The sequence below is a fragment of the Scylla paramamosain genome, chromosome 40 (genome assembly GCF_035594125.1).
Source record: "Scylla paramamosain isolate STU-SP2022 chromosome 40, ASM3559412v1, whole genome shotgun sequence".
Taxonomy (NCBI): Eukaryota; Metazoa; Arthropoda; class Malacostraca; order Decapoda; family Portunidae; genus Scylla; species Scylla paramamosain.
Window position 1 is genome coordinate 10,292,920 of NC_087190.1, and position 72,089 is coordinate 10,365,008.

Here is a 72,089-nt window from a genome sequence, read left to right on the forward strand (position 1 = left end):
AACGCAGTTAAGCATCCCTCCTCTGTGATGGTGTGGGGGTGTTTCAGCTACTTTGGTGTTGGCAACTTAGTTATGCTTGACAAAGGAGTGTCAATGAACACAGAAACATATCTTGACCTGCTGCATGACAATCTTGAAGAGTGCTTCGACAAGTGTAACGGTGAAACCTTCATGCAGGACGGTGCGTCATGCCATACGGCCAACATTGTAAGGGAATGGTTTGGCATGTGTGAACTTAATTATTTTGAAAGTTGGCCAGCAAACAGTCCAGACCTAAACCCGATTGAAAATGTGTGGAGTATGATGAAAAAGAAGCTCCAGGATCTGGACACGAGCAGTGTAGCGAAGCTCAAGCAGGCGGTCGTGCAAGTGTGGGGAGAACTGTCACCTACATATCTGGAAAAACTAGCAGATTCTGTACCACGTCGGTTGGAATCTGTCATAAAGAGGAAGGGAAACAGCACAAAATATTAGGTAAGGTAAAGAAATTATATTTTTAATGATAGTAATAGATGATTAAGGCAAATTTAATGGTATGCATGGTACGAAAAAACACAAAAACAACACGCGCCACTAACACAAAAATAACACGCGCCGCTTTCATTGGCGGCCAGTGTATTTTGAAAACTATGGATTTTCCCATGGAAAGTCGGAGATACAGTTTCTTTGAATTCAGTAAGGTATGAAAAATCACATTCCCAATGTTGTAGAGTATGATGGTGCATATCTAAAATAATACCGGAATAAAAAAAAAAGGTAAATTTATAGTTTAAGCCAATGTCCCCAATCTCTACCCACGGCCCCCCAATCCCTCAAGCAGGCTTGGGGGCCTGTGGGGAACCTAACCTAACCTAACCTAACCTGCCCGCGCAGCTTATGGGTACTTATAAAGACTTCCTATTGGTGCAACTCGTGGTGTTAAGTGGTGGTAGCACGTGATTGGCCCAAGGAATTATAGACACAGTGATCCTATCCAGCAGCTACCCATAATTCAAAGCATTAAACAACTGAAGTTCAGGCAACAATACACCATTTATGTTTACCTGTGGACTTAGAAAAAGTTGAGAGCGCTGTGCATTCCCAGGCCTATTGTGGCATTATTAATTTCCGACAAGTAGTGTAATCATTAGAAATGATGTGAATAGTGAGAAGAACAAAAGGTAAATTTATAGTTTAAGCCAATGTCCCCAATCTCTACCCACGGCCCACGGTGTTATTATTAATTTCCGACAAGTAGTGCAATCATTAGAAATGATGTGAATAGTGAGAAGAACAAAATGAGGTAGGTTATTACCACGTAGTGTGTAATGGCTTAAACTATAATAAAACCTAACCTAACCTAACCAAATCTAACCTAACTACTGAAGTTCAGGCAACAATACACCATTTATGTTTACCTGTGGACTTAGAAAAAGTTGAGAGCGCTGTGCATTCCCAGGCCCATTGTGGCGTTATTATTAATTTCCGGCAAGTAGTGTAATCATTAGAAATTATGTGAATAGCGAGAAGAACAAAATGAGGTAGGTTATTACCACGTAGTGTGTAATGGCTTAAACTATAATAAAACCGAACAAAATGAGGTAGGTTATTACCACGTAGTGTGTAATGGCTTAAACTATAATAAAACAAAAAAAAAAAAAATGCACATAAAGAGGAGAAACCATCAGTTACGACAGCCAGCCACAGGGTAAGCCAGGTGACATCTAGTATTAGTGATCTCAGTGACTCACACTCTTAACAGCACCGGGGTTTGGCTTCAGGTTTCCCAGGGACACCCTCGGCAGCCTCCTGAGCAGTGCCAGTGCCTTCTCCGTGCCTTGGGAAGCCATGAAGCACACTTCCAAGGTTCACACACCAGAAAAGCTCCGCCGGTGTTGTGGTGCAAATGTCTTGATCTTGATCTTGACGGTACATGTGACTCGGGATCACTCCTAAGCCAGGCCTTTGGATCGGCAACTCCTGTAGTAGGAAAAAAAAAAAAAAAAAAAAAAAAGAGAAACGAACAGCATTATCTACACTAATTGTTCTTACACGACATCTGACACGACACGTTCTCTCCAGAAACTATTTCACCGCCTCAATCATCCTTTCATTCGCCTCTCTACACAGTCCCAGCAACAACACCATCCACTCCTTTCATGTCTTCTCCATTCTTTAATTCCTGTCATGCCCTAACTCAGTCAGTATCACTTGCATCATCTCATTCCTGACTCTGGCATACTTCACACACTCCAGCACCACATGTTCCACCGTCTCATCCTCTCCCATGTCACACATCTGGCACACTTTGCTGCGGGACTCAAACCATCTGTAACTCCTTGCATTCACATCCATATACTGTGCCCTCGCTCGGAAGAGAAGATCACCGCCCAGGCTTCCATCATACCACCTTTCATACCTCGGGGCCTCTTTCTCCTTGTACCATTCCAGGGTCTTCTTTCTTTCCATCTCATTCTTCCATTCATTCCGTCCCACACATTTCACTTCTCTGTCTATGTCATTCTTCCATTTTCTCACATCCCATTCAGCTCCCACTCTGCTTCCTCTTGTTACCACCCATTCACGCTCATTTTGATTTCTCCCAGTCATTCTCATTGCCCACACAACTTGTAATCCACTCCTGTCTGTCATTCTCATGCATCTCTTCCTCCATTTGCTTCCACTTTCATTCCACAGGTACACCTTCCTTGCTATCCTTGCATCATCCATTCTCTCAAGCCTAATCTTGTATCAAAGTGTGGCTTTTTGTGAGTCTTTCTCTAAAGGTGGTCCATCCCATATCACCTTTCAAGGCTTTAACTGTTGTGCACCTCGGTGCACATCCATACCATACATTATACTTGGCACAGCCACACTTCCACACTTCTCTCAACACATCATACTTACTCGTTCTCATCCTTGCCGTCCTTCCTAATCGACCTACCCACCAGTTTACCATACTTATCTTTTCATTCTTTGCCTTTTCACACCTACTAGGATTCATCCACATCCCTAAGTACTTGTAATCTTGCACCTGTTTCAACTCATTCTCTCCAAGTCTCCATACCACATTACTTTCATCCTCCGACCTATTCACAATCATTACCTTGCTTTTCTCACTGCTAAACCTTACTCCGAAGTCCATCCACCACATCCAACAAACTCTGAAGCTCATCTGCCAATTCACTCATAACAACTACATCATCTGCATAAAAAAGCACATACTTTATCATTCCCCACACTTACCCCTACATTCATTCTTCTCATTATGGCTGCCAGCTCCTCTGTATACATGCTAAAATAGGGTTGGTGACAATATACAGCCTTGCCTAACTCCTCTCTCACTCTTCACCCAGTCTCTTTCTATGTCTCCTAGTCTGTATCTAGCTCTTGTGTCCACATACATACTTTGCACTATGTTAACTATCTTTGCACTCAATTCAATTTTTTCTATGACTCTATCTAGCATTTCTCTGTTCATTCTATCATAAGCTATCTCTATATCCAGAAAACCTAGGTACAGTTTACCCCCATCCTTCTTTTTCTTCTCAGTCATTTCATTCACCACAAACATATTGTTCTCAGCTCTCCTATCCACACAAAATCCATTGTTCTTCATCCAGCACTCCAGCTCTCTCAATCCATTTACACAGTCTCTCATTCAACACTGCACTGAAAACTTTACCTATTATATTAACTAATGCAATTGACCTGTAGTTCTCCAACTCATTCTTACTCTTAGATCCTCCCTTGTGCAACAGACGCACTCAGCTCTCATTCCACTTTCTTGGCACTCTCTCTTCATCCCACACTCGGTTGAATAATTCAGCCATTCTATCAATCACTACCTCCCACCATTCTTGTAGAACTCATATGGTATATCATCTGGACCTGCTGCCTTGCCATTCTTCTGCCTTCTCATACACCTCTTCACTTCCTCCTTGCTGATTCTTTCATCCAATTCATCTGCATTCTTTCTTTCCAGTGTCACACATCCTTCTCTCACACTAAACATCTCACCTACCCCACCTACTTCTTCCCAGAACCCTTTGATTGCCTCCCTGATTCCCTCCTTCTCTGTTATAACTACACCATTCACTTTCAGACTCTCCACACCAACACTGCCTGACATATTCTCATCTCTCATGAACTTGTACCATTCACGGCCACCTTCCATACCTTTCTCCCTTAAAGATTGAATCACACTCCTTTCACTCCTCATTTTAGCATTCACTGTCATTTGTCTTGTCAACTGCTGCTGCTTCACATACACTGCTCATGCATTTTGATACTCATTCTCTGCCTCATCGCTTTCATGCCTCTTTTTCCTCAGCCATCTACACTGTCTACTCATTCTCTTTTGCTCCTTCCTAGCCACTCTGATTTCATCATGCCACCATGGTTTACATACATTCTTTCTTCTACCTACTCTCACAAACCCTATCTGGTTCTCAGCAGCACCCCTCATGTCCTCAACCAGTTTCTCATTCAGATGCTCCATATCATGCACATTTTCATCATCCTAGCTTCTCTCACTCAGATCAACCAGAAAGTTCTCCCATCCTACATCTCTCAGTCTCCACTTCTTTTTCTTACTTTCACTTTCACTTTCACTTCATTCCCACCCTGCATCAAGCACTCCTTAACCAGCATGTTGTGATCAGACACAATATCAACCAAACCATCCTCATCTATCCACATATGCGACACAATTTCACGCATTCTTTCATTCACCAACATGTAGTCAATTGCTGATTCCTGCTCTCTTGCACTCCAAGTCACAGGGCCCTCACCCAAAGTAACATTCAGATTTTCCAGCTCCAGTTCATCATGTTGCAGGAGACTCCTGAATTTGATCTTAATGTTGATGCTACTGGGATCCCTCCTGAGCCAGGCCAAGGGTCAGGCAGTGTTGGTTCAGTTCAGTTCAGTTGGTATTTTGGGGTATTGCCTTTGCAACGGCACCACTAATTTTTTTCTACTGTTGCTGCTGTTTCTTTCTTATTAGATAGATTCTTTTTTTATATTTTTTTTCAAAGTGATGTTATGATCTTATGTTTTTGTCATTTATTATCTTTCTCAAAGAGTAAGAGTTTTCCCAATATATTTGTGTGATAAGGCTATTGGAGAAATCTTGTAGTGTTTCTGATGTTTTGTAGTTTTGGGCAATATAGCAGAAAATGTTCTAGGTTTTCTTCGTCATAGTTACATAGAGGGCAGCTTGTTTCTTAATTTCTATGTTTACTCCTCCATCCTAACTCCAGGGTATTTGTTCTGGCCTTGAATAGCAAGTCAGATGGTAAGGTGTTATCATAAATTGCTGTCTCTGTCTTGATTTAATTTTTATACTTTCTGTATATAGCTAAACTGTGTTTGGTTTCTAATTCTGCTTCCCAGCATTCAGTGTCCCAATCCTTGATTTTGCTACTTATCTCTCCCTTTCTCACTTTTATTATTTTATTAACATTTATATCTATTTCTAACATATATGTCTTAACCGTTTTTACCCATGGATCTTTCGAGGTTTCCATTATGTCTTCAAAGATTGTTTTTAGTAATGCATTGTTACCTTGCATAACGTGTCTTACATAGTTGAGTTTGGTCTTCATGTCTCTTGCTGTGTGAGATAATGCTCCTATTTCTCCTCTTATTGGACTGTTTGGGGTATAGTTTGGGGCACTCATTACATATCTGTATGCTGTTTTCTGCTTTTTGTTGTGTGTGTGTGTGTGTGTGTGTGTGTGTGTGTGTGTGTCTGTTTGTATAGTTTACTACTTCTCCCTCAAACATTATTAATGCTAGGATAACACTTTTCCAATATGTTGTTCCTATGAGAACTTTATTGCAGCTTCTTGTGATGGATGGTATCATGTTTGCATATCTATTTGCTTCTTATATAATATTTTTCTTATGTTCAAGCAGAAAGTTCCTCTTGTTCATTATTTTCGTTCCTAAATACTTTATTTGATGAGTAACTTTTATTTCTTCTATGTATTCAGTAGCAGTGTTCGAATTAAAAATTTAAATGTTGCTATTTTCTTTATTTAACTTGAATGGTGTGGATGAAATGAGCAAGAGATTTGTACAGAATGTGAGAAATGCAGCAGCCATCCAGATAGGATATGTAAGAGTGAATGCTAGGAAATGTAGTGTGAGAGAAGTGTGATTCAGTCCTTAAGAGAGAAAGGTGTTGAAGGTGATCAAGAATGGTACAAATTCCTGAGGGGTGAGGGAATGCCTGACAATGAGAATGTGGAGAGTCTGAAGGTGAATGGAGCACTGGTGACAGATAGGGAAGAAATGAGAAGGGCAATGAAAGAGTTCTGGGAAGAGATTGGAGGTGTAGGTGAGGTACTTGATGTGAGAGAAGGGTGTGTCACACTGGAGAGGAAGTATGCAGATTAGTTGAATGAATCAACAGGGAGAAAGTGGAGAAATGTGTGAAAAGGCAGAAGAATGGAAAGGCAGCAGGGCCAGATAAGATACCTTATGAGATGTACAAAAATGGAGGGGAAGTTGTGATTGATAGGATGACTGAGTTATTTAACCAGGTGTGGGAGTAGGAGAGAGTGCCGAAAATGTGGAATATATGCAGGGAGGGATACAAGAGTAAAAATGAGTTGAAAAATTACAGGCTGATTGCATTAGTGAACACAGTAGGTATAGTTTTTAGTTCAGTGTTATATAACAGTTTATGTAAGTGGACTGAGAGAGGTGGAGTGTTAGGTGAAGAAGAGAATGGGTTTCATGTGGACAGAAGAGCAGAAGATAACATGATTGTGGTGAATGAAATGATTGAGAGAAAGAAGGATGGTAGTAAACTGTACTTAGGTTTTCTAGACATTGAGAAAGTTTATGATATATGAATAGAATAATGCTAATTAGAGTCTTAGAAAAGATTGGGTAGTTAATGTAGTGTGAAGTATGTATGTAGATACAAAATGTTACTGTATGTAAAGCGTATGTACCTCATGTCATTATTCCTTGGCATCAATAGTTTTCTATTTGCATGAAAACGTGTAATATGTGTAAGTATCAGTATTCAATGCTATATTAAGCACCGAAGTCGATGCTCACTTGTTGGTAGTGTGGGGTTAACCCGCTGGTCGCCTGTGGGCATCGCTCATGGCCAAGTCGCGCTCAGACAAAGACGGGCAGGATGGTGACCGAGGTAAATACTTTAATTTTGTAGTAAAACCTGATTGTCATAGTGCCAAGTTAATTGCATGTATTGTTAATGAATATTGTAATATGTTGAAGGTGTTTAATATTAGTGTATAATGTTATTTTGTGAGAAATTGAGACCGAGAACTTGTTCGCAGTTCTTACGGTCATGCCTACCTCATCAATAAAAGTCAGAGAGAGAACTGTCTTTCCTCGACCCTACGATGATGGGTGTGATCAGTAAAACAGATCACCTGAGAGCCAACTGATGCCCAGTCAGTGCGGCTACAGTAAAAACTCGACCTACAAGCAAGAAATTGGCTCCATGTGAAACCGTAGCAAGAGTGAGTCACAGGACGAGGGAGGGGACGCTGACGTAAGCCTATAGGTTGACCTCTGAGGCCCTGGGGTCAGCTCTACCCTTGATGACAACCACTCCCTTCTACCCACTGTGCCTCGCCACCATTTTGTAGAACCCATGGTCACAGGCAAGAAAGTATAATAGTATGTATGTGCACTAAATTGAGTAGCCTAAGTGAAAATTACCCACAATTAGCTAGTATTAGAGTGGTAATTTTAATTGCTCTTTTAGTGTCTCAGTATTGACACAATTAAGTTGTTAGATATGTCTGATACTGAGGAAATTAATGCCGTAGATGGCCTTAGGGAAGGTGAGGGTGAGCAAGTGGACAAGGATCAAACTTGTAATGAAGAAGTTAGTGTCAGGGTGCGAGTGCTGACCGACAAAGGAAGAGAATATCAGGTCAGTGTAACCAAAGCGTAAGCGTAAATGGAGCAGTGTTACCAGCAAAATTAAGAAAGGACTAAAAATTGTAATTAGCCCCTTTGAATTAGAGCCCATGTCAAGTGAAGTAATAGAGGCATTTCATCAGTATTATGTGGAATACACAAAACTGGTGGAACTAGAGCCAGAAAGGTCAGAGGAGCTAAATGAAGAGCTGGAACACAACCAACGAGTTCACCATGAAATATCAGAAAATATAGAAAGTGAAAGAAAAGAGTTAAAGAATGACAAAGGATCAATTTGTTCTAGCAAACAGTCTAGACATTCTAGAGTCTCATCTACTTCATCACATTCATCAGCACAAAGAAAGCAAGAAGCAGCAACAAAGGTAGCCAGACTTAGAAAGGAAATGGAATATCATGATAGTTTAGAAGAGGCAGAAGTTAGGTTAGCTAAGACAAAAGCAGAGGCAGAAGTTATGTTAGCAAGAGACCAGGCAATGTTTGCAAAGAAAAAAAAAAGAGAGAGATCTAGCAGTTGCTAGTGCAGAAATTAATGCTCTTAGCTTAGTTGAAGAAGAAGTAAAAATGCTTCCAGGTAATGATGAAAGTGTAGAGAAGCAAAGTTATCTTCAACAATACATAGAGTCACAAAATGAAATGAAAGCACAAGCAATTGCAAATCAACAAAGTGACAATGCCATGCCTCACAAATATGTTACATTCCATGACTCACAGGAACCTTCTTGCAATAGAGATAATGAATTGATGACAAATGAAGTAGATGGACAAATATTTAGTGAACCTCAGGTAATAAATCTCAACCCTACAGCTCAAAGTCTTGTACCAAGCTCTCGTAGACACACTCATAATGTCAACATGCCTAATAATGTGAGACAGAATCATCAATCCTTTTCCTATCCGGTGGGAACCTTTGCAATCAACATACCTGATCCCAAGTGGAGCCTCCCTCCAATAGAACCTAACACTTTTGATGGAGAACCCATGGAATTTCCAAGTTGGTTGAAAACTTTGAAACTTATATAGAGTCTAAAACTTCTATTGGTAGAGAGAGACTTGCCTACTTAGACAGGCATACAAATGGTGAGGCAAAAGATGCCATTAAAATGTTAATGCACTTTAACTCTGATGCTGACTATGTGCAAGCAAAGAAAATTCTTAGGGATAGATTTGGAAACAAAAGTATCATAGCTGATGCTTACACAAAAAAGTTAATGAATTGGCTACCAATCTCTCCACATAATGGTCCAGCATTAACAGCATTCTCAGATTTTTTGAAGTGCTGTTTAGCTGCAATGAAACACACTTCTTATTTGTCATTTCTGAATGACCCGAGAGAGCAGAGAAAGGTGCTAGCAAAACTCCCTGAACATATTGTTCATGACTGGAGAAAGCAAGTAATGGTATATCTTTATACTAACAGTAATAACAACACTCCTAGTAGCAATGAAGAGCACCACCCACCCTTTGAAATGTTATGTGAATTTGTCCAGAAAGAAGCAAAAGGAGCAAGCAATCCCTTTGTTTCCTGGAATTCAGTAAGTAGGGAAGTAAATGACTGGATCAAAACTCACACAAGGGCAACCAATTGGAAACCAAGGGAATCAAACATCATGACAAAGAATAGAGGGAGTAGAACTTTCATGGCTAAAGCAACTGAGGAAAAACCAATGTGGTCATTCCAAAGTAAAGTAAATGTACAAGCCAACAAACAGTATCCCAAGGACCTGGAAAGGAAAGGACGATTCTGTCACTACTGTACAAAGGATCATGATTTAGATGATTGCAAGGAATTTGCCAAACTTGATGGTAATACTAGGTACAAATTTGCTAAAGAAAAATGGTTATGTACAGGGTGTCTAAAAATGGGTCACAAAGGAAAGGATTGTAGAAGAAGGAAAGTTTGTAAAGTATGTCAGAGATACCATCCCACAGCTCTTCACAATGATGATATGACAAGAACTGAGAGCCAAAAGGTGCCAACACAAGCAACTCAGCCTAAAGAGGATAAACCCACAGTAGTAGCAAATAAGGTCAAAGCTACAGAATCAGTGACACATGACATGCACACCATGATAGTTCCTGTATGCTTCCATCATGTTAGTAATGAAGAGAATAAAGTTTTAGTGTATGCCCTGCTGGATGAGCAGTCTGATGCTTCATTCATCAAGGAAAGCACTCTGAATAAATTGGGAGTTAGCGGACCATCAGTGTCACTCAATATCCACACAATAAGTGGAAAACAAATCACTGATTCTATCAAAATTCATGGACTTAAAGTAAGAGGTTATAATGAAGAAGTGGAAATATCAATCCCTTCAGCATATTCAACAGAAAACATTTCAGCTGGACGGAGTCAGATACCAAGGCCCGAGACTGCTTGCGACTGGCCCCACTTAAAGGCAATCTCTGACAAACTAATGAAATATGACCCAAATGTTGACATAGGACTTCTCATTGGTCTTGATTGTGCAGAAGCCATTATGGCAGAAGAGCAAATAGCAGGTGATAGCAAGAAGCATCCCTATGCTCGTAGGACAGAGCTAGGTTGGGGGATCATTGGTAGAATCTCACCCCATTCAAGTCCATTGGAGGATACAGTGGTAGTCTACAGAACAGTGACACAAGAAGTAGAAATCAATGAAGAAAAGAGGGTTAATTTCTTAGTGGTTCCTACTAAAACCAAAGAGATGATTAATCCTTCTCAAGTGAGAGATATGTTTGAACTTAACTTCAGTGATAGAAAGTCAGCTGACACTCCATTATCATATGAAGATAAAAGGTTTATGAGTAAGATGAAAGAAGGAGTACTTCAGCTGAAGGATGGCCATTATGAGTTGCCCCTTCCTCTTAAAGATGATAACATCAAGCTTCCAAATAACAAACTATTAGCAGAGCAGAGACTCAAGAAGTTAAGAGCTAAACTTGAGAAGGATAATCAACACAAAGGTGATTACAAGGTGTTCATGGATGATATAATTACAAAAAGTTATGCAGAGGTAGTACTGACAAAGGATTTAGTTAGGAATGATGATAAGGTCTGGTACATTCCACATCATGGAGTCTATCATCCGAGAAAGCCAAAGAAGTTGAGAGTTGTCTTTGACTGTAGTGCAAACTACAGGAACCAGTCATTAAACAGTCACCTGTTACAAGGCCCAGACCTTACCAACAAACTTCTTGGAGTGTTGTGTAGGTTTAGGCAAGAAAGCATTGCACTTGTATGTGATATAGAAGCAATGTACCATCAAGTGAAGGTCAACCCAGAACACAGAGATATGTTAAGATTCCTTTGGTGGGAAAATGGTGACCTTAATAATGAGATAGCTGAATACAGGATGACAGCTCACCTGTTTGGAGCTACTTCATCTCCAAGTGTAGCCAACTTTGTACTTAAGAAAGTTGCAGATGACTACGGGTGTGGATCTGATGCAGCCAAGTTTGTAAGAAACATCTTTTATGTTGATGATGGTTTGAAGTCAGTAGCTACAATGGATGAAGCTGTCACTCTTATTCAGCAGAGCAAAGAATTATGTTACAAGGAAGGTTTTAACCTTCATAAGTTCTTGTCAAACAACAAAGATGTATTAGCTGCAATTTCTCCTCATGAGAGAGCAGATGGAATTAAAAGTTTGGATTTTAGTAAGAATGAAGACACACTGCCTATAGAAAGAACTTTGGGAGTTGAGTGGTGCATAGAATCTGACACATTTCAATTTAGAATAAAGCTGAAAGACAAGCCACTCACCAGGAGAGGCATTCTGTCAACAGTGAGCTCTATATATGATCCATTAGGTCTAGTGTCATCTCTCATACTGACTGGAAAGCAAATTTTACAAGAATTATGTAAGAATGCAGTTCAATGGGATAATGAGGTGCCAGATTATGTCAAACCTAAATGGATGAAGTATCTCCTGATCATGATGGCCTAGTAAGAAAGGTTAAGGTCCTGGTTTCAGACTGTAATCTCGACAACCAGGGAAGACGCACAAAGGCAAACAGGACCATCATAGAGAGGCCAATACATAGTCTAGTGTTGCTGTTAGAAGGTAATGCATAATAATAGACCGGAGCATCCCCGCCAAGGAGCCAGTGTAACAAAACATATTATGTGCTAATCCTAGTTTTAAGGTACATACTAATGTTAATTTAAGGTAAATTGTTACACAATTTAGGGGAGCCACGTTACTGTATGTAAAGCGCATGTACCTCACGTCATTATTCCTTGGCATTTATAAGTGAAATGTTCAATAGTTTTCTATTTGCATGAAAACGTGTAATATGTGTAAGTGTCAGTATTCAATGCTATATTAAGCACCGAAGCCGATGCTCACTTGTTGGTAGTGTGGGGTTAACCTGCTGGTCGCCTGCGGGCATCACTCACGGCCAAGTCGCGCTCAGACAAAGACGGGCAGGATGGTGACCGAAGTAAATACTTTAATTTTGTAGTAAAAACTGATTGTCATAGTGCCAAGTTAATTGCATGTATTGTTAATGAATATTGTAATATGTTGAAAGTGTTTAATATCAGTGTATAATGTTATTTTGTAAGAAATTGAGACCGAGAACTTGTTCGTAGTTCATACGGTCATGCCTACCTCATCAATAAACGTGTCAGGGAGAACTGCCTTTCCTCGACCCTACGATGATGGGTGTGATCAGTAAAACAGATCACCTGAGAGCCAATTAGAGACGTCGCAGTGAGCGTTTTGATACCAGATAGCGCCAGAATTTTTAATTCTCGCCGGAAAATAAATACTTTTTGGGGCAAGGTTTTACAAGCTTACAAAGGTGTATCGTTGCACAGTAATGCATCTGAATTTTAAGTCAATTAATTTCGTGATAACTGACAGCACATGACATTGTTTGAGCCTCTATTCATAATTTTAGATAATATTCTTAAAAGAGCCTATAAGTGTATCAAGGCAGGCAATCTGTAATTTTCTACTGACCTCAATGGAAGTATACTAATATATACTTGCATGTACTAAACAACAGGCAAATCCATTTAATGTAAAGAAAATATAATTTTGTATCAGAGACTTTATTTTTGCGGTACGATCACTATCCTCGGGTACTTGGGCAGCGAGCAAACCAAAACACAGACACTCGACTACCCTGCACAATGGATACATCACCGCCACAATCATGGACTACAGCGGAATTAAGAAAATTCCTGAAAGAACGAGCTATACCCTATTCTGGATATAGTAAAGCAAAGTAAAGGCCTTTGTATCGGCAGAACTGAGAGGCTATTGTTTACACTTTACACTCCCTAACGGCGCGCGGCGCTTTCTTTAACTGAAGAATCATGATCAAGATAAGTACGTCGTAGGTCCGCCAGCGGTGCTGTTCTTTTTTTATTTCACTGATTACTTTCATATACAGGACGTGTCAGTGATATCTGATATTTTTCAACATTCCCAGATAAAATGCACAAGCCGAAGTCAACATCCTTTTATTTTTACTGTTTATACTTACTTAAAAAAAAATTCATTACCTATTTTTAGTTTTATCTTATAATTCAATTAACAAAGCCTTATCATACACCAGTAAGTATGAATATTAATATTAAGGGTTATGTTTTTAATTTTAGATACACTTGTGCAGCAATTCATGCTGTACTTTTCCTGCACATCGATTTCAAATTTAGCTAAGTCACCCCTTTGCCCCACGAAATCAGAGACAATTAAAAATGCTGGCGCTGATAGGTATCTACCAGCCTCACTGCGACGTCTCTAATTGATGCCCAGCTGGTGCGGCTACATGTGACCTCACTGAACATTTCCCTTTGTGTCTCACAAAACAAGGGGGCAGTCACAGCCTGCCCTCTAAAGACAACTCTCTTCCTCCACACAAAACTACAAGCACCTAATAACACACACACCCTTCACTCAAAAATTTCAAAATTATCATGGCGACTCCTACACCAGCCTCAGAGTCCGCATCTGGGGAGGGGACCATAAATGTCCCCAGGTCGGACAGCCTTTCTGTCGACGACCCCAAGTGTCTTGACACCCCCCCTCAACTTTTTCTTCATTAACTTCTGCAACATTCGCGGTCTAAGATCTAATTTTCAATCTGTAGAACACCACCTCTCCTCTTCTTAACCTCATCTTCTTTTCCTCACTGAAACTCAGGTGTCTGGGGCAACTGACAGTAGCTCCTTTTCTGTTCCCTCCTACTTTTTCTATCCTCATTTTCGATCCAAAGCTTAATGTTGCGTTTATGTGCGCAATGACTTAACCTGCTCTCGTGCCCATGCTCTTGAATCTTCTGATTTCTCACTATCTGGCTACGACCACAGAGTCACTCTCAAACTAAATTTATCTGTGCTGTATACCTCTCACCTAACTCCTCTGACTATAAGAAATTCTTTGATTACTTAACTTCCAAAGTGGAGCACATTCTGACTCTCTTCCCTTTTGCAGAGATCTCCATTCTTGGAGACTTCAGTGTTCACCACCAGCTTTGGCTTTCCTCTCCCTTCACTGACCACCCTGGTGAACTAGCCTTCAACTTTGCTATCCTCCACAACCTAGAGCAATTGGTGCAACACTCTACTCGTATTCCTGACCGTCTTGGAGATACGCCTAACATTCTTGACCTTTTCCTGACCTCTAATCCTTCTGCTTGTACTGTCACCCTCTCTTTTCCATCGGGCTCCTCCGATCACAATCTCATATCTGTATCTTGTCCTATCACTCCAATCCCTCCTCAGGATTCTCCTAAGCAAAGGTGCCTCTGGCGTTTTGCCTCTGCTAGTTGGGGGGACCTGAGGAGGTATTTTGCTGATTTTCCTTGGAATGACTATTGCTTCCATGTCAGAGACCTGTCTTTGTGTGCTGAGCGCATAACAGAGGTGATAGTGTCTGGCATGGAGGCGTACATTCCTCACTCTTTTTCTCAACCTAAACCTTCCAAACCTTGGTTTAACACAGCTTGTTCTCGTGTTATACATGATAGAGAGGTGGCCCACAAAAGGTACTTAAGCCTTCCATCACCAGAATCTCATGCACTTTATATTTCTGCCCAGAACAATGCCAGGTCTGTTCTCCAACTAGCCAAAAACTCCTTCGTTAACAGAAAGTGTCAAAATCTTTCAAGATCTAACTCCCCTCATGACTTCTGGCATCTAGCCAAAAATATCTCCAATAACTTTGCTTCTTGTTTCCCTCCTTTATTTCAACCGGATGGCACCACTGCTATCACATCTATTTCTAAAGCTGAACTCTTCGCTCAAACTGTTGCTAAAAACTCTGGATTCTGGGCTTGCTCCTCCCTCTCCTCCACCCTCTGACTACTTCATGCTACCTATTAAAATTCTTCGCAATGATGTTTTCCATGCCTTTGCTGGCCTAAACTCTCGGAATGCTTATGGACCTGATGGGGTCCCTCCTATTGTTCTCTGAAACTGTGCCTCCGTGCTTGCACCTTGCCTAGTCAAACTCTTTCAGCTCTGTCTGTCAATATCTACCTTTCCTTCTTGCTGGAAGTTTGCCTACATTCAGCTTGTTCCTAAAAAGGGTGACCGTTCTAATCCTTCAAACTATCTAAAGTTTTGAATCTATCCTCAACAGGAAGATTCTTAAACATCTATCACTTCACAACCTTCTATCTGATTGCCAGTATGGGTTCTGTCAAGGCTGCTCTACTGGTGATCTTCTGGCTTTCCCTACTTAGTCTTGGTCATCCTCTTTCAGAGATTTTGGTGAAACTTTTGCTGTTGCCTTGGACATATCAAAAGCTTTTGATATAGTCTGGCACAAAGCTTTGATTTCCAAACTACCCTCCTATGGCTTCTATCCTTCTCTCTGTAACTTCATCTCAAGTTTCCTTTCTGACCGTTCTATTGCTGCTGTGGTAGACGGTCACTGTTCTTCTCCTAAATCTATTAACAGTGGTGTTCCTCAGGGTTCTGTCCTGTCACTCACTCTCTTCTTATTATTCATTAATGATCTTCTAAACCAAACTTCTTGTCCTATCCACTCCTACGCTGATGATACCACCCTGCACTTTTCCACGTCTTTTCATAGACGTCCAACCCTTCAGGAAGTAAACATTTCACGCAGGGAAGCCACAGAATGCTTGACTTCTGATCTTTCTAAAATTTCTGATTGGGGCAGAGCAAACTTGGTATTGTTCAATGCCTCAAAAACTCAATTCCTCCATCTATCAACTTGACACAACCTTCCAGACAACTATCCCCTCTTCTTCAATGACACTCAACTGTCCCCCTCTTCTACACTGAACCTCCTCTGTCTGTCCTTTACTTATAATCTGAACTGAAAACTTCACATCTCATCTCTAGCTAAAACAGCTTCTATGAAGTTAGGCATTCTGAGATGTCTCCGCCAGTTTTTCTCACCCTCCCCAGCTGCTAACTCTGTACAAGGGCCTTATCCGTCCATGTATGGAGTATGCTTCACATGTCTGGGGTTGGGGTTCCACTCATACATACTGCTCTTCTAGACAGGGTGGAATCAAAAGTTTTTCGTCTCATCAACTCCTCTCCTCTAACTGACTGTCTTCTGCCTCTCTCTCTCGCCGCAATGTTGCATCTCTAGCTGTCTTCTACCGCTATTTTCATGCTAACTGCTCTTCTGATCTTGCTAACAGCATGCCTTTCCTCCTGCCGCGGCCTCGCTGCACAAGACTTTCATCTTCTTCTCGCCCCTATTCTGTCCACCTCCCTAACACAAGAGTTAACCAGTATTCTCAATCATTCATCCATTTCTCTGGTAAACTCTGGAACTCCCTGCCTGCTTCTGTATTTCCACCTTCCTATGACTTGAATTCCTTCAAGAGGAAGGTTTCAAGACACTTATCCTTCAATTTTTGACTACTGCTTTGGACCCTTTTTATGGGACTGGCATTTCAGTGGGCATTTTTTTTAATCGGATTTTTGTTGCCCTTGGTCAGTGCCCCTGCTACATAAAAAAAAGAAGTTTTTTTCTATTTGTGTTGATGAAAGTGCGGACATTACATCATCAGCTAGGTTAGCCATAATTTCTCGATTTTATAGGGGTGATGAAGTATGTGAAGAGATGGTTGCTCTTGCATTCTACCTGAGCGTACTACCGGGGCTGAAATATGTAAAACTGTTATGAATGAATTATCTACTCGGCAAATCGACATTGCAAAAGTAGTATCCGCCACAACTGATGGTGCTCCAAATATGACTGGTGAGAAGGTAATAGGATTTGTAAATTTGCAAAAAATGTTGGTCATCCACTGATTGGTTTTCATTGCATCATACATGAGATGGGTTTATGTGCAAAAGCTGGCCTAAAGGAACTGCAGGAAGTGCTGGAAACAGTTTCCAAGGTTGTAAATTACATTTCTGGTTGGCCTTTAAATAAAAGACAATTTCAAATTCTACTGGATGAGGTAGATTCCATGTATAAAGGACTGAAAATGTACAACCATGTTTGTTGGCTTAGCCGAGGCTTAGTTCTGAAACAATTTGTTGAATGCTTAGATGAGATAGAACTCTATTTGAATGAGCAACAAGTGTCTTATCATGAATGGTTTGACATCATGTGGGTTTGTAAACTGATGTTTTTTGCAGATTTTTGCGAGCATTTAAATGAGTTGAATATTAAGTTACAGGGCTCTGGTAAGACACTAGATGTTATGTTTGTTTACATAAAGGCTTTTGAAATGAAACTTGAAGTTTTTAAGAGAGATGTAGATAATGAGAAATTTAGATACTTTCCAAACCTAAAGAGGTACATCAATGATTTCCAAAAAGATGACAGAACAGACCACAAATGTCTTCAAAAGCTGTTTGTAAACATTATCGAGTCAACAGTTCAGCAGTTCTCTACAAGGTTTGCCAGATTCAGAGAACTGGCAGAAACTATAAAATTCATTAAGTTTCCAGACAGCATCAAAATGGATGAACTAAACTTGCAAATGTTTTCATGGATAGACATGGATGATTTTGAAATACAGTTAATTGAATTTCAGAGTAGCTCACTTTGGAAGCAGAAATTTGTTGACCTTAGAGTTGACTTGGAAAATATTGAAAAAGAGAGATTAGAGATGGGAGTAACAAAGAGAAATGCGGAAAACGAAGTATTAAGGACTTGGAACACTATTCCAGAAAATTATGTCTGTCTGAAAAACCTTATAACGGCATTACTAACCATGTTTTCGTCTACATGTGCTTGCAAATCTTTGTAAAGGTCTCGTAACAGGAGTAGCATGATGGATGAAACTAGTAATGCATGCATATCCCTCAAGGTTACTAAATATGAACCCGATATAAAATCTGTCATCAGTGATGCAGCAGCAGAAGTCTCACTGACAGTATATAAAAGGAGTCAACAAGTTTTCTTTATCTAGTTTTATCTAATATTTATTATTAAAGCCAGAAAAAGGTTCAAGGCTGTTGAAATGTATTTCTGAAGGTTAAATATATTTTCTCTTTTTCTGATACTGTGTTTTTACTGCTGAGGTAATTTATTATTTTTTTTTGTTTAAAAAGTTCTTTAAATACTTAAGTCTTAAGAGATATCAAATATGTTCTCAAAAAAAAAAAAAAAAAAAGGATTGGCATGTGGAAAAAGTTTGTGTCAAAGACTTGGCTGATTTTGGCACGCACTCTCAAAAAAGGTTGCCCACCCCTGTGTTAGAAGTAAGGTGTTATGCATCATGATTGCATTCTAGTATTGTACATGTATTTCTTATCTTAAGATGTGATGTTAGATTTTGTATTGACCTTAAATTTAATTACCATAATACACTGAATATATTATAGGGGGAAAGGAAGTATTATATACCATTAGTTATTTTGTAGCATCAGTTTTGTATGTAAGGGAATCAAATCCCAGTAATGTCACAAAGGTGTTTTCTCTTTTGCTTGTACATGCATTTCCAATGTTGATAGTTTTAGGGATTCAAATGTTTATTGTTCCCTGGCCACATCGCTTCAACAATAGATGCAAAAGAAATGCACTTTTATTCTCCTCCACAACTCATGGATAAACTGTCATCGGACGAGAATGGGACAGGCACAGGCGAGAGCATATAGTCACCTCGTGACAGCCTTATATGTACCTTTCAGGTGAGTGTATCGGCAACAAAACACCAAACATAACAACTATCAAGAAAAATATGATTATGATTTGATTATGATTATGTGAGTTATCTACTTTTTAATTGATTACATAATCAGAGCCATGGATTATGATTTTTTGATTATTAATCATAATCATGCCCATGTCTGACTCACACTATATATTTTCTCACTCTCACTCTCACTTGTGTTGCCCATCCCACACTCTTTCAGCTGTTGCAGTTGCTCCTTTCAGTTTCTCTGTGGGGATTTGTTCATGCACCTTCCTCATCCATTCAATGTCATAATTTTAATCAACCTCAGTTTATATCTCCTACATCTAGTGTCACTTCTTATTGCTTCTTTTGTTACACAATAAGCTAATTTGCCTTTTGTCACTATCTTAATTTTCATTAGATCTTATGCTGACCACATCAAACTGTGTCCATCTGTATTCCAATGACAACTTCTTATTTAGACTATTCCCTCTGCATCTTGTTCCACTATTCAGTCTTCCCAGCTGATGACTAGTTCTTGATATCCTCTCACTTTTCATTCTTTCCAAGCCCTCTCTATCTACAATCATGTCTAGCTCTGTACTCATTTATGCTGCTGATGTTCACTTTAAGCAATCAAGCATGACTCTCTTCATCATCCATATCTGTCACTGGTAGCTGGCTTTCCTCAATACTTAAGTTTGTTTTACATATATTACTTCTATACTGCATTACTACACCTTGCAATCCTTTAAAGTTCTTTATTATCCCAACTTTGTTTCTACAATATCATTTATATATATTAGCATTCTTACTCTTTAATAAACCTCACTACACTTGAGGGAAATGCCTCTGCCTAGTCACATCCCTTACTACTTGGAAGTGTATGTCCATGTTTCTCTTGTATTACTTTCATATAACTTGTGTTGCAGGATAAGTGGTGTGATAAAAAAAAAAAAAAAAACCCACATACAAAAGGTAGGCAACACATCTCTTTATAAATGACTACAGTTCCCTATGAGGAAGTCATCTTGTGCTATAACACAGTACTCCAGCACTCCTGCCATGGTTGAAGTGCTCCCTGCAGGTCCTACTCTTTGTGTGTGAAGTGTCATCTGTGATATGCACAGGATCTTTGCCAGTGTCAAAACTTTCAATATTGTGTTTCTTGAAACAACATTCAACAAGGAAATAGACATAGCATAAAACTCAGAAAGCTATACTTTAATGGTACAATCAATCATATAAAACATATGGTGGTTTCATTAAGTATGAATGTTACACACTGCCATATTTCAAAGCTAAATAAAAGTAATGATGTGGATACCTTGCTCTGGATTACTGAGTATTTCACAAAATCAAAATGTAATGCACACACCTTGCCTCACAACACACACCCAGGCCAAAGGCTTTGCCAGGCAGGCCACTCCAAAGATAGCAGTATACTGTGTATGCTGCACATTGTTTATATGAAAAATGTATAATATTCATACACAGTAAGGACTGATCTACTGAAACATAATTTGTTATAAAAATATTGATCAATATATAAGAAGATATCTTGTTGCCATGGCTGATCATGTTCCATATAAAAATGATCTGTTGTAGGAAAAAAACAAAGGTAAAAATAGTGTTTGGATAAAGCATTAACAAGCGAAATCTTTCCCACCTCTGACCTGGCATCTTGATACAGTTTTGCGCTGTGTATCAAGGGACTACAGCAGTACAGTGTGTCACCACACCTGCAGCTGGCACAGCAGCCGAGATACTAGCACATTGTTGAAGTGAAGCAAGTGGTGAATGTCACGAAAGTGAACACAGCATGAAATCAAGAGTACTAATCTGACTAATATTTAAGGCATTCTTGCATAGGCTGATGCACCATTCCCTCTCCAACCACAGCAGTCAAGTTCCTAAAAATTACAATGGAAAATTTATGTTTAGGGGGAACCTTGGCATATGGAGAGAGAGAGAGAGAGAGAGAGAGAGAGAGAGAGAGAGAGAGAGAGAGAGAGAGAGAGAGAGAGAGAGAGAGAGAGAGAGAGAGAGAGAGAGAGAGAGAGAGAGAGAGAGAGAGAGAGAGAGAGAGAGAGAGAGAGAGAGAGAGAGAGAGAGAGATTGTAGTAAAAATGCCAGTCAGTGGATATTTTTTCCCTGCTAAATGTCTGTAAAAAAACAGCCTAACTGGGTAAGAAATAACTCACCCTGGCAGCCCTGAGCAGGTTTTGCTTGACATCAAACCAAATGGTGTATCAGTCAACTTTATTTGGGGAAAAGCTGACATGTTAGATTGCCTTTGTCTTGCCACTAAATAGTTTGCCTTTATAACTTAACTTTTGTTTGATTAATGAAGAGCTGTTCAGATGATGCCAGGTTTGCTTTATCCAAACTAGCATATCAAGGTTTGGTTTATTGATGAATTACTGTATAATATATGGTAATTATCACCTTTAAGGTCATATTCTGATTTTTTGCCCTTATTTTCTAGTCACAAAAGGACTTGATTCTTTATCAACAATTTTTCCTGGTCTGTGGATGCATAAACCTGAGCTGTGTTTAGTGAACAGGGCTAAATTACACAGTTGTGGTTATGCAAACTTCATGGCTGGTGAACTCATGGTTAAGAAGAGAACTGCGAACTGTGTAGTAACTCAGTCTATCTGAGAAACCTCAACACTGCTTTCTGTGATGTGCACTTTTTATGTTATAAACAATTAGTAAATACACCCCTGAATACATTCACCCTAAAATAATCTCAATATATATTAATGAAATATTAAATCAAGAAAGCTAATGGTGCATAATGTTTCAGAAAAACAAACTGTAGCCTTGTTACAGTTCATTACATGTAGTTCTGATAAACTTGTGTTGCTTCCTCAATACATGGAGTAAAGCTTAGGACAAAAGATGAATCACAGTGAAATGTAATACTAGTGAAAGCAAGTGTGTAACTGTCTTCAGAAGCAGTTTAAATAAGGCACTTGAATTGGTGCTACAAGGCAACATTGCCAAGTACATTTACATTAGCTTATTATTTAGTTTTACACATACACTTACACTTTAGATACAAAGAGCAAATCTATTTCATGTCAGTATAGTATAATGTGAGACCTGCTGTTACACATTATTGGCAGTGGGTGAATAGTTTAGTGGATTTTTGTGAATGTGTAGAGCTGTGTGCTGTGGCAGGAATCTGCATGGCCAAGAGGGGACACTAACAGTGGATCCCTTGTCCTGTCCTATTTCACTTGGGTTATCTCTGAACATGACACTAACACGGGCAACGGCTGCCTCTGTGCATCGGTGTGAGGCTGGTGCCCACTAAGGGTGTCTACTGAGTCTGTAAGGTTGGTGCCCACTAAGGGTGTCTACTGAGACTGTAAGGTTGGTGCCCATTAGGGGTATCTACTGAGTCTGTAAGGTTGGTGCCCACTAAGGGTGTCTGCTAAGTCTGTAATGTTGGTATCCATTAGGGGTGTCTATTGAGTCTGTAAGGTTGGTGTCCATTAGGGGTGTCTATTGAGTCTGTAAGGTTGGTGTCCACTAGGGGCATTTACTGAGTCTGTAAGGTTGGTGCCCTTTAAGGGTGCCTATAAAGTCCACAAGCTGCTCCTGAGGACTTGGAAATGTTGTAATCTTGCTAAGTGATGCACCCACCACTTACAAAATTTACTCAGTTTGCACAATTTATTTCATACAAATGTAATTTTGTAGTATGCAGTAACTTTGATCTATTTATCTATACACCAGACCAGCAATCCCACAGGGGATGGGCCAGATAAATCACAACATACACACACTGCCATTTGTAATTATTAAATACTGACATTTAGGATAAGCTCTGTCAAATACATAACACACATATGCATACTACACACACACACACACACATAAATAGAAAAGCCAACATAACTCGTTCAGACTGCAGCTGGTCCAAATGACAGCACAGTCCTGGTGAAGGGGACAATCTGATAAAGCTTTAAACTGAACCCATGGTCATTAGGTGATGTAGTGTGAACACTGGCACCATAATTATCATATTGTGATTTCAAGTTGCTAAAAAAAAAAAATAAATAAATAAAAAATAAATAGATAAATAAAAAATAAATAAAATACACTCATACTTCAGTACTATGGACTAAAAGGGGGAGAACATCAGTATGATGAAGCTGATTGTCTGTAGGTACCAACACTAAGCATTAGGTTACATTAGGAGTGGCTAATTTCAACAATTACATTATGAAAAACAGAGGAATAAATAGAGTACTGTACTGTACTTTTAATCAAGTGCACCATGCTGTCACATGGTATTCATGGTAACCATGGTCAGTACCCAGCAGAGTAGCAGCAATGAGGAAGATGAGATGCTGGTGACATTGTCAAAACTACTGGAGATGCATAGCTGTATGGACACTGCTGCAATTTGTGGAACACATCAAGAATAGAAATATAAATGTTCATTATGGAAATCTCAGAATTCTTTGAGAAGCTATAATTAAAGAACAATTTCAAAGTGGCAAGCAATTAAAATTAGACAGCTTTTTCAAACCAGTACAGACTCAAGTCACCTGACACACCAGTGGTACCAGACTGTTCACCCTCACTGTCACCTAGCAAACCACCAGCCTCTACCTCACACTGTTCACGCACTACTGATACATCTGTACCCCCACCATAGCCTACAACCAGTAGTACATCAATGGAGCTGCAAAGCTGGCTGGTGCATCAGGTGCCACTTTGAAATTGTTCTTTAATTATGGCTTCTCAAAGAATTCTGAGATTTCCATAATGAACACTGACATCTCTATTTTTGATGTGTTTCACAAATTGTAGCAGTGTCCATACAGCTAGTTTTGGCACCAGCATCTCATCTTCCTCATCATTCATCATTGCTGCTACTCTCCTGGGTACCGACCATAGTTACCATGGATAACATAGGTAATTGGAAAATTATGATAATTCGAACACAACACATAATAAGAGCAAAAACCATGAAGCAATGAACTACATGTGTTGTTACAATGATGTAAACTAAGTGACCTGCAAACAAGCAGTCAGATCTCGAAGCAGTGGCACATGTCAAGTGTTGCCACAACTTCATCCATAGCACACAGGACTTTCAAACTGGGTCAGCTGCTACAGATTTTGTCTGCTGCTTCCGAAATCTGTTTAAGTGAGGTCCATAGTACTAAGGTATCAGTGTACTTGAAATTTCTCTAATGGTGTGCCACACTCACATTCAGGGTATTTAAATCCTCTCACAAGAGGTATTTGAATTTATGATAAACAAAAACTACACCTTCACTCAATATAACTCTAAGCCAGTAGGTGCTGTCACAACATAATACTCAACTTAGTATATTTAAAAAAAATATGCCTATTTCTGATGGACTTTCCCTTCACAGCAGTCAGAACACAACAATACAAAATTGCTCCTTACCATAAGTGTGACCACACATTTTCTTTGGTACATTATTGTAACTTTATTTTCAGCACAACACCTGAAAGAGTTCCATCCAAGTAAAGCCTTAGAATTGAAAGCACTAGTGAAGGGCTGATAAGTTTGTGATTCCTGCAAGTTTGTGATCATAATGAGATCATTACTATGATCCAGAGTAAATGAGATTCCCCTTTTGTCAAGACTTTAGTTAACTGCATTACTTTTCTTTTTCAAGATAATTCATTAAATAACTAAGGAAATAAAATGGAAATATTTCAACAAAATAACCAGCATGGCTGTACAGATGTGCCACATCAAGGAAGGACCACACAAATGTTTGGGGACAGCAGGCACAGGATGGGGGACTAGTGATGGGGCATGCACTACACTCCATCTTGCTGGGTGTTCTAGTGTCTGTGGTCACAGTGAGGCAATAGCCTTGCCATCACTGTGTCTGATTTACTAAGGCACTTCATCTCTAAGTCTGTGCTCCAGAAGTAACTTGTTGTAAATTAAGGTGTTTTTAATCATGGAGCTAGCTGATGCTCTAGAAGAAAATGAATCATAATTTATAAAGTTGCCTATTTCATACAGTGATCACCTATCAGTTTCTCAAAAAAACTCAACATTTTATATTTTTGAATGAATGCTGTAAATCATGACTTATATGTTCTTTTATTTAGTCAAATAAGTACAATTTCATATCATAATATACTATAGTTGATATAAAAAATGCTTATATTCTCTGAAACATGATGACTTACTACTTACTCTTTAACTAAAAAGAGTTAGGACAGATGTGGTCTGCTGCAACAAACAGAGAGCTTGATGCTGTGATGACCATGGAAGTAATACAACCCTTTGTGTCTCCAAGTGATGGCAACCCAGTGCCACACAGCCAAACTCTGCCTGATGGAGTGTTGTGGAGAGGCTGACCAGCACAGGCATGAGTAGCAATATTTTCTTGGCCTTTTGGATGCTTTACTCTTGAGAATTTAATGAAGATTTTAACTCAACTTTGCACTTGGTTGAGGAGCAACTAGTTGAAAGACAAGCAAATATGGCATCAGCCTCTGGGAATTCACCCTTCTCAGATTTAACATCTACTGAAATGTTAATGCTATTGTGAAAGATGAGGTCTTGCTCAGGTTAGCATTACAAAACATTAAGTGATAACCTGTGGTATTCTACAATTGCTGTTAAAAAGACTTCCAGTGAGGTATTTATGAGAGGGGGGAAGTGGCAACTGCAAGCTGCCACATATCCTTCTCCTGTTGTCTCTCACCATTGCCCTCACGTGGGAAATCCCTCTAGAGGCATCTTTCCATCCTGTACACTACACTACACTACATGCATGTATATGCACCAGGGTTGGAAAAAAGCCCCCCCCCAAAAAAAAAAAAAAATAAATAAATAAATAAATGAATAAATAAAAAAAAAATATATATAAATAAATAAATTAATAAATAAAAATTGTGGGTTTTCTTTAATGCCATGACATGCACAAACACATTTCACTCACAACTATCAAAATAATCAAATGGATAACAAATGGCCAGCCTTGGAGTCACTAACTGTCCTCAGGTCTGCTCCCTCCCATGCTGGTGACTCAAGGTACCTCCACATCTCCACCTCTTTGAACATTAACTTCTGCAACACTTGTCACCTAAGAGCTACCTTTCAGTCTGCATAACACCATCTCCCTTCCTCTAAACCCCATCTTCTTTTTGTCACTGAGACACGGGTGTCTGAGGTTGCTGACACCAGCCCTTCTCTGTTCCCTCATACTTTTCCTATCCTCATTTTTGTGCCAGGGCTGGCTGTTGTGTCCATGTATGCTCTCATATCCACACTCTTCAACTTCCTGAATGTTTTATTATCTGGTTTTAACTTCAAAGTCATTCTCACTCTAAGTTTGCCTTCTACACTGACTATGTAAAATTCTTTGACTTTTAACATCCGCAGGGAGGCACATTGTTCCACTTTCCTTTATGATGAAATCTCCATCCTAAGTGATTAAAGTGTTCACCACCAACTTTGGCTTTCACCTTCTTTAAAGGATCATTCTGGTGAAAAAGCCTTCACCTTTGCAACTGGTACAGCACCCTACTTGTATACAAGTACCATACCTGATTAATCTTTTTGAACTTCTAACGTCTCAGCTCTTCCCTGCCAAACTGAGCTCCTCCAATCACAACCTTATTTCTGCATCTTGTCTCCCAGTACTACATCAGGATACATTGAAAAGTTTTGGTAGAGCCTGACACAAAGCTTCTACTTATAAGGTCCGCTGACTATATATCACTAATTCTCTTCCAAAGATGAGTTTAAAGTATCCTAGTGTCATGCCTGCTGATTTCTACATCAACACACTCCTCCTGACTTTTACCTTCATAGTTGCTGGGAGCTTGCTGGGTGAAGGTGACCTATACTGAACAGGGTTTTGTTATCTATTATGTAAGTATAGAACTGTTCCTATATGTATATAATAAAAAATGCAAGTCTCCTAACTGACACATACTAGTCTTTTAACACACCCTCTCCTAACTCTCCACAACTAGTTTCCTAACACACCCTCTCCTAACTCCTCAAAATTACAATCTTCTAACACACCCTCTCCCAACTCCCCACAACTCCAGTTTCCTAACACACTCTCCCATAACTCCCTACAACTAGTCTCCTAACGCTGCAAGACTATGCAAAGTTCTTCAGTCCAGTGGTGATAACACATAACAATGAAGTAGAAAGTTAAGAAACCAAAACTGTATATACAAACATTATTTAAATCTTCTCTTCTGATCTTGCTAACTGTATGCCTTCCCTCCTTCCATGGCTTTCCTGCACAAGACTTTCTACTTTGTCTTGACTCTATTGTCTACCTTTCTAATGCAAGTTAATCAGCATTCTCAATCATTCATCACTTTTCTGATAAATGCTGAAACTCCCTGCCTGCTTCTATATTACCTCCTTCCTATGGCTTGAACTCTTTCAAGAAGGTTTCAAGATACTTATTTTCAAATTTTGGATGATTCTTTTGTCCTTTCAAGAAGGTTTCAAGATACTTATTTTCAAATTTTGGATGATTCTTTTGTCCTTTCTTTTGAGACTAGGACCTCAGTAGGCTTTTTTTTTTTTTTGACCAATCCCTTTCTTACATGAAAAACTTTACAATTCATATATAAATAGCAACACAAATTAATAATGCACTGATATTATGCATGATATGAGTGGAAATTTCCACAGCAAGGGCAACTGTACGCTTACTCTCAATAAAATTTCAGCAGACTCAAGCTTGTGCCAGTTACATCTTGTCCAGTGTGCCGCCAGTTGAACTCTGCTATCCTTGCTTGCCAGTCTACTGCAAGTTGCCTTCTGCACAGGTTGTCTGGCCAGCTGGAGAATTGTTTGGTGAAGTGTCTGTGAAAGGGATTCTTTTGTCAGTCATTTTTAACAGTACATAATAAACTGATGTGTGTGTGTGTGTGTGTGTGTGTGTGTGTGTGTGTGTGTGTGTGTGTGTGTGTGTGTGTGTGTGTGTGTGTGTGTGTGTGTGTGTGTGTGTGTGTGTGTTTATTGTGGCAAATATCTATGTCAAATGCAAGGATCAACCAGTCAGGATGTATCTATGACCTACTGTTGTGTAAGTACTATTATGAGTATCCAATTACTGTTAACCACCTGTGCGCACACACACACACACACACACACACACACACAAATACTTGGAACAGACTAGAAAAAGAGGTGATACAGCCTAGGACTATACAACAGCTGAGAGAGAGAGAGAGAGAGAGAGAGAGAGAGAGAGAGAGAGAGAGAGAGAGAGAGAGAGAGAGAGAGAGAGAGAGAGAGAGAGAGAGAGAGAGAGAGAGAGAGAGAGAGAGAGAGAGAGAGAGAGAGAGAGAGAGAGAGAGAGAGAGAGAGAGAGAGAGAGAGAGAGAGAGAGAGAGAGAGAGAGAGAGAGAGAGAGTGCACACCTGGACAGATATACATTGTTATGTAAGGTGTAATTAGAATGAGAAATGAGTGTGCAAAGGAACATGGGAGGGAGAAGAAAGAAGAGAGACAGGGTGGGGATGAGAATTTGACATGTCTCTGACATACCTAGCCTGCAGCAAGTTAGTATAACATTTATCCGTGCAGAGTAATTCGTATTCCCCGTGTAATTTTCCTTACTTTCCATTGTTCATTCAGTTTGAGTCTCACCCAGCAGTTAGTAGAAGAATTGCCCTCTAAGAGGGCATAATTGGTATTCACCCAGGCCCCATAGTTTAGCTACCAGAATTTTGTGAAAGTACTTGTTTTATTTATACCAGTTAGCAGCCTGTGAGTGGGAGGCGAGGTGAGCGTATTGGGAGAATGGGGTATTCCCCATCCCTCCCCCTGCATGAGTCACTGCCTGAGATGTAGTGTTACGGCCACAATTACCAGCCCCTTCACAAAGCTGCTGCACCTGGACTAGCTTCACTGCTCACTGTGCGAGCTTGGTCTGCACATTCACACAGCTGAGGAGTCACTTCCCTGGGTATAGTGTGTGTTATACATAATTACCCTTTCTGGCAGACTAATATGGAGGCTCCTGTTCTATATACATAGGCTGGGGTATATAGCTGGTAATGACTCATTCATCCCCTTTAGGCAGTGGTTCCTGAACTGGGGGTAATTTAACAATTTTTGGGGGGTAAGGGGGGTGAGAAAAAAAAAGTTAAGAACTCTGAAAATCAAGAAAACATTGTGGTACCTGGCATTAGGATTAATGTTAACTTACGTCTTAGTATGCAAAGTTGTAAAGTAAACCTAATATAATTAAGTAATAAAGTTAAACCAAATAACAATAAACATCAAAAACTAATATACAGTATTAGGAAAGAAGAAATACCAAGAATAGATTGGATTGGAACAGCATTCAACAGGTAATGAGAGATGTTTGTATAAAGTCTAAATTATTATAAATACAATGAATCACATGACATAAAGTCATACACAGTTTTATTTCTTATTTAAGTAGCTGTAGTGTAGCTAATACTTTGTACATGATTCACAAAAAAATATCGTGTCTGTTGTACTAAAATACTAAAGTACCAAAATAAATAAAATAAAATTAAAACCATATAATTATAATGCAAAAGATAAGTAAGAATTTTTAAATTAAATTAAAACCATATAATTATAATGCAAAGATAAGTAAGAATGACTAACCGACACAATCTATAACAATTTTTCTTTTTGATCCAGGTTCCTGTCAATGGAGCACTGTTGATGATGGGTGGTCATCATGAATTATGGGGCCTCATACAAGCTGTGAATCCAGAAATTTCTGTAAATCACTGCATCATTCATTGGCACTCTCTTGGACTGAAAAGCCTGCCTGGTAATCTGAAGTTTGTGTTTGAAGATGTGCTGAAAATTGTTAAGTCCAGGGATGTGAATTCGCGCATAGTCAAGGAGCTGTGCAAGGAAATAGGAGAGCAGTATCAGGTTCTGCTCTACCACACTGATGTTCGCTAGTTGTCATAAGGCAAGGTTGTACATCATCATTGAGCTCCGAAAGGCTATTCAGGAATTCCTGGAACAAAAAGGATTTCCTTTTGCTACCAAGTTCACTGACAAGAAGTGGCTTGCTTGACTTTGTTACTTGGCTGACATATTTATGGAGCTGAACAGTGGTAATCTGCAACTCCAGGACTGAAACATGACTGTCATTGATAACCAAACTGTGACTGCATTTCTGGGGAAACTGAGACCCTGAATTCGGTGCTTGGAGAAAGGAGTGATCGCCCAGTTTCCCACCCTAGTTTGTTGAGAATAGTCATGATACTGGATCACTTCTAAAGACCATCAACAAAGAGATAAGAAACCATTTGAAGGGGCCTGAAACAAGCATGTATCACTACTTTCCAGAGAATGACCAAGAAACATTCAGTCCTCAGTGGATCATTCATCCCTTCTCTGTACCTGATGAGGCCATTCATGATAATGATTTCTCTGCAAAGGAGGAGTGGATCACAATATGAGCCAATGAAGCCTTGAAAATCAAATTCCAGAATCAAAATGCAGATTCCTTTTGGATTTCACGACTAGCTGAATAACCGACTTCATCCAAGCCTTAAAGAGCCTTAAAGTTGTATGATATCATTCTCAACAATGTATCTCTGTGAGAAGGGGTTCTCAACTGTGCTGGGAATGAAAACAAAAAAAAGAATGTCGGAAACGATGCCAGGTTGGCACTTTCAACCACGAATTCAAGAATTCCTCAACTAGCTTCAAGCATGCAACTCCATCCATCCCACTGATGTTCTTGACATCTTTGGCAATAGTCATTAGAGATGCATAATGTTAAAAAAAAAAAAAAAATATCTCAAATGTTTTAATTTAGCCATATTTATCAATCTTGACAAGATTTTGTGAAAGGGGTAAGATGCTTAATGTGGCATGTTAAATAGAGTAACAAGCTGTTAGGGGGAACCATTGCCTTAAGGCAACTGACCCAACTAACTCTCATCCTGCCTCAGTCTCCGTCAAATATAAGAGCTTGTCTCAGTACTTCTGCTCTGTCTAGGTGCTAGGTAGTGACTGACTGCGGGAAATGCGCCAAACACTCTCCCTCTCCTGCTACAGGGAGGGGGTACAAGGAAGGGGGGGAGGGGAAACACATGCATGCACACACCCACCTAAAATCTGGTCCTGCACTGTTTTTACATGAATAAAACACTACTTCTAAAAATTCTAATGATTAAACTGATTACTTTATTGTCAAGGGCAACTCTTCTACTAAATACTTGGTGAGACTCAGATTAAATGGACAAGGGAAAGTATGGAAATTTATGTGGGGAACATGCTTGAATAAATATCATTCTAGCAGCTTCAGGCTTTGTAGCTCTGTGTCAGGGACATGTCCTAGTCTTGCTCCCAACCTCTCTCTCTCTCTCTCCCTTTCATTATTTTTTTCTCATTCATTCTTATTACTTTCTTCACTTTATATTATATCATCTCACTGTATACAACAGTAGATTCAAGCTACATTCCCATGCTTCAGTCACTGTCCAGCCACCACGAGAGGTAGATGCACGAAGGCAGACAGTGTTGTTCTGAGGAGATTGGGAAGGGACTACAGCTAGAAGGGCCCATTGCCTCAAGGGGTTATTTGAGTCAGTAACAGCAGTATGTCCCCCCTTAACTTGTCTGGAGTGCACTTCATTTGTAAGGCACTTAGTGTGCATCACGACGTAACTCCTCAGCAAGGCTAAAGCAAACCGTTTGTCACTCATTAAGACTCTCTCTCCCTAGAACGTGGCTGGCAATTCTTTCCCAGCTGTTGGAGTTAGTAGTTGGTGGAATATTTCCTTGTCTGTGGGTAAGAGAAACAGACTGGCAACCTCGCATGTGTAACCTGGTGTTATGACCTTTGGGTAAAGGGTGCAAGAGTCTAAAAGGACCTTGTCACCCATCTTAATCCCTGTACCCAGTCATATAGGGGTGACTTGGGGGAAGCTAGTCCATTTGAGGCAGCTGTGGGAAGGGTAGAAATTTACAATTATAACAAGATACACAGACAAGACCACACACCTGTAGCTCAGCTCTTGTAGTACTAGTAGCTTGTTCCTCCCTCTCCTCCACCCTCTGACTACTTCATGCCTCGTATTAAAATTCTTCGTAATGATGTTTTCCATGCCCTCGCTGGCCTAAACCCTCAGAAGGCTTATGGACCTGATGGGGTCCCTCCTATTGTTCTCCGAAACTGTGCCTCCGTGCTTGCACCTTGCCTAGTCAAACTCTTTCAGCTATGTCTGTCAACATCTACCTTTCCTTCTTGCTGGAAGTTTGCCTACATTCAACCTGTTCCTAAAAAGGGTGACCGCTCTAATCCCTCAAACTACCGTCCTATTGCTTTAATTTCCTGCTTATCTAAAGTTTTTGAATCTATCCTCAACAGGAAGATTCTTAAACATCTATCACTTCACAACCTTCTATCTGATCGCCAGTATGGGTTCCGTCAAGGCCGCTCTACTGGTGATCTTCTGGCTTTCCTTACTGAGTCTTGGTCTTCCTCTTTTAGAGACTTTGGTGAAACTTTTGCTGTTGCCTTGGACATATCAAAAGCCTTTGATAGAGTCTGGCACAAAGCTTTGATTTCCAAACTACCCTCCTACGGTTTCTATCCTTCTCTCTGTAACTTCATCTCAAGTTTCCTTTCTGACCGTTCTATTGCTGCTGTGGTAGACGGTCACTGTTCTTCTCCTAAATCTATTAACAGTGGTGTTCCTCAGGGTTCTGTCCTGTCACCCACTCTCTTCTTATTATTCATTAATGATCTTCTAAACCAAACTTCTTGTCCTATCCACTCCTATGCTGATGATACCACCCTGCACTTTTCCACGTCTTTTCATAGACGTCCAACCCTTCAGGAGGTAAACATATCACGCAGGGAAGCCACAGAACGCCTGACTTCTGATCTTTCTAAAATTTCTGATTGGGGCAGAGCAAACTTGGTATTGTTCAATGCCTCAAAAACTCAATTCCTCCATCTATCAACTCGACACAATCTTCCAGACAACTATCCCCTCTTCTTCAATGACACTCAACTGTCCCCCTCTTCTACACTGAACATCCTCGGTCTGTCCTTTACTTATAATCTGAACTGGAAACTTCACATCTCATCTCTAGCTAAAACAGCTTCTATGAAGTTAGGTGTTCTGAGACGTCTCCGCCAGTTTTTCTCACCCCCCCAGCTGCTAACTCTGTACAAGGGCCTTATCCGTCCATGTATGGAGTATGCTTCACATGTCTGGGGGGGTTCCACTCATACTGCTGTTCTAGACAGGGTGGAATCAAAAGCTTTTCGTCTCATCAACTCCTCTCCTCTAACTGACTGTCTTCAGCCTCTCTCTCACCGCCGCAATGTTGCATCTCTAGCTGTCTTCTACCGCTATTTTCATGCTAACTGCTCTTCTGATCTTGCTAACTGCATGCCTGCCCTCCTTCCGCGGCCTCGCTGCACAAGACTTTCTTCTTTCTCTCACTCCTATTCTGTCCACCTCTCTAACGCAAGAGTTAACCAGTATTCTCAATCATTCATCCCTTTCTCTGGTAAACTCTGGAACTCCTTGCCTGCTTCTGTATTTCCACCTTCCTATGACTTGAATTCCTTCAAGAGGGAGGTTTCAAGACACTTATCCACCAATTTTTGACCACTGCTTTGACCCTTTTAGGGACTGGCATTTCAGTGGGCATTTTTTTTTTATTAGATTTTTGTTGCCCTTGGCCAGTATCCTTCCTACATAAAAAAAAAAAAAAAAAAAAAAAAAAAAAAACACATAAATCACTTTCTACCCAAAGATACAAGAGACCATTTTATATCAACATACAGAGACCAACAAAAGACAAAAATATATTGAATGTTGTCCTTACAGCGGAAGAATGCTGTGCTGGTGACACGACTGTCGGGACATAAATTCAGCAGAGATAATGTTTTAGTTTTGAGATAAATAACAGAAGACAGCGATAACTTTTAGCATTAAGAACACAGCTCTTTTTTGTAATTTCATATTATTTTATTCTCTATGTGTGATATGTTTAAATAAAAAAAATCCCATATCTATAAAGTAAAAGTCAAGACAATAAAGGGGCTCCAAGCTATCAGAAGGTTGATTTTAGAAAAATTAGAGGAACTTTAGTAAATACTTATTGTGATGTACTTTTGAAAAAATTCCTTTCTACACAAAGCTACAAGAGAGTGTTCTATATCAACACAGAGACCAGCAAGAGACAGAAAATCTATTGAATACTGTCCTTACATGACTATCATTCACCAACAAGCTACTTGTATTCAAAGCTGTATGTGGCTTCCCCGCTCATTTCTGTATCTTTGGCATCTGAGCCCATAGACAAGTTAGAATATTCCTTATCTGGGACTCAAGGCCACTGTGATATTTGTGATTCCATAGTTTATCTTCCCCAGGTTTCTCCACGTACAGCTGGCTCCAAGAATTTCAATACATATCACAGAAAGGTGAAGGTAATATCTGGCCTAACCACACAATGGAGCAGGAAATATCCCCAAGGATAGGGTAAATGATATGAGAAGCTGTTTGCAATGCTACCTGAGGCACTGACATGTAATAAGTTTCTGTCTCAGCCAGCATTGTCAATAGCTTCTCTATTTCTATTACCCTATCCTTGGGGATATTTCTTGCTCTGTTGTGTGGTTAGGCCAGATATCACCCTCACCTTGCTGTGATGTGTAATGAAATTCTTGGAGCCAGCTGTACCCACTAACTGACAAACACAAAGAAAGGATGAACAGCTGGGGGATGTGCTGACCACCCCAGTCTAGATGTGAACCAGGGCCTGCAGACTGTTAACCAAGAGTGCTGGCCACTGCATCATGGAGATGTAGTCCTGTGTACCCATGTAAAATTGGGACTCTATTCATCAAAAAAAAAAAAAAAAAAATAATAAAAAAATAATAATAATAATAATAAATAAATAAATAAATAAATAAATAAATAAATAAATAAATGAAAAAAAAAAAATAAATAAAAATAAATTCAATATATGACAAATTATCAGCTTTCTTATAAAGAAAATAATGAAAATTACCAGAACAGATGCTACTTTTGCTGTAGAGATCTACAAACCAAAAGCACCCTCCATGACAGCTGACTCAGAACTGGTGAGTTTTGACAGACCTGGCTGCTACACTCCAGCAGAGACATGAGGGAGAGCAGGAGCCTCAGTGTTACCATACAGCTGAGCACTGATTCTGTCTGTCTATCTAACTCATTGATGCCTCATGCTGCCAGGGGGAGTGGTTGTGGTAGAAGAGCCTCCACTCCACCTCTCCCTATTCAGACATTCCCTTCTTGCTTGTTCATGTACCTGGCCTCAACAATCACCTTTTTCACACATGTGTTCTTTATTGTGTCATATCTTTCAAGTAGTCTTCCTCTCCAATTAACATCTTCAGGTCTACTCATACATACTTTCATTACAAATTCTTTGCTCTTCATCCTTTCAATGTGACCAACCCAAACCATTCCACCACCCCACAACTTAAACCACTTGCACTAATGCTCATACCACATCTCTTATACTTTCATTGCTCTCACACAGGCATTCCATATGCCCCTCTCAGAAAACTAATTTCCATGGCACATTGCCACACAGGAGAATATTGTTCTTTAACCCTCTCCTAAGTCCAAAGACACATTTTTCTTTTATGACTTGCAAATGGTCCTACAACAAGCTTATTTTTCACAACCCTCTCACCCATCATTTCACCATGTTTACCTGACACTGTTCCCAGATACTGAAATTCACTCACCTCCATTCTCTCCCCTTCCATAACTACCTTGCACCTTCCTCCAGCTGGAACGCAGACACTACATATAAGGCAGCGATCCTCAACCTTTCCTAAGTTCATACTCCCTTCCAGGAGCTATTGAGAAATTCATGTACCTTCATGTCCAGGATGATTAATTGTAAAGAAATTACATGAATATTTCAAAATTTTCTGTAGTTTTATGACTGAAAATATATCAATAAAAGCATCAAGTCTCTATTTTAAACATAGAAAATATCTGCTTGGTCATAAATAATTGTTATGTAGGTGTTTAATGTATACTAAAACAAAGTGCCACATTTTAAACTTGTGAGGTGCAAGTTACATCTGACTGTAATACAATAACATGATATATCAGTTTGTAATACTTTAATCTTAATTTAGATGAATTCCTTAGCTACATGACACAAATTTACCTTCCAAAAATATCTTTTCCTACTGTGCACTCTTATACACACTGGCCATGTCATGCACATGTTATGTAACACAATTTCTTTCCCAAATATCTTTTTCCTACTGTGCACTCTTATACACACTGGCCATGTCATGTAGTACCCCTCCATGTACTCCACTACTTTCAAGTACCCTTTGAAAAAAAATCATCCACTCAGGTTGACTATCATTGCTATAAAGTATCCTGAAATCACACACACCATTTCTCTCTTCTCAAATACCATCAACTTATTTTTCCCAACATTCACCAACAGTCTCTGTCTCACTCACACCCTCTATGGAACTGATCCACCACTCTCTCAAGTTCCCTTTCACTCTCCACTAATAATAAAGTACCATTTGCAAAAAGAAATGCTACTATAGTCCAGCCCACCCTTCATGTTTCAGTCTTGCACTAACACTTCCTACCTTGGCTTGCATCTCCCTCACGGAGCTGGCCATGAATATATCAAACAACCACAGACATCACACATCTTTGTCTCAATTCTGTCCCTATTGTGAACCTGTTCCCAACCTCTCCCTCCACCATCACACATGCATTTGCATCTCTATAAAATGCTTTTATCCCTTCCAACAATTGTCCTCCAACACCATGAATTTTATAGATATCGCAAAGGGCTTCCCTATCCACCTTATCCAATACTTCCTCTAGATCCATGATGCTGAATACAACTTTTCTCCTTTCCCAGGTACTCCTTTATTGTCAATGAAATACAAAAATCTTAATCCATATAACCTCCTTTCCTGAATCACCTCTGTTCCTCACTGACCTTGACCTCATTCATTTCCATCAGTCTCTCAGTCAAGACTCTCCCACAGACTTTTCCTACAACCTTCACCTCCATACAGAGGTGAAGGTTAAGTCTTCCACTCATCTGGTACTTCACCTCACCTCCATGCCAGATGCAGCTTTGCTATTCTTCAGCTATTGACTTCTCTACCTTCTCCCTACCAATTCCTCTCTGTGAAAACACTCTCCATCCACCTCCTCCTATACTTATGGGTACTATTGCTTCTCTTAATGTCATCTCATTCATGTTTTTATTTTTTAGTAAGTTTTCAATTTTTTGCATTTTTTTTATTTTCAGGCCTTTAAAAAGATACCAATGTTTTTAAAGAGAATAAAGAATATAGCAAACCTAATACAATTCTGTACGTAAGAAACAGATAAATGCAGTACTCACATGATTTAGCCCAAAGCCAATTTTTCTTCTCTATGACCCTCACTGCTACCACCAGCAAACCAACCACAAAAAGCAACACCACTATTGCTATGATTATTATTGTCATCACTGACACTGGAGCTGGAGGTTCCTTACAGATGGGCAGTTTGGGGGGACTGGAGATGGTGTTCAGATTGAAAGTGGCACAGCTGGAGGGCGGAAATTTGGTGCGCCACCGGGAGGTGCCATGAGCCACTAACCTCTGGTGCCACAGGCCTAGTGGGGTTTTGTCTCTCTTGCATATCCTCAAGCATGATCCAGTTTCAAAGCCAAAATTAATAGTTGAGTTCTCTTTCTTTATCTCAGTAAATGCAAGTAGCTGGTGCCAGGTGTCATCATGAGGGAAACATTCAGCCTCTGCAGGAAACCAAGCAGTGTATTCAATGCCACCTATTCCATGCACGCTAACAATGATGCCCTCAAAACTACTCTCTGTTTTCACAAACAAGGTCATGGAAGCTTTGAGAATTTGTACTTCTTTGTTAGGGAAGCTGTGTTGTTCTCCTCTTTCAACAACTACATCAGCAGCATTACAGTCATTCTGGGCCAGAGCAGGGGTGGGGAAGTCTCCCAGGCTCAATGACAACAACAGTACAAGTGGCAACTGCAGGACTCTTGGCATGGCTGCTGGCTTGCCCCTGTGTGTGCCTGTCTCCATAGTTGTTCCAATTAGGTTACAATGTCTCTTTTCCAATCAGTAATTCAGAATTCATCCCAGAAGGTTGCTCTTCATTAAGCAACAAAGTTCCTCCTCCACAATATCATGAATCACTTCACAGCAATGCAGATGGTGATGGCTTGAGTGTCTGTTGTCTGTCAGCCATGGTGATCTGTGAAGTAAAGGAAGAAGTCTTTAAAAAACAGATGGCAGAAGCAATTCTATTCGTTGAAAGACAAATGGCAGAACTAATTCTATTCTTTGAAAAACATACGGCAGAAGTACAGTCATCCCTCGTTATCCACAGGAGTCAAGTAACAGAGATGAATAAAGAACAAAAAGTGATGAATACTGGTAAGTCTCCCCTCATTACCTCCTCTGTTGATTTAAATTTGTAGTTGCAGCAATCTGTGCAACTGAAACTGAAACTGTGGTTAATGAGGGATGACTTATTCTATTCTTTGAAAGACAAATGGCAGTAAAGTCATACATCAATTTTTGAACAGCTCCTTTTTAACAAATCAGTTCATGAACAGAATTTCATAAACTCATAATTGTGTCGATTGCCATACAATAATTTGGTTGGTGAACAAGCTACTGGGCAGCAAGGCATCACTGTGCACATCAGTCATGCCATAACCACTGCTCTGTGATTACTGACTCCAAACATTCTTTGATTTTGACTATTTCTTGTGTTGTGCATTATTTCTTCTATGTACTTTTTTTATTCCATAAGCCACCATGGGACCTAAGAAAGTAAGTGGAAGTGTACAGGTGAAAAGGAAAATAGCAAAAACATCAACAGATGTAAAGAAAGAGATGAGATGGAAACATGGAAATGGTGTTTGCATCTCAGATCTAGTTTTGCAGTTCAGCTTAGCCTAGTGAATCCCAGCTAGCTACCTCCTCTACTGAGGAGGAGGCAGTAGACACCTGCCGAAACGATAATTACTCCCAGTGAGGTCTAAAGCACTGTTCAGGGGGTGCTGTGAACTTATCATTAAACCCAGCTGTGACCTCACTGAATGTTTCCCTTTGTGTCTCACAACACAAGGGGGCAGTCACAGCCTGCCCTCTAAAGACAACTCTCTTCCTCCACACAAAACTACAAGCACCTAATAACACACACGTCCTTCACTCAAAAATTTTAAAATCATAATGGCGACTCCTACACCAGCCTCAGAGTCCCCATCTGGGGAGGGAACCATAAATGTCCCCTGGCCGGACTGCCTTTCTGTCAACGACCCTAAGTGTCTTGACATCCCCCTCAACTTTTTCTTCTTTAACTTCTGTAACATTTGTGGTCTAAGATCTAATTTTCAATCTGTAGAACACCACCTCTCCTCTTCTAAACCTCATCTTCTTTTCCTCACTGAAACTCAGATGTCTGAGGCAACTGACAGTAGCCCCTTTTCTGTTCCCTCCTACTGTCTCTATCCTCATTTTCGATACAAAGCTGGATGCTGCGTTTATGCGCGCAGTGACTTAACCTGCTCTCATGCCCACGCTCTTGAATCTTCTGAGTTTTCCACCATCTGGCTACAACTACAGAGTCACTCTCAAACTAAATTCATCTGTGCTGTATACCTCTCACCTAACTGCTCTGACGATAAGAAATTCTTTGACTACTTAACTTTCAAAATGGAGCACATTCTGACTCTCTTCCCTTTTGCAGAAATCTCCATTCTTGGAGACTTCAATGTTCACCACCAGCTTTGGCTTTCCTCTCCCTTCACTGACCATCCTGGTGGTCTAGCCTACAACTTTGCTATCCTCCACGACCTAGAGCAATTGGTGCAACACCCTACTTGTATTCCTGACCGTCTTGGAGATACGCCCAACATTCTTGACCTTTTCCTGACCTCTAATCCTTCTGCTTATGCTGTCACCCTTTCTTCTCCGTTGGACTACTCCGATCACAATCTCATATCTGTATCTTGCCCTATCGCTCCACTCCCTCCTCAGGATCCCCCTAAGCGAAGGTGCCTCTGGCGTTTTGCCTCTGTTAGTAGGGGGGACCTGAGGAGGTATTTTGCTGATTTTCCTTGGAGTGACTACTGCTTCTGTGTCAGAGACCCGTCTTTGTGTGCTGAGCGCATAACAGAGGTGATAGTGTCTGGCATGGAGGCGTACATTCCTCACTCATTTTCTTGTTCTAAACCTTCTAAACCTTGGTTTAACACAGCTTGTTCTCGTGCTATATATGATAGAGAGGTGGCCCACAAAAAGGTACTTAAGCTTTCCATCACCAGAATCTCATGCACATTATATTTCTGCCCGGAACCATGCCAAGTCTGTTCTCCAACTCCAACTAGCCAAAAACTCCTTCATTAACAGAAAGTATCAAAACCTTTCAAGATCTAACTCCCCTTGTGACTTCTGGTATCTAGCCAAAAATATATCCAATAACTTTGCTTCTTCTTCTTTCCCTCCTCTGTTTCAACCAGATGACACCACTGCTATCACATCTATTTCTAAAGCTGAACTCCTCACACAAACATTTGGTAAACACTCTACCTTGAATGAATCTGGGCTTGTTCCTCCCTCTCCTCCACCCTCTGACTACTTCATACCACCTATTAAAATTTTTTGCAATTATGTTTTCCATGCCCTCGCTGGCCTAAATCCTCAGAAGGCTTATGGACCTGATGGGGTCCCTTCTATTGTTCTCCGAAACTGTGCCACTGTGCTTGCACCTTCCCTAGTCAAACTGTTTCAGCTGTCTGTCAACATCTAGCTTTCCTTCTTGCTGGAAGTTTGCCTACATTCAACCTGTTCCTAAAAATGGTGACCGTTCTAATCCCTCAAACTACCATCCTATTGCTTTAATTTCCTGCCTATCTAAAGTTTTTGAATCTATCCTCAACAGGAAGATTCTTAAACATCTATCACTTCACAACCTTCTATCAGATCGCCAGTATGGGTTCCGTCAAGGCTGTCTACTGGTGATGTTCTGGCTTTCCTTACTGAGTCTTGGTCATCCTCTTTTAGAGATTTTGGTGAAACTTTTGCTGTTGCCTTGGACATATCAAAAGCTTTTCATAGAGTCTAGCACAAAGCTTTGATTTCCAAACTACCCTCCTATGGCTTCTATCCTTCTCTCTGTAACTTCATCTCAAGTTTCCTTTCTGACCGTTCTATTGCTGCTGTGGAAGATGGTCACTGTTCTTCTCCTAAATCTATTAATAGTGGTGTTCCTCAGGGTTCTGTCCTGTCACCCACTCTCTTCTTATTATTCATTAATGATCTTCTAAACCAAACTTCTTGTCCTATCCACTCCTACGCTGATGATACCACCCTGCACTTTTCCACGTCTTTTCATAGACGTCCAACCCTTCAGGAGGTAAACATTTCACGCAGGGAAGCCACAGAATGCTTGACTTCTGATCTTTCTAAAATTTTTGATTGGGGCAGAGCAAACTTGATATTGTTCAATGCCTCAAAAACTCAATTCCTCCATCTATCAACTCGACACAACCTTCCAGACAACTATCCCCTCTTCTTCAATGACACTCAACTGTCCCCCTCTTCTACACTGAACATCCTTGGTCTGTCCTTTACTTATAATCTGAACTGAAAAATTCACATCTCATCTCTAGCTAAAACAGCTTCTGTGAAGTTAGGCATTCTGAGACGTCTCCGCCAGTTTTTCTCACCCCCCTCCAGCTGCTAACTCTGTACAAGGGCCTTATCTGTCCATGTATGGAGTATGCTTCATATGTCTGTGGGGGGTTATACTCATACTGCTCTTCTAGACAGAGTGGAATCAAAAGCTTTTCGTCTCATCAACTCTCCTCTAACTGACTGTCTTCAGCCTCTCTCTCACTGCCGCAATGTTGCATCTCTAGCTGTCTTCTACCGCTATTTTCATGCTAACTGCTCTTCTGATCTTGCTAACTACATGCCTCTCCTCCTCCCACGGCCTCGCTGCACAAGACTTTCTTCTTTCTCTCACTCATATTCTGTCCACCTCTCTAATGGAAGAGTTAACCAGTACTCTCAATCATTCATCCCTTTCTCTGGTAAACTCTGGAACTCCCTGCCTGCTTCTGTAATTCCACCTTCCTATGACTTGAATTTCTTCAAGAGGGAGGTTTCAAGACACTTATTCACCAATTTTTGACCCTTTTATGGGACTGGCATTTCAGTGGGCATTTTGTTTTATTGGATTTTTGTTGCCCTTGGCCAGTGTCCTTCCTACATAAAAAAAAAAAAAAAAAGAAAAAAAAAAGGCAAAATCTGCTAGTAAGAAGCAAAAAAAAAAAAAAAAAAAAAACTCAAGAGCTAAGAGAAAATCTCCTGAAGTGCAGCTGATTGATGTTATTAAGGAGGGGCCTCCCTTTACAAGAAATAATATCCCTTTCCCACCACCTCCTCACTTCCTTCTACTCGCACCATCAAGACTTGTCAACACAGGTAAAAAGATGATTGAAATTGTCTTCTTATTTATAACTTTACTTTTTATTCTGTTGGTACATACTGTGTTTATCTTTTTTTTGTGCTAGATTTAAAGATTCTCATTGGTTCTGTGAATGAACTTGAGCACAAAGTACTGTTGTAGAAGTTTCTGTAAGCAATCACCTAGTGCCCAGGAACAGTTTAATACATTATTACATAACATTTTAAAGTGATTCCTATGGAAAAAAAATAGTTCCAGTTTAGGAATATTTTGTAAAATGTCTGGATATTAAGAAAATAGCATTAGAAGATACTTAGTAGGTACAAAAGAAAATACTTCAGTAACATAGTAGGGAGATAACATCTTGGCTGCAGTTTTCCATCTGATGAGCACAGGTAAAATTCCAAGACATTCCAGGTGTATAGGAATTAATTTTTGGTGCTTTTATAAGAAAGCTGAAGCTGGGAAGAAACAAACACGTTCTCTAAGAACATGGAGGTCAAACTTTACCTTTCATTCAGTGAACTGAAACTTGTTCCTGGAATCTGTTCTGATGTGACTAAGCCTACTCTTCTCTCATGATGGTTAAAAGGGAGAACACAAAACAAATAAATTAATAAAATAATAACACAAAATACATTAAAAGTTACTTGCACGACAAAATCTTTGGAGGGGATTCCAGAATATGGAGTGGAGATGAAACTAGGAAAATCAGTGGAATTATCCTTTTCATGGAATAAAAGACTAAAGGCATGCCAAGCTAAGATGGAGGAGGGATATGAAAGTAGAAATTTTGAGGAAATGTGGGGTGATAATACAGGCATGAACATTTCCACCTTTCTTTCTTTCTTTTCTATCCACAAATCAATTAATGCATAGTCTACTTGACAAAATTTTGAAGAAATCATTATACATGGAGAGAGAGAGAGAGAGAGAGAGAGAGAGAGAGAGAGAGAGAGAGAGAGAGAGAGAGAGAGAGAGAGAGAGAGAGAGAGAGAGAGAGAGAGAGAGAGAGAGAGAGAGAGAGAGAGAGAGAGAGAGAGAGAGAGAGAGAGAGAGAATTAATATTACTACTTATGGAAAATTATGGTTAATTTTCAATTTTGCCCAGCCAATGATTTTCTGATGTGTCTTATAAAAGTTTTCCTGGTGATACATGTAGTGGAATGATTGATTTTCTACCTCTTTTCTGTCACAAATGTCTAGTTTTTGAGCAATAATTCTTTTCCAGGTCATGCCTATTCCTCATCCCCAACACTCTTGGGGGACCTGTGGGAAATCAGGGTTTCTGAGTGGGGGAGCATTTAATCAAGTAATATGCTTCGTAGAGGGAGGGAGGGGGCAGCTGTGGGCATTGCTGTGACAATGATGAGCAGTGTTGCTAATGGTTCACTACATTTCTGGGGTATATCCACTACATTTAATGAAAATCCTTGACTTTCCATGAGTTCCCCCTATGGCATAGCTTATACCCTAAATTTTTTTGTATAATCAGGTTAAGTTAGGTTTGGTTACTTTAGGTTATGTTATTGTTATACTCAAAATGAGAGCTTGGTGAAATAGTGATCATACATTTAGAGTTTCAAAGTTTCTGTCCACTGGTTTGTTTTGTGTAGCAGGCTTGGTTTCCAGTTGCAAGTCAGTATAAAGATGGCTGTGGTGTGTCTTGGATGTTACTACAACTATTGGAAATTCATCAAGGAATTGTATCTGGACAGCAAATAAGCTGCACCCCACTTCTTAAGAAGTAATGGTGTACTTTCTTTACAAGCACACTGCCCACACTGAATGGCTCCTTGTACTTATAGGGAGGACAGGCATTATTGGTATTATGACTGCTGGACAAAAATAGTCAAGACAAAGAAAAGATCGAAGGCAGTGTTATTTCATGACTTCAGACTACAAAGGAACTTTTCTCAACGGAACTCATTTAAAACTTTCCAAAATAAGCTCCATTTATTAAATGTGGTGTTTGTATTTACTAACACTAATGTAGCCATTTTGGATTTTTTAAACCCTGTTCCAGTAGTGTGAACTACTCCTCCCAACAGCAAACCCCAATGACATTTACCAGTCCTATTCAACGGAAAGTTAAGTTGGGGATATTAAAATGCACCGAAGTGTTTCTGCGAAAGAAAAGTTGTATGCATCCTCTTCATTAATAGACTTAGGTGTTCAAAATAACACATTTCAGTGTGTTTAAGAGACTGTTTGCAACCTGAGAGTTATGTTTTTTTACTGTGCAGTATTATTTTACTCTTTCAACAATGTATTTTACTATGCAGTATTATTTTATTCTTTCAACAGTCTCAATATATGACTGTGTGGCTTGTTGCTTTATCATTACTAATATGAAATTTGAAAAATCAGGCCATAGTGTGCTATTAACCACTGGCTTTTAAGTGTTTGAACAATGGGCTCCTGGTACCAGTGTCTACTAGCAGAGTTTTTGTTCTAAGGTGACCAAGTGGTGGTTTGATAATCAGGATTCTATTGGTGGTGAGGGGATTGAGGTGGAGATTGATGAAATCTCATTTGTAAAGTGCAAATATAATCATGGTTAGCTGATCCATGAGGAACTGCTGCTGGTAAAATTAACCAGAAAAAAATAAAGTAAAATAAATAGAAAAAACTAATACTTAGACAACAATTAAATTTATGACACACCACTTTCTTTCCATTCCCTTCAATATTGGAGATAGGGAAGTTGATAGTAGCAATGAAATGGGAAAAAAAAAGAAAAGAACAAGGAAAAAAAATGAATCCACGATACCTCCTCAATATAAATCTGCGTAAATTTGCAGTTTCACCCAATATCCCCAATCTCTACCCACACCCCCCCAACCCCTCCAGCAAGCTTGGGGGCCTGTGGGGAACCGGGTTTTTTTTTTTTGGGGGGGGGGCACATACGAGTGATATATAGACTTTGAAAATGTAGGGAAATTTCCCTAGAAGTCAAGGAAATTTCCTGAGTGTAGCAAACCAAAAACCTATTATAACCAGGGGGCTGTACCCCCTTGAATCCCCACCATTAGTATATTTGAACACAACCAGAAAGCTAAGGTAACCAAACCTAACCTAACCTTATCTAACCTAACCTAACCTATCCTAACCTTACCTAACCTATCATAACCTATTCTATCTTAACCTAACCTATCCTAACCTAACCTATCTAACACTCCAGCATTGATAACAAACACACGAACACACTCACTATCATTTCAATGACTGTGGAAACAGGATCCCAGCTAAAAACTGAGGTAAATCTTTGAAATTCCGTCCCGACCTTATTATTCGTTTGCGACAAGGTAATATGGGGTTAGAAATGCTCCTAGCAGTGTGATCTAGACAGCGAGACACTTCATACTTACGTGCGGTTTATTGGGGGGAGACTGCAATTATACCTAAATCTGTAAGAATTCAGTGTGGTAAGCACTGCGTGACTGCTGACAGTATGGAATTAAGGCGAGGTAAGCGGACAGGATGTGTCACGGCGTATCATATTACAGGAAGGCGCACTCCTCTGCATGACTCAATCCTCAGGACAAGTTTAGTCAACGGGCGTTCACTCATATTTCTCATTTAACACTAACATTCCTTTCGGCAAATTATTTCCACTGCCATACCACTTTCCATCGCGTGAGGCATGACAGCAACCCAGTCCACAACTCCAGGAAGGGCATGGTGTACTGGTCTGCGCCAACTTAGTTACTCATAAACATTTCCCAAGTTCTCATAAACCAATTCTTAGCCTTTTAAGCAACATTTCAAAATAAAATCCTCATAACTTACTCATATTATGTTATGTTATGTTCTCATTCCTGATTCCCTGAGAAGAAGCGAGGCGGAACAATACTCAAGGTGCGTTATAAAAACAAACAAACATGCAACAACACAACTGTCACCACTAAAACCTACATTCTTCTTCTTTTTCTTCTTCTTTTGTTACCTTTATAGTCAGTCTCGCTCTCCTATATATATATATATATATATATATATATATATATATATATATATATATATATATATATATATATATATATATATATATAGTGAGGTCTAAAGCACTGTTCAAGGGGTGCTGTGAATTTATCATTAAACCCAGCTGTGACCTCACTGAACGTTTCCCTTTGTGTCTCACAACACAAGGGGGCAGTCACAGCCTGCCCTCTAAAGACAACTCTCTTCCTCCACACAAAACTACAAGCACCTAATAACACACACACCCTTCACTCAAAAATTTTAAAATCATGGCGACTCCTACACCAGCCTCGGAGTCCCCATCTGGGGAGGGGACCATAAATGTCCCCATGTCGGACTGCCTTTCCGTCGACGACCCTAAGTGTCTTGAAACCCGCCTCAACTTTTTCTTCATTAACTTCTGCAACATTCGCGGTCTAAGATCTAATTTTCAATCTGTAAAACACCACCTCTCCTCTTCTAAACCTCATCTTCTTTTCCTCACTGAAACTCAGGTGTCTGAGGCAACTGACAGTAGCCCCTTTTCTGTTCCCTCCTACTTTCTTTATCCTCATTTTCGATCCAAAGCTGGATGCTGCGTTTATGTGCGCAATGACTTAACCTGCTCTCGTGCCCATGCTCTTGAATCTTCCGAGTTTTCCACCATCTGGCTACGACTACAGAGTCATTCTCATACTAAATTTATCTGTGCTGTATACCTCTCTCCTAACTCCTCTGACTATAAGAAATTCTTTGACTACTTAACTTCCAAAGTGGAACACATTCTGACTCTCTTCCCTTTTGCAGAGATCTCCATTCTTGGAGACTTCAATGTTCACCACCAGCTTTGGCTTTCCTCTCCCTTCACTGACCATCCTGGTGAACTAGCCTACAACTTTGCTATCCTCCATGACCTAGAGCAATTGGTGCAACACCCTACTCGTATTCCTGACCGTCTTGGAGATACGCCCAACATTCTTGACCTTTACCTGACCTCTAATCCTTCTGCTTATTCTGTCACCCTTTCTTCTCCGTTTGGCTCCTCCGATCACAATCTCATATCTTTATCTTGTCCTATCACTCCAATCCCTCCTCAGGATCCCCCTAAGCGAAGGTGCCTCTGGCGTTTTGCCTCTGCTAGTTGTGGGGACCTGAGGAGGTATTTTGCTGATTTTCCTTGGAATGACTACTGCTTCCGTGTCAGAGACCCGTCTTTGTGTGCTGAGCGCAAAACAGAGGTGATAGTGTCTGGCATGGAGGCGTACATTCCTCACTCTTTTTCTCGTCCTAAACCTTCTAAACCTTGGTTTAACACAGCTTGTTCTCGTGCTATACATCATAGAGAGGTGGCCCACAAAAGGTACTTAAGCCTTCCATCACCAGAATCTCATGCACTTTATGTTTCTGCCCGGAACCATGCCAAATCTGTTCTTCAACTAGCCAAAAACTTCATTAACAGAAAATGTCAAAACCTTTCAAGATCTAACTCCCCTCGTGATTTCTGGCATCTAGCCAAAAATATCTCCAATAACTTTGCTTCTTCTTCTTTCCCTCCTCTACTTCAACCAGATGGCACCACTGCTATCACATCTATTTCTAAAGCTGAACTCTTTGCTCAAACCTTTGCTAAAAATTCTACCTTGGACGATTCTAGGCTTGTTCCTCCCTCTCCTCCACCCTCTGACTACTTTATGCCACCTATTAAAATTCTTCGCAATGATGTTTTCCATGCCCTCGCTGGCCTAAATCCTTGGAAGGCTTATGGACCTGATGGGGTCCCTCCTATTGTTCTCCGAAACTGTGCCACTGTGCTTGCACCTTGCTTAGTCAAACTCTTTCAGCTCTGTCTGTCAACATCTACCTTTCCTTCTTGCTGGAAGTTTGCCTACATTCAACCTGTTCCTAAAAAGGGTGACCGCTCTAATCCCTCAAACTACCGTCCTATTGCTTTAATTTCCTGCTTATCTAGAGTTTTTGAATCTATCCTCAACAGGAAGATTCTTAAACGTCTATCACTTCACAGCCTTCTATCTGATCGCCAGTATGGGTTCCGTCAAGGCCGCTCTACTGGTGATCTTCTGGCTTTCCTTACTGAGTCTTGGTCATCCTCTTTTAGAGACTTTGGTGAAACTTGCTGTTGCCTTGGACATATCAAAAGCCTTTGATAGAGTCTGGCACAAAGCTTTGATTTCCAAACTACCCTCCTACGGTTTCTATCCTTCTCTCTGTAACTTTATCTCAAGTTTCCTTTCTGACCGTTCTATTGCTGCTGTGGTAGACGGTCACTGTTCTTCTCCTAAATCTATTAACAGTGGTGTTTCTCAGGGTTCTGTCCTGTCAACCACTCTCTTCTTAATATTCATTAATGATCTTCTAAACCAAACTTCTTGTCCTATCCACTCCTATGCTGATGATACCACCCTGCACTTTTCCACGTCTTTTTATAGACGTCCAACCCTTCAGGAGGTAAACATATCATGCAGGGAAGCCACAGAACGCCTGACTTCTGATCTTTCTAAAATTTCTGATTGGGGCAGAGCAAACTTGGTATTGTTCAATGCCTCAAAAACTCAATTCCTCCATCTATCAACTCGACACAACCTTCCAGACAACTATCCCCTCTTCTTCAATGACACTCAACTGTCCCCCTCTTCTACACTGAACATCCTCGGTCTGTCCTTTACTTATAATCTGAACTGGAAACTTCACATCTCATCTCTAGCTAAAACAGCTTCTATGAAGTTAGGTGTTCTGAGACGTCTCCGCCAGTTTTTCTCACCCCCCCAGCTGCTAACTCTGTACAAGGGCCTTATCCGTCCATGTATGGAGTATGCTTCACATGTCTGGGGGGTTCCACTCATACTGCTCTTCTAGACAGGGTGGAATCAAAAGCTTTTCGTCTCATCAACTCCTCTCCTCTAACTGACTGTCTTCAGCCCCTCTCTCACCGCCGCAATGTTGCATATCTAGCTGTCTTCTACCGCTATTTTCATGCCAACTGCTCTTTTGATCTTGCTAACTGCATGCCTCCCCTCCTTCCGCGGCCTCGCTGCACAAGACTTTCTTCTTTCTCTCACCCCTATTCTGTCCACCTCTCTAACGCAAGAGTTAACCAGTATTCTCAATCATTCATCCCTTTCTCTGGTAAACTCTGGAACTCCCTGCCTGCTTCTGTATTTCCACCTTCCTATGACTTGAATTCCTTGAAGAGGGAGGTTTCAAGACACTTATTCACCAATTTTTGACCACTGCTTTGACCCTTTTATGGGACTGGCATTTCAGTGGGCATTTTTTTTATTAGATTTTTGTTGCCCCTGGCCAGTATCCTTCCTACATAAGAAGAAAAAAAAAAAAAAAAAAAAAAAAAAAAAAATATATATATATATATATATATATATATATATATATATATATATATATATATATATATATATATTTTTTTTTTTTTCTTTTTTTCTGTGTAAGAGGGACACTGGCCAAGAGCAACAAGAATCCAATCTTCTGTTACCTTTATAGTCAGTCTCGCTCTCCTATATATATATATATATATATATATATATATATATATATATATATATATATATATATATATATATATATATATATATATATATATTATATTATATAATTTTTTTTCTGTGTAGGAGGGACACTGGCCAAGAGCAAGAAAAATCCAATAAAAAAAAAAGCCCACTGAGATGCCAGTCCCATAAAAGGGTCAAAGCAGTAGTCAAAAATTGAAGGATAAATGTCTTGAAACCTCCCTCTTGAAGGAATTCAAGTCATCGGAAGGTGGAAATACAGAAGCAGGCAGGGAGTTCCAGAGTTTACCAGAGAAAGGGATGAATGAGTGAGAATACTGGTTAACTCTTGCATTACAAAGGTAAACAGAATAGGGGTGAGAGAAAGAAGAAAGACTTGTGCAGCGAGGCCGCGGGAAGAGGAGAGGCATGCTGTTCGCAAGATCAGAAGAGCAGTTAGCATGAAAATAGCGGTAGAAGACAGCCAGAGATGCAACATTGCGGCAATGGGAGAGAGGCTGAAGACAGTCAGTTAGAGGAGAGGAGTTGATGAGACGAAAAGCTTTTGATTCCACCCTGTCTAGAAGAACGGTATGAGTGGAACATCCCCCAGACATGTGAAGCATACATAGACGGATAAAGCCTTTGTTCAGTTACCAGTGGAGGGGGGGCGGTGAGAAAAAATGGCGAAGACGTCTCAGAACGCTTAACTTCATAGAAGCTATTTTAGCTAGATATGAGATGTGTAGTTTCCAGTTCAGATTATAAGGAAAGGACAGACCGAGGATGTTCAGTGTAGAAGAGGGGGGCAATTGAGGAGCTCCGTGCATTAGGGGCTCATGCGTCATCTCCCGCCATTTTCTGTTTTCGCCAGTTCTGGCTTCTCCAACTCTTCTAGATCACGTGGGTATAGCTGGGGATAGGATTCCCTACCTTATTCCCACTGTACTGAGGGGTGAGCATTGCATACTGAAACCTGTTTTATGAGCAGAGGACTTTTCTGGTAGCGTGTATCAGGGGCTCAAGCGCTTGGCCAGTGAGCGGTCCGTATTCAGTCACTCACAGCCGCCCAGCCAATCACGCGCTCTGAGGCGTCCCGCGTCATTAGCCACGCTACATCCTTCCGTCAGCCCACACGTGGTATCGCGAGTGTTATTTTTTTTTGCTTTCACCATGGATTTACTGTCTGATAACAGCTCCAGTTCATCAGAGCATGAAGCTGAGACTTCAACTAAGCCACGGAAGAGGCAACGGTGCCCTGAGAAGTGGATAAGAGCCGAAATTAAACATAAATGTAACCGGGGTGAGGCCTACACCAGTCACACCTCGAAGAAGGAAGTGGGTCCAAGGAGAGTTGGGCCTCCCTGCACTTGCCCTGATAAGTGTTTTTACCAAGGTAGGGGGTGACAAAGTGGAAGATATCTTCAAAGGATACTGGGATCTAGGAAATCATGATGCCCAGAGTAATTATATTGCCTTTCGTGTTGTTGAGACACCCGTGAAACGTCACAGGAAGAAGCAGGATGAGCCTACTACTGAGTGTAAGAGACAGTGCACACGTGTCTATTCTGTGTTAGTGGATGGGATGGCTGTGACTGTCTGTAAGAAGGCCTTTCTTAACATTCACAGCATCAGTGATAAACGTGTCAGGAACGTTTTATTGAAGACCAAAGCCTCGCCGACAGGAACTCCTACAGCAGACAAACGGGCAACTACATCAAGTTGGAACACAGTTGCTGTTGAAAAAAAAAGACCAGGTGCGGAACTTTATTAAGGCCTTACCTGTATGTTCCTCACATTATTCTCGCACAAAGGCCCCCAACCAGAAGTACCTACCCCCTGGCAGTACTCTCATCTCACTCTACAAGGCTTACAAGAACGACCTTGAGGAGAAGCAGCTACATGACTCTGTGGTGCATGATCACATGTTTCGTGATATTTTCAATAATGAATTTAATATCGGTACTACACCACCCCAAGCAGACACCTGTAACTTTTGTGATGAGTACAAAATTAAGTTGAAAATGCTACAAGAAGAGAACAACATCCCAGAGGTTGAACTACTCAAGGCTCAGAAGACTGCCCATGACGCCCATGCTAAGGTCGCCCAGAGACTCCTCAAGGCCTACAGTTATGAGAAAAGCCCGAAGATTGCATGTATTGCCATTGATGTTCAGCAGACCCTCCCTACCCCTAGACTTACATCAGGTGCTCAGCACTATAAGAGGAAACTCTGGACCTATAACCTCGGGATTCATAATCTTAAGACCAAACAGGGATACTTTTTTGTGTGGCACGAGGGGCAGGCGAAGAGGGGGTCATCAGAGGTCTGCAGCTGCCTTGAGTATTACATGTCTCACTTCGTGGACGAAGGGGTTGAGAAGCTTGTTGTCTTCACTGATAACTGTTCCGGGCAGAACAAAAATATAAACCTTGTCTCCCACTACCTCAGGCTCATCCACTCGGGGCGACTAAGCATGATTGAACACCGTTACATGGAACCTGGTCATTCTTACATGCCTTGTGACCGTGATTTCGGGCGTTTGGAGTTGAAACTACGTGGACTTCAGATCTACACCCCCCAGCACTACATGGACATCATGAAGACTGCCAGTGAGAAGAAGCCATTCGTCGTCATTCCCATGGACTCCAACCACTTCTTTGACTTCACCATCCTGGGAGCTAATGTTTCTAAAGCTAAGCAAGCTCAGTCTGGCTTCAAGTCTGCTAAGGTCCTAAAAGTGTCTAATGAAGAGCGAAGGGGCGTCATGGTGATGAAGGGCTTTTGTGAGGAGCAGGATGATTGTCTGTGGGTCATGCAGAAAAAGAAGGGGGAGTACGACCCGAGGTTTGACTTAAGCAAAGTTAACCTGCCCCTTAAGTACCCCCGTGGTGTTCCTCTCACGAAAGACAAAACATCTGACCTGAAGGACCTTCTAAAGTTTGTACCTGGTGAATACAGGACATTCTACGACCTCTTCAAAATCCAGGGAAGAAGGGAGAGTGAGGTAGACGTGCAGGAGGGGCCGGACGACCCCACTGACGACCTCCTCGATTACTAATCCCCCCCCCACCTTATTCAAGTTACATGGGCACAACATCTTCCCTGGAATGGTGAGTGTTACTAATATTGCATGAATTTCATGTATTTATTGTGATTTGGTATCTGTCTGGTTTAGAAAAAATAACAAAGTTATAAAAAACTCAATCGTAATTAAAAAAAATAATAATAAAACATAATTGCAATGGATAATGAAATTAATACTATATATATATATTATACATATTTACCTTTCATTTTGAGTGTTTATTTACATGCCACACATATTGGGAATAGTGGGAATCGTACATGGGTGTGCTAAAATGTGCATATTTCTATTATAATATGTAACCAAAAAAAATAACGAATAACACAGGAAAAAAGATCTCTTCCAAAGCTTTCAAATGATATATTACACTTTGATTTTTACGCGTAAATAATGTCCGTAATCTTTGTCCCTACTTTAATGCGTAATTACTCGGAATTCCTAATTATGCAATTGAGCCCCTAATGCACGGAGCTCCTCATAATTGAGTGTCATTGAAGAAGAGGGAATAATTGTCTGGAAGGTTGTGTCGAGTTGATAAATGGAGGAATTGAGTTTTTGAGGCACTGAACAATACCAAGTTTGCTCTGCCCCAGTCAAAAATTTTAGAAAGATCAGAAGTCAAGCGTTCTGTGGTTTCTCTGCATGAAATGTTTACTTCCTGAAGGGTTGGACGTCTACGAAAAGACGTGAAAAAGTGCAGGGTGGTATCGTCAGCGTAGGAGTGGATAGGACAAGAAGTTTGGTTTAGAAGGTCATTGATGAATAAATAATAAGAAGAGAGTGAGTGACAGGACAGAACCCTGAGGAACACCATTGTTAATGGATTTAGGGGAAGAACAGTGACCGTCTACCACAGCAGCAATAAAACGGTCAGAAAGGAAACTTGAGATGAAGCTACAGAGAGAGAAGGATAGAAGCCGTAGGAGGGTAGTTTGGAAATCAAAGCTTTGTGCCAGACTCTATCAAAAGCTTTTGATATGTCCAAGGCAACAGCAAAAGCTTCACCAAAATCTCTGAAAGAGGATGATCAAGACTCAGCAAGGAAAGCCAGAAGATCACCAGTAGAGCGGCCTTGACGGAACTCATACTGGTGATCAGATAAAAGGTTGTGAAGTGATAGATGTTTAAGAATCTTCCTGTTGAGAATAGTTTCAAAAACTTTAGATAGGCAGGAAATTAAAGCAATAGGACGGTTTGAAGGATTAGAACGGTCACCCATTTTAGGAACAGGCTGAATGTAGGCAAACTTCCAGCAAGAAGGAAAGGTAGATGTTGACAGACAGAGCTGAAAGAGTTTGACTAGGCAAGGTGCAAACAGAGGCACAGTTTCGGAGAACAATAGGAGGGACCCCATCAGGTCCATAAGCCTTCCGAGGGTTTAGGCCAGCGAGGGCATGGAAACATCATTGCGAAGAATTTTAATAGGTAGCATGAAATAGTCAGAGGGTGGAGGAGAGGGAGGAACAAGCCCAGAATCGTCCAAGGTAGAGTTTTTAGCAAAAGTCTGAGCAAAGAGTTCAGCTTTAGAGATAGCTGTGATAGCAGTGGTGCCATCTGGTTGAAATAAAGGAGAGAAAGACGAAGAAGCAAACTTATTGGAGATATTTTTGGTTAGATGCCAGAAGTCACGAGGGGAGTTAGATCTTGAAAGATTTTGACACTTTCTGTTAATGAAGGAGTTTTTGGCTAGTTGGAGAACAGACTTGGCATTGTTCCGGGCAGAAATATAAAGTGCATGAGATTCTGGTGATGGAAGGCTTAAGTACCTTATGTGGTCCGCCTCTCTATCATGTATAGCACGAGAACAAGCTGTGTTAAACCAAGGTTTGGAAGGTTGGGGTCGAGAAAAAGAGTGAGGAATGTCCGCCTCCATGCTAGACACTATCACCTCTGTTATGCGCTCAGCACACAAAGACGGATCTCTGACATGGAAGCAGTAGTCATTCCAAGGAAAATCAGCAAAATACCTCCTCAGGTCCCCCCAACTAGCAAAGGCAAAACGCCAGAGGCACCTTCGCTTAGGGGGATCCTGAGGGGGGATTGGAGTGATAGGACAAGATACAGATATGAGATTGTGATCGGAGGAGCCCAATGGAGAAGAAAAGGTTACAGCATAAGCAGAAGGATTAGTCAGGAAAAGGTCAAGAATGTTAGGCATATCTCCAAGATGGTCAGGAATACGCACCAATTGCTCTAGGTCTTGGAGGATAGCAAAGTTGAAGGCTAGTTCACCAGGATGGTCAGTGAAGGGAGAGGAAAGCCAAAGCTGGTGGTGAACATTGAAGTCTCCAAGAATGGAGATCTCTGCAAAAGGGAAGAGAGTCAGAATGTGCTCCACTTTGGAAGTTAAGTAGTCAAAGAATTTCTTATAGTCAGAGGAGTTAGGTGAGAGATATACAGCACAAATAAATTTAGTTTGAGATTGACTCTGTAGTTGTAGCCAGATGGTGGAAAACTCGGAAGATTCAAGAGTGTGGGCACGAGAGCAGATTAAGTTGAGCACATAAACGCAATATCCAGCTTTGGATCGAAAATGAGGTTAGTTAAAGTAGGAGGGAACAGAAAAGGGGCTACTGTCAGTTGCCTCAGACACCTGAGTTTCAGTGAGGAAAAGAAGATGAGGTTTAAAAGAGGAGAGGTGGTGTTCTACAGATTGAAAATTAGATCTTAGACCACGAATGTTGCAGAAGTTAATGAAGAAAAAGTTGAGGGGGGTGTCAAGACACTTAGGGTCGTCGTCAGAAAGGCAGTCCGACCTGGGGACATTTGTGGTCCCCTCTCCAGATGGGGACTCCGAGGCTGGTGTAGGAGTCGCCATGAATTTTGAAATTTTGAGTGAAGGGTGTGTGTGTGTGTGTGTGTGTGTGTGTGTGTGTGTGTGTTACTGTATGTAAAGCGTATGTACCTCATGTGATTATTCCTCGGCATATAAGTGAAATGTTCAATAGTTTTCTATTTGCATGAAAACGTGTAATATGTGTGAGTATCAGTATTTAATGCTATATTAAGCACCGAAGCCGATGCTCACTTGTTAGTAGTGTGGGGTTAACCTGCTAGTCGCCTGCGGGCATCACTCACGGCCAAGTCGCGCTCAGACAAAGACGGGCAGGATGGTGACCGAGGTAAATACTTTAATTTTGTAGTAAAAACTGATTGTCATAGTGCCAAGTCAATTGCATGTATTATTAATGAATATTGTAATATGTTGAAAGTGTTTAATATCAGTGTATAATGTTATTTTGTAAGAAATTGAGACCGAGAACTTGTTTGCAGTTCTTAAGGTCATGCCTACCTCATCAATAAACGTCAGAGAGAGAAATGCCTTTCCTCGACCCTACGATGATGGGTGTGATCAGTAAAACAGATCACCTGAGAGCCAATTGATGCCCAGCCGGTGCGGCTACAGTAAGAACTCGGCCTACAAGCAAGAAATTGGCTCCATGTAAAACCGCAGCAAGAGTGAGTCACAGGACGAGGGGACGCTGACATAAGCCTAAAGATTGACCTCTGAGGCCCCGGGGTCAGCTCTACCCTTGACGACAACCACTCCCTTCTACCCACTGTGCCTCGCCATCATTTTGTAGAACCCATGGTCACAGGCAAGAAAGTATAATAGTATATATATGCACTGAATTGAGTAGCCTAAGTGAAAATTACCCACAATTAGCAAGTATTAAGAGTGGTAATTTTAATTGCTCTTTCAGTGTCTCAGTATTGACACAATTAAGTTGTTAGATATGTCTGATACTGAGGAAATTAATGCCGTAGATGGCCTTAGGGAAGGTGAGGGTGAGCAAGTGGACAGGGATCAAACTTGTATTGAAGAAGTTAGTGTCAGGGAGCGAGTGCCAACCGATAAAGGAAGAGAATATCAAGTCAGTGTAACCAAAGGAAGAGCAGAGTCCTGTAAGCGTAAATGGAGCAGTGTTACCACCAAAATCAAGAAAGGATTAGAAATTGTAATTAGCCCCTTTGAATTAGAGCCCATGTCAAGTGAAGTAATAGAGGCATTTCATCAGTATTATGTGGAATACACAAAGCTGGTGGAACTAGAGCCAGAAAGGTCAGAGGAGCTAAATGAAGAGCTGGAACACAATCAACAAGTTCACCATGAAATATTAGAAAGTATAGAATGTAAAAGAAAGGAGTTAAAGAATGACAGAGGATCAATTTGTTCTAGCAAACGGTCTAGACATTCTAGAGTCTCATCTACTTCATCACGTTCATCAGCAGCACAAAGAAAGCAAGAAGTAGTAGCAAAGGTAGCTAGACTTAGAAAGGAAATGGAATATCATGATAGCTTAGCAGAGGCAGAAGTTATGTTAGCTAAGACAAAAGCAGAGGCAGAAGTTATGTTAGCTAAGACAAAAGCAGAGGCAGAAGCAATGTTCTCAAAGAAAAAGAAAGAGAGAGATTTAGCAGTTGCTAGTGGAGAACTTAATGCTCTTAGCTTAGTTGAAGAAGTAGAAATGCTTCCAGGTAATGATGAAAGTGTAGAGAAGCAAAGTTATCTTCAACAATACATAGAGTCACAAAATGAAATGAAAGCACAAGCAATTGCAAATCAACAAAGTGACAGTGCCATGCCTCACAAATATGTTACATTCCATGACCCACAGAAACCTTCTTCTTGCAATAAAGATAATGAATTGATGACAAATGAAGTACATGGACAAATATTTAGTGAACCTCAGGTAATAAATCTCAACCCTACAGCTCAAAGTCTTGTACCAAGCTCTCGTAGACACACTCATAATGTCAACATGCCTAATAATGTGAATAATGTGAGACAGAATCATCAATCCTTTTCCCATCCTGGGGGAACTTTTGCAATCAACATACCTGATCCCAAGTGGAGCCTCCCTCCAATAGAGCCTAACACTTTTGATGGAGAACCCATGGAATTTCCAAGTTGGTTGAAAAACTTTGAAACTTATGTAGAGTCTAAAACTTCTGTTGGTAAAGAGAGACTTGCCTACTTAGAGAGGTATACAACTGGTGAGGCAAAGGATGCCATTAAAATGTTAATGCACTTTAACTCTGATGCTGACTATGTGCAAGCAAAGAAAATTCTTAGTGATAGATTTGGAAACAAAAGCATCATAGCTGATGCTTACACAAATAAGTTAATGAATTGGCTACCAATCTCTCCGCATAATGGTCCAGCATTAACAGCATTCTCAGATTTTTTGAAGTGCTGTTTAGCTGCAATTAAACACACTTCTTATTTGTCATTTCTGAATGACCCTAGAGAGCAGAGAAAGGTGCTAGCAAAACTCCCTGAACATGTTGTTCATGACTGGAGAAAGCAAGCGATGATATATCTTGATACTAACAGTGATAACACTTCTAGTAGCAATGAAGAGCACCACCCACCCTTTGAAATGTTATGTGAATTTGTCCAGAAAGAAGCAAAGGGAGCAAGCAATCCATTTCTTTCCTGGAATTCAGTAAGTAGGGAAGTAAATGATTGGATCAAAACTCAAACAAGGGCAACCAATTGGAAACCAAGGGAATCAAACATCATGACAAAGAATAGAGGGAGTAGAACTTTCATGGCTAAATCAATTGAGGAAAAACCAATGTGGTCATTCCAAAGTAAAGTAAATGTACAAGCCAACAAACAGTATCCCAAGGACCTGGAAAGGAAAGGACGATTCTGTCACTACTGTACAAAGGATCATGATTTAGATGATTGCAAGGAATTTGCCAAACTTGATGGTAATACTAGGTACAAATTTGCTAAAGAAAAACGGTTATGTACAGGGTGTCTAAAAATGGGTCACAAAGGAAAGGATTGTAGAAGAAGGAAAGTTTGTAAAGTATGTCAGAGATACCATCCCACAGCTCTTCACAATGATGACATGACAAGAACTGAGAGCCAAAAGGTGCCAGCACAAGCAACTCAGCCTAAAGATGATAAACCCACAGTAGTAGCAAATAAGGTCAAAGTTACAGAATCGGTGACACATGACATGCACACCATGTTAGTTCCTGTATGCTTCCATCATGTTAGTAATGAAGAGAATAAAGTTTTAGTGTATGCCCTGCTGGATGAGCAGTCTGATGCTTCATTCATCAAGGAAAGCACTCTGAATAAATTGGGAGTTAGTGGACCATCAGTGTCACTCAATATCCACACAATAAGTGGAAAACAAATCACTGATTCTATCAAAATTCATGGACTTAAAGTAAGAGGTTATAATGAAGAAGTGGAAATATCAGTCCCTTCAGCATATTCAACAGAAAACATTTCAGCTGGACGGAGTCAGATACCAAGGCCCGAGACTGCTTGTGACTGGCCCCACTTAAAGGCAATCTCTGACAAACTAATGAAATATGACCCAAACATTGACATAGGACTTCTCATTGGTCTTGATTGTGCAGAAGCCATTATGGCAGAAGAGCAAATAGCAGGTGAAAGCAAGAAGCATCCCTATGCTCATAGGACAGAGCTAGGTTGGGGGATCATTGGTAAAATCTCACCCCATTCAAGTCCATTGGAGGATACAGTGGTAGTCTACAGAACAGTGACACAAGAAGTAGAAATCAATGAAGAAAAGAGGGTTAATTTCTTAGTGGTTCCTACTAAAACCAAAGAGATGATTAATCCTTCTCAAGTGAGAGATATGTTTGAACTTGACTTCAGTGATAGAAAGTCAGCTGACACTCCATTATCATATGAAGATAAAAGGTTTATGAGTAAGATGAAAGAAGGAGTACATCAGCTGAAGGATGGCCATTATGAGTTGCCCCTTCCTCTTAAAGATGATAACGTCAAGCTTCCAAATAACAAACTATTAGCAGAGCAGAGACTCAAGAAGTTAAGAGCTAAACTTGAGAAGGATAATCAACACAAAGGTGATTACAAAGTGTTCATGGATAATATGATTACAAAAGGTTATGCAGAGGTTGTACCGACAAAGGAATTTAGTTAGGAATGATGGTAAGGTCTGGTACATTCCACATCATGGAGTCTATCATCCGAGAAAGCCAAAGAAGTTGAGAGTTGTCTTTGACTGTAGTGCAAACTACAGGAACCAATCATTAAACAGTCACCTGTTACAAGGCCCAGACCTTACCAATGTAACGCTCCTTTTTATTATTTCTGTGTTTCTTTGAGTCTCCCCAATAATTGTTTTCTTTTGTAGCTTGCGGTGAAGAGGAGGATAATAGCGGTAATTAAAGGTTTAGTGATTATATGAAAAAGTATATTTATAAGGCGTGTATTTGTGGGAGTGATTTAGAAGTCTTGAAACATTTGTTATAAATAGTCTTTACTTATTTCAACTGTGGTTTTCTCTAATCAGTGGTAATACGAATAATAGGATTACATCATGTTGCGTCAGCCTACCAGTAACTCATAAGGTGTCATTCCCTAGCTTATAAAATATGTTAGTAATTTAAAATTCAATTATTAACTTCAACTAATGTCCAGCCTATATGCTCACCTTGCTAGCCAATTATTCCTGCATTTTTATTTAAACTCACGGTTCAGTAAAATTATTTGTGAAAGAAGAGAGAGAGAGAACTAGCTAAGGTTCCAATAACTTCAGAGGCCTGGGGGTGGGTGTTGAGGGGGAGAGCACAGAATGGCGTCTCCCTTTCAACACCCACCCCCAGGCCTCTGAAGTTATTGGAACCTTAGCTAGTTCTCTCTCTCTCTTCTTTCACAAATAATTTTACTGAACCGTGAGTTTAAATAAAAATGCAGGAATAATTGGCTAGCAAGGTGAGCATATAGGCTGGACATTAGTTGAAGTTAATAATTGAATTTTAAATTACTAACATATTTTATAAGCTAGGGAATGACACCTTATGAGTTACTGGTAGGCTGACGCAACATGATGTAATCCTATTATTCGTATTACCACTGATTAGAGAAAACCACAGTTGAAATAAGTAAAGACTATTTATAACAAATGTTTCAAGACTTCTAAATCACTCCCACGAATACACGCCTTATAAATATACTTTTTCATATAATCACTAAACCTTTAATTACCGCTGTTATCCTCCTCTTCACCGCAAGCTACAAAAGAAAACAATTATTGGGGAGACTCAAAGAAACACTGAAATAATAAAAAGGAGCGTTACACCAACAAACTTATTGGAGTGTTGTGTAGGTTTAGGCAAGAAAGCATTGCACTTGTATGTGATATAGAAGCAATGTACCATCAAGTGAAGGTCAACCCAGAACACAGAGACATGTTAAGATTCCTTTGGTGGGAAAATGGTGACCTTAATAATGAGATAGCTGAATACAGGATGACAGCTCACCTGTTTGGAGCTACTTCATCTCCAAGTGTAGCCAACTTTGCTCTTAAGAAAGCTGCAGATGACTACGGGTGTGGATCTGATGCAGCCAAGTTTGTAAGAAACAACTTTTATGTTGATGATGGTTTGAAGTCAGTAGCTACAATGGATGAAGCTGTCACTCTTATTCAGCAGAGCAAAGAATTATGTTACAAGGGAGGTTTTAACCTTCATAAGTTCTTGTCAAACAACAAAGATGTATTAGCTGCAATTTCTCCTCATGAGAGAGCAGATGGAATTAAAAGTTTGGATTTTAGTAAGAATGAAGACACACTGCCTATAGAAAGAACTTTGGGAGTTGAGTGGTGCATAGAATCTGACACATTTCAATTTAGAATAAAGCTGAAAGACAAGCCACTCACCAGGAGAGGCATTCTGTCAACAGTGAGCTCTATATATGATCCATTAGGTCTAGTGTCACCTCTCATACTGACTGGAAAGCAAATTTTATAAGAATTATGTAAGAATGCAGTTGAATGGGTTGATGAGGTGCCAGATTATGTCAAGCCTAAATGGATAAAATGGAAGGATGAGCTGCACAAACTAGATCAGTTAAAGGTACCTAGATGCTACAAACCTGATAACTTTGGGGAAATCTTGACAGGCATCTGAAGATGCCTGTCAAGAGGGATATGGCCAGTGCTCATATATTAGATTAATTAGCAAGACTGGCCAAATTCATTGTGCATTAGTAATGGCAAAGTCACGTGTCACACCTCTAAAAACCATAACAATTCCCAGACTAGAACTAGCAGCAGCAGTGGTGTCAGTTAGAATCCATAAACTCTTGAAGGGAGAACTTGAGTATAATAATGTGGAAGAAGTATTTTGGACAGACAGCAAAGTAGTCCTTGGTTACATTGCAAATGAAGCAAAGAGATTCCATGTATATGTTGCAAATAGAGTAGAAACAATAAGAGATCACACTTCACCAGATCAGTGGAAATTTGTAGAGACACAGTATAACCCAGCAGATCATGCATCTAGAGGCATGACAGCAGATGAATTGTGTAATAGCAAGATCTGGTGGAATGGCCCAGAATTCCTTTGGCAACATAGCAAAATGGATAGCCATTCCCAGTACAAGGTCATAAATGAGAATGATCCAGAAGTGAAGAAAGTTGTATGCCATGCTGTAGGTACACAACAGCCCACAGATATACTAGAAAGACTTGAGCATTTTTCAGATTGGTTTAAAGCAAAGAGGGCAGTTGCTGTATGCCTCAAGCTTCTGAACAGTTTCAGAGGAAAAGGTGATGGCACTACTAAAAGTAAAGGGAAACACATATAAGCCAGTAAATGTAGCAGAAGTGTCAGAAGCTGAAAATGTAATTATAAAACAACTGCAAGCAAAGGCATTCCAGAAGGAGATAGATGTACTGGAATCATCTGCTAACCATAATTCTTTAATTAAAGGAGACAATGGCAAGGGAACAAAAGTGATAGACAAGACCAGTTCCCTCTATAAGTTAGATCCCTTCATTGACAAAAATGGTATCATGAGAGTAGGAGGAAGATTGAGGCTTTCTAATCTGACAGATGAATCCAAACATCCAGTGATCCTCCCCAAAACATCTCACATAACCCAGCTGATAATATGCCACCATCACAAAAGGACAAATCATCAAGGCAGGGGCATAACTTTAAATGAAATCAGGTCATGTGGATACTGGATAGTAGGAGGATCATCCCTAGTATCAAGGCACATTTCAAAGTGCATTATCTGTCGAAAAGTTAAAAAGTACAACATAAGGACAGAAGATGGCAGACCTGCCTATTGACAGACTAGAACCATCACCTCCTTTTACATACTCAGCAGTAGATTTCTTTGGCCCTTTCTATATCAAAGAGGGGCGTAAAGAGCTTAAAAGATATGGAGTGCTCTTTACTTGCATGGCATGTAGAGCTGTGCACATAGAGACAGCCAACAGCATGGATACAAGTTCCTTCCTAAGTGCATACCGTCGCTTTGTAGGACGAAGAGGGCCCGTAAGACAGTTGAGATGTGACCAAGGAACTAACTTTGTAGGAGCCAAATCAGAGTATGAGAAATGCTTAAAAGAATTAAATAACAATAAAGTCAGACAAGAACTCATGAAAGATCAGTGTGACTGGATTGTTTTTAACATGAATGTACCCAATTCCAGTCACATGGGAGGTGTTTGGGAGAGGCAGATACGCACAGTGAGAAATGTACTCTCTGTGTTGCTTGATCAGCATGGTACCCAGTTAGATGACCAAGATCTGAGAACCTTCCTAGTTGAAGCAGAAAATATAGTTAATGGTCGTCCCCTAACTGTGGACCATCTTAACTCCCCAGAAAGTCTTACACCGTTGACACCCAGTAATTTGTTAACTATGAAAACAGAGGTAGTACTGCCTCCTCCAAGCATTTTCATTAAGAAGGACCTGTACTGCATAAAGAGATGGCGCAGAGCACAATACCTGGCCAACCAGTTCGGGCCCAGGTGGAAAAGGGAGTATGTGCAATTCCTACAACTTAGAAATAAGTGGACAACACCAAAGAGGAATCTCAGTGTAAATGACATAGTTATCATCAAAGATCAGAATTTAGCAAGGAACCAGTGGAAACTGGGAAGAGTAACAGAAGTATCTCCTGATCATGATGGCCTAGTAAGAAAGGTTAAGGTCCTGGTTTCAGACTGTAATCGCGACAACCAGGGAAGACACATAAAGGCAAACAGGACCATCATAGAGAGGCCAATACATAGTCTAGTATTGCTGTTAGAAGGTAATGCATAATAATAGACCGGAGCATCCCCGCCAAGGAGCCAGTGTAACAAAACATATTATGTGCTAATCCTAGTTTTAAGGTACATACTAATTTTAATTTAAGGTAAATTGTTACACAATTTAGGGGAGCCATGTTACTGTATGTAAAGCGTATGTACCTCATGTGATTATTCCTCGGCATATAAGTGAAATGTTCAATAGTTTTCTATTTGCATGAAAACGTGTAATATGTGTGAGTATCAGTATTTAATGCTATATTAAGCACCGAAGCCGATGCTCACTTGTTAGTAGTGTGGGGTTAACCTGCTAGTCGCCTGCGGGCATCACTCACGGCCAAGTCGCGCTCAGACAAAGACGGGCAGGATGGTGACCGAGGTAAATACTTTAATTTTGTAGTAAAAACTGATTGTCATAGTGCCAAGTCAATTGCATGTATTGTTAATGAACATTGTAATATGTTGAAAGTGTTTAATATCAGTGTATAATGTTATTTTGTAAGAAATTGAGACCGAGAACTTGTTTGCAGTTCTTAAGGTCATGCCTACCTCATCAATAAACGTCAGAGAGAGAAATGCCTTTCCTCGACCCTACGATGATGGGTGTGATCAGTAAAACAGATCACCTGAGAGCCAATTGATGCCCAGCCGGTGCGGCTACAGTGTGTGTGTGTGTGTGTGTATGTGTGTGTGTGTGTGTGTGTGTGTGTGTGTGTGTGTGTGTGCTATTAAGTGTTTGTAGTTTTGTGTGGAGAAAGAGAGTTGTCTTTAGAGGGCAGGCTGTGACTGTCCCCTTGTGTTGTGAGACACAAAGGGAAACGTTCAGTGAGTCACAGCTGGGTTTTTTGATAAGTTCACGGCAGCCCTTGATCCAGTGCTTTAGACCTCACTTGGAGTAATTATCGTTTCGGCAGGTGTCTACTGCCTCCTCCTGGAATAAATGTATGTGTGTGTATATATGTATGTATGTATGTATGTGTATGTGTCAGTATGTACATGTGTATGTGTATATATATGTATGTGTATATGTACATGTACGTGTATGTGTATGTATGTATGTATGTGTACCTTTGTATATGTATGTATGTGTATGTATATGTATTGTATGTATGTATGTAGCCGCCGTATATGTACAACTTACACGACGGCTAGAGATACGTACATACGTACATTGTAATGTGACATTTTATGTTTTGTTTTTTTAGCGTTATATTATTTGTAGCAACTGGTTGTTATACATGAGCAGTGTATGGCGCGCCTACGCGCTGGCACAACAGAGTGAGAGGGGAATGTAGGGCCGAGGGGACGCGTTGAACTTGCCCTCGCAGCTATTTCTCTCGCCGAAGGGTCGGTTGTTGTGACGTGAGTGTTGATAACATACCTACAGCATAATGAACATCATAGGCTGTAGGGGCCCACCAGCGTCGCTGTAGGGGCCCAGCAGCGTCTCCAAAGCCACTTCACGGCAGTCACGCCTACACGTCAGACGTGTCTCGGGAGGCGTGGAGAGTAAATCCCAGTAAATCCCCGAGTTCTCATCCCGGTAAATCCCCAAGTGTAATCCCTTGCATACAACCAAGAGGACGCCTGTTCCCCGCACTGTGCGGGGAACAGGCGTCGTAGTATTAGATAACAGATACTTACGTAACCATGAGGATTTAATGATGTGTGTCAACATAATTAATGTAACTACTTATAGTTGTTATATACTTACGTAATTGTGAGGATTTAATGATGTGTGTTAATATAAGTACACTTAACGTAACATAATGACGTACATCAGATCACGCAGACGAGAGGGCGACTTGCTGTGTTTGTGCTGGTGGTGTACATCTGTACAACTGACTGAACCCGCTAAAGTGTAGGTAACTCTGTATTGACTCACATATGTTACGGAACTGACGAAGTGAAGTGTCACGACATTGACGTACTGCAATACTTGTTTTACCTATTGATATACTCTCTTGTGTTCTTCTCAGTATTAGTGATAATATGTTAATTCACAGGTTTGACCGCTTCTGAATACAAAGAGCGCGTACTGCACAACTCGTTTCAGTCACCTCCAGTACAATACATTAATAAGCGTCGGACGCCGCTTACAATGTATATGTGTATGTATATGTATATGTATGTGCAATTTTGTAATGTGATGTACATCTGATCTCTGTATGTTTGCCTCTTGTTCAGGGGGAGGCCGGCAGGACCTGTCTTCCTCCTTTGTTGTACTTTTTACTACAACAATAAAGTCAATCAATCAATCAGTCAATCAATCAATCTCTCTCTCTCTTTCTCTCTCTCCCCTATCCAGTGGTATGCAGCACAACTTTTTGAATTTTTTTTTCTTTATTTATCATTTTATTATCATAGATAAATGACTAGCATCTTTACAGTTATTTTGGGGTGGACTTGCATGCAATTAGACACGCTCACGAACATACACAAAATTATTATTGCTTTTCGTGTTTATTGTTTTTTTTCCTTTATTTATTGTTATTTTGGATGTAAGAATTTTTTTTTTGTTTCTATAAAAGAAAGAGATATAGACAGAGACTGAGACATACACAGTTTTCTCTAAATTTACTATTTTTTTTACATCCTCTTTCTGAGCTTACTGTTAATTAGGGTCACCTATTGCAATACCAGTCGTCTTCCAAGGCGATTGATTCATAGAATGAACATGGCCACGCATCTTCATTCCGCCAGTAACAAGAGCTGAGGGAAATACGTAAATGTGCCCTTTCGTCTTCCTATTCCCTTTGTTTACGTCAGGTTAGGTTACGTCAGGTCAGGTTACTTTAGGTTAGGTTACGTGATGTGAGGCTATATTAGGTTAGGTGAGGTGAGGTTACGTTAGGTTAAGATACTTTAAGTTAGGTTAGCTTATTTTACTTTACGTTTTTAAATGTTAAGTTAGGTTACGTTATGTTAAACTAGGTTACCTAAGGTCAGCTTATGTTAGGTTGGGCTGATTAATTTTTGCTAGGTTATTTTAGGTTAGGATGCCATTCTCTCTCTCTCTCTCTCTCTCTCTCTCTCTCTCTCTCTCTCTCTCTCTCTCTCTCTCTCTCTCTCTCTCTCTCTCTCTGTTATTTAAATACCCATTCCACTCATGCATTACTGAGAGCTTCGCTCATCAGTAGTCTTCCGAGGCGTTTGACTGTTAAATATTCCAACACGCTCCGTGACTTCCACGACAACTGTACAGCGGGGAACACACTTCATCTGTCTGTGACCAGGGTTGTCAGGTTTTTACAGAGCAAAAAATGCCAAGTTGGTTCCAATAATGTGCCAAATAGCACAAAATAGTGCCAAAGTGAATTTTATACATAGAAATAGCGATATATATATATATATATATATATATATATATATATATATATATATATATATATATATATATATATATATATATATATATATATATATAGAGAGAGAGAGAGAGAGAGAGAGAGAGAGAGAGAGAGAGAGAGAGAGAGAGAGAGAGAGAGAGAGAGAGAGAGAGAGAGAGAGAGAGAGAGCTGACTAAAGTTCACTAGATAATTACTTGGGCAACTGTAAAATCACCACAAAACACATGCAGTATCTTCTGCAGCATTCCAAACATAAAGTGAGTCCATTTTTTTCAATTTTTATTATTATACAGTTATGTTTCTCCATAATAAACTTCTACATAGGTATTCCATTCATCAAAGCTCAACGGTATTGCTATAGAACACAAAATATTGCACGTCTTCATGAACATTAATTGTTCTTAGACTAGCAATGGAAGATCATTCATCACAGCGACAAAGTATTCCCACAGAACACAAAATATACACAAAATATACTTAACATACTGCATATTTGTACCATGTCTTGTACTTGTATGATAGTGACTACTGCATATATCAACTAATAATCTTATTGTATTGTACTTATTGTAACAAATATATATAAAGCAATCTTTAAGTCTGTCTACTTTAAATTTTACAATACAATTTGTACTTAAACTAGAAATTATAAACAAATAAGTTATCACATTTCATCACTTATCATTCAACTAAAGTAAAGATCACTGAGATATCACAGGTCAGATATATTCACACACATCATCCATGTTACCAGTACTTTTGTTGTTATAAATCTCACAAGTAAACATCTTCACCATTTCTGGAGGTGGAACAAAATCCCTACAACGTAGTCCTCTAAATTGCAGGTGACGTTTTATCCGTACAATAGCATCCAGCATCTTTGTGCTCATTCTGTTTCTTAATTTAGGTTTCACCTTTGTCACATGAGAAAACAGTCTTTCAACAATGGCATTGCTTGCTGGGGCACTAAAGATGAAAGTGCCCACTTTGACAATTCATGGAATGGATGCTCGCCCACTCCATTATGGAACGAGCTTATACCCACCCAGAATTGCACCGAATCAAGTGGAATATTGCCACTGAACATACTTTCCTCATGCCAGTTCACAACAATCATATTTCTGGATTACTGCTCAACCTTGTCCACTTCTTCTGGCTTTAGAAACATACACACACAAAAAAAAAAAAAAAAAACGCAAGTTCGGGAACACAGGTCTAGCCACCTCATTTAAGATGACTAAAGGATTTAGGTTACACAGAGGTCTGAACTAGTTTCTTGAAGGTGGGAGTGTCACTTCTAATTGATGCTTATTAATGAATTTTATCGAAATATGACAAAAAATGCCAAGATGCCAACTCGATTTTTTGGATGCCAAACGCATTGGAAAGGTGCCAGATTTCTAGAATTTGGCACCAAATATGCCAATCTGGCAACCCTGTGTGTGACTTGTTAAGAAACAGAACGTCTTGTTTCCCTTTATCCCGATCCAATGGTCATCATTATTTACCATCTCACTTATTATTTCCCTTTATCGAAAATCCATATTTTTTGTTGGGCTCGTTTTATTAACTGATTTGATTTTTATTGATTTTTTTGTTATTGAAGTGCTTCATTGCTCTGTCCATCTACACAACACTTATTATTATTATTATTATTTTCTTTTTTTAGTTTCTATATTTTTTAATTTAGTTTTAGTTCAGTTTTAGTTTACTCTTAATATTTACTTTCGTCACACATCATTATCTTTATTAATTAACTCATTCAGTGTTTTTTCCGATTTTCTTATTCATATTTTTTAATTTAGTTTTCTCCATTGTCTACATCTATTTTTTTTTTTGTCTTTTACTATTTTATATTAATTTTATTGATGTTTTGTTTTAGTGCATCTTCAGTTTACTCTTAATATTTATTTTCCGCACACATTATTTTATCCATTTTGCTTGATAATCTATTCACACATTTTTTTTTCCTATTCTCTTATTAATATTTTTTTTCTTTTAAATCTTAGTCTAGATCTATTTTTTATCGTCTTTTATTATTTTATTTTATTTTCATAAATTTTTTTCTTTCGGTGTATCTTAAGGTTGCTCTTAATATTTATTGTCTATATCTATATCTATTTCTATATATTTTTCCTACCTTATTTTGTTTTTATTCATTTTTTTTCAATTTCTTTTAGTGCATCTTTACTTTTAAAATCTATTTTCTATATCTATATTTTTTTCGTGTTTTCTTCATTTATTTTGTTTTTATTGATTTTTTTCTTTTGGTGTTTCTTAAGGCTACTCTTAATATTGATTTTCTATAACTATATCTTATTCTACATTTTTTTTCTTTTCTTAATATGTTATATTTTATTGATTTTTTCTTAGTGTACCTATATTAAATTTACTCTTAATATCTAGTTTCTATATCTATATATATTTTTATATCTTTTTTCTTTCCTTAATTTATCAAATTTTTATTGATTTTTTTTCTTTTAGTGTATCTTAAGTTTACTCTTATTATCTATTTTCTATATCTATATCTACATACTTTTTTTCGTCTTTTCTAAATTATTTTATTTTAATTGATTTTTATCTGTTTCTTTTAGAGTATCTTAAATTTACTCTCAATATTTATTTTGTCTATCTATACTTTTATTTCGTCTCTTCTTAATTTATTATATTTTTATTGATTTTTCTTGTAGTAGATCTTAAGTTTACTCTCAGTTTCTATTTTCCATATCTATATCTATTTCTATATATTTTTTATTTCGTCTTTCCTTAATTTATTTTATTTTTATTGATTTTTTTTCTGTTTCTTTTAGAGTATCTTAAGGTTACTCTTAATATATATTTTCTCTATCTCTATCTATATTTTTCTTTTATCACTTTATTTGATTTTATTGATTTTTCTTTTAGAATATCTTAAGTTTACTCTTAATATCTATTTTCTGTATCAATATCTGTTTCTATATATATTTTTTTTCTTAATTTATTTTATTTTTATAGATTTTTTTTTCTTTCAGTGTATCATAAAGTTACCCTTAATATCTATTTTCTATATCTATATATATTTCTGCATCTCTTTTTTCGTCTTTTCTTAATTCATTATATCTTTATTGATTTTTTTTCTTTTTAGTGTATGTTAAATTTACTCTTAACATTTATTTTCTATATCTATATATTTTTTTCGTCTTTCCTAATTTATTTCATTTATATTGATTTTTGTTTTCTGTTTCTTTCTGAACATTTTAAGTTTACTCTTGACATCTATTTTCTATATCCAATATCTATTTGTATATATATTTTTTCTCTTTTCTTCTTATTTTTATTGACTTTTCTGTTATTATATTAGGGCATCGTAACAGCGACATAGCATTGCAAGTCATCACCCAACACTACCGTTATATCACTCATCACTACTCATCCCATTTTTTTTTTTTTCTCTTTTCTTATTAATTCACTAATTCAGTCTTTTTTCGATTTATTTATTTTCTTATTTATTTATTTTTTTTCAGAATTTTTGAACGATTTCTTTAAAATCAAACGCCATTTTCTTCCAGCGCCAAGGCCGCTTATTGCATTCCTCAGCCCATTTTCTGTCCCGCCCTGCGTTTTCTTCCTGCCCTTTGTCTTCCTTCTTTCTCTTTTCCTGATCCCTCCTCTCTTCCTCCTGGTCTCTTCTCATCCCTTCCATCTCTTCCTCCTGTCTCATTCTCTCTATCTCCTGCTGTTTCCTCCTTTCCTCCTCCAGGTGCTGGCTCAATCTTTCCTCCAATTCCTGCTGCCATCTCATTCTCTCCGCCTCGTCTCTATCCTCTCTCTCTTCCTTCTCTGCCTCACTGCCTTCAACATTCTCTGCCGCCTCCTCCTCCTTTCATCTCCCTCTTTCTCTTCCTCCTCCTGTTTACTGCTCTCATTTCCTTCTTCATCCTTCTGGCATTTTTCTACTCTTCTCATCCTCTCCTCTTTCTTTTCTCGCCTGATATTCTCTAGCTTCCTCTCTTCCTCTTCCCTCCTAAGCTTCTTCCTTCCCCACCTCTTCCTCCTCCTCCGCCTCCGCCTCCTCCTCCTCCTCCTCCTACTCCTCCTCCTCCTCCTCCTCCTCATCCTCCTCCTCTTCTTCTTCCTCTTCCTCCTTTTCTGCATTTTTCTTGCTCCAATTTCTCTCTCATGTCTTATCCTTCTTCATCTGGTTCTTATCTTTCCGGCGCTTCTCTCATTCTTTTTCCTCTTCTCCCAATCCACCCCCCTCTCTTCATCCTCCTCCCAGTACTTCGCTCTTTCTTCCGCCCGCTCCTCTTCTTCTTTCTTCTCTTCCTTCTCTTCCTCCTTATTCTCTTTTTTCTGCTCCTGCTCCTCTTCCTCCGATGCTTTAATTTCTGCTTCTTTCTTTGCCTCTTCTTCCTTCGTTCATCGTCCTTTTCCCGCCACTGGTCCTCTTCTCTACTCTGCCGCTGGCTTCCATCCTCTTCCTTCCATGCCTTTTCCTTCCTTTGCTTCTTTCGCTTCCTCTCCCCCTCCTTCCTTTCCTGCCTTTCCTGTGGTTCCCCGCCGGCCTCCTCCTGGCGGCAGAGCGACTTGTACGCCGCCTGCAGCTGCTGGAACCGCACGGTTGCAGCAACTGCGTCGCCCGGA

General features: G+C 39.8%; 2 protein-coding genes across 7 annotated transcripts in view; both read right to left on the reverse strand.

The window, feature by feature from the left end:
• The window catches only part of LOC135092392 (large ribosomal subunit protein uL15m-like), a 29,940-nt gene extending 25,020 nt beyond the window's left edge, over window positions 1-4,920 (reverse strand). Inside the window, exons 1-2 of the mRNA XM_063990869.1 lie at window positions 4,773-4,920; window positions 1,731-1,959 (exon numbers count right to left, since the gene is read on the reverse strand). Coding sequence (XP_063846939.1) covers window positions 1,731-1,829 — 99 coding nt within the window. The 5' untranslated portion in view covers window positions 1,830-1,959; window positions 4,773-4,920. The remainder of the gene's footprint in view (window positions 1-1,730; window positions 1,960-4,772) is intronic.
• A 15,255-nt stretch (window positions 4,921-20,175) lies between these two features.
• Window positions 20,176-46,414, reverse strand: LOC135092397 (uncharacterized). 6 transcript variants are annotated; one of them, XR_010262850.1, is made up of 4 exons: window positions 46,273-46,414; window positions 37,385-38,253; window positions 27,671-27,823; window positions 20,176-25,445 (listed from the first exon to the last, which is right to left on the reverse strand). XR_010262850.1 is itself a non-coding variant. In XM_063990873.1 (3 exons), exons 2-3 carry the CDS (start codon window positions 38,079-38,081, stop codon window positions 27,762-27,764), a joined length of 759 nt encoding a protein of 252 aa, XP_063846943.1. In that variant the 5' UTR covers window positions 38,082-38,253; window positions 46,273-46,414; the 3' UTR covers window positions 20,176-27,761. The 6 variants fall into 6 exon arrangements, 3 of the variants coding, with proteins under 3 accessions (XP_063846943.1, XP_063846945.1, XP_063846944.1); XR_010262849.1 differs by having other exon boundaries at window positions 20,176-24,953; window positions 25,178-27,823; XR_010262851.1 differs by adding an exon at window positions 29,606-29,705 and having other exon boundaries at window positions 20,176-27,823.
• Between the last annotated feature and the right edge of the window lie 25,675 nt (window positions 46,415-72,089).

What these genes read in the sequence shown, in the direction of transcription:
- LOC135092397 (XM_063990873.1), bottom strand. Translation starts at nt 38,081, where the DNA reads ATGGAGACAGGCACACACAGGGGCAAGCCAGCAGCCATGCCAAGAGTC. An exon ending in TTGGCTTTGGGCTAAATCAT is followed by an intron (nt 27,824 to 37,384) that starts GTGAGTACTGCA and finishes TCCCTTTCACAG; the next exon opens with ACACTTCACCAAACAATTCT.